Source organism: Benincasa hispida, chromosome 9 (assembly GCF_027475165.1).
Source record: "Benincasa hispida cultivar pf3 chromosome 9, pf3_genome.v1.1, whole genome shotgun sequence".
Classification (NCBI taxonomy): domain Eukaryota; kingdom Viridiplantae; phylum Streptophyta; class Magnoliopsida; order Cucurbitales; family Cucurbitaceae; genus Benincasa; species Benincasa hispida.
Window position 1 is genome coordinate 73,699,008 of NC_143486.1, and position 72,089 is coordinate 73,771,096.

At 31.4% G+C, this 72,089-nt stretch overlaps 2 protein-coding genes and 1 long non-coding RNA gene across 13 annotated transcripts in view; 1 reads left to right on the forward strand and 2 right to left on the reverse strand.

The window, feature by feature from the left end:
- Positions 1-8,893: 8,893 nt before the first annotated feature.
- UGT85A4 (UDP-glucosyl transferase 85A4) lies at positions 8,894-12,178 on the reverse strand. The gene is made up of 3 exons (XM_039040951.2): positions 11,453-12,178; positions 10,618-11,013; positions 8,894-9,725 (listed from the first exon to the last, which is right to left on the reverse strand). The coding sequence occupies exons 1-3, from the start codon at positions 11,961-11,963 to the stop codon at positions 9,181-9,183; spliced, it is 1,452 nt and encodes a 483-aa protein (XP_038896879.1). The 5' UTR covers positions 11,964-12,178; the 3' UTR covers positions 8,894-9,180.
- An 11,658-nt stretch (positions 12,179-23,836) lies between these two features.
- LOC150034068 (uncharacterized) lies at positions 23,837-24,717 on the forward strand. Its single transcript, XM_090317206.1, has 2 exons — positions 23,837-24,109; positions 24,310-24,717. Exons 1-2 carry the CDS (start codon positions 23,837-23,839, stop codon positions 24,715-24,717), a joined length of 681 nt encoding a protein of 226 aa, XP_090173332.1.
- A 39,053-nt stretch (positions 24,718-63,770) lies between these two features.
- Positions 63,771-72,089, reverse strand: part of LOC120085292 (uncharacterized) — a 14,566-nt gene continuing 6,247 nt past the window's right edge. For 3 of the 11 annotated variants that reach the window (XR_005483864.2, XR_005483867.2, XR_016531837.1), the window contains 2 exons: positions 66,432-66,527; positions 63,771-64,583 (listed from right to left, as the gene is read on the reverse strand). This is a non-coding gene — a long non-coding RNA (uncharacterized LOC120085292). Of the gene's footprint in view, positions 64,592-66,431; positions 66,528-67,434; positions 68,825-69,279; positions 69,400-72,089 lie in introns of those variants that run through there. The other 8 variants (XR_016531831.1, XR_016531839.1, XR_016531835.1 and 5 more) reach the window with 8 other exon arrangements.

Genomic DNA, 72,089 nt, shown 5'->3' on the forward strand with positions numbered 1-72,089 from the left:
GAATTTAGCCTTCATCTACGTTATATATATATATATAACTCTCTCACCCCCATGCTTCAAGGCAAGTATTCCTCCCCTCTCTCTTTTCTCCTTCTCCCTCCTATTTTTTCTCCCTTCGGTGGTATGAGTTACAGGCAGAAGACGAATGGCGTGGGGCGATCCGTCGACGAGGCAAGCATGGGACGACAAGAACAACAATGGCAAACTCGAAGCGAACAAACGACAATGACGGATTCGGAACAAATGAATGACGACACAAGATTCAGAGCAAATGAACGGTGACGACGGACTCGGAGCAGATGAATGGCAGACAAGATTCAACTTTTAGTTTTATTTTTCCTTTTTTTTTATATATACTATGATATATATGTGTTGGGATTTGTGTCATAAATTTCTTGTAATCTCGTAGTTTGTAAACTTTATATAAACATATTATTGTTAATAAAATAAATGTTATTTTATGTAAATAAGTGTTATTTTATAAGCATATACTCAATCCAATAAACTAAGATCCTAGGTTATTTCATGTAATTTAAACAAGTATGTAGAGACATACAAGTAGATCTTATTTAACTAATAACCTAAATGGTTTGTAGTAGATGGATAAGGTTGGATACCTTATCCTGGTGACACTACAAATATGACCCGCTTTGTAGGTGTTACAAGTGTTGTAAAGTACTACAAATGATCTAATCCTAATCATTCATGTAGAGACATGTGAGCAAGGGTATCCTATACAAAGAGTTTGTATAAGACCGGACTACGAAATGATTAGACTCTTTATATAACGTCGTTAATAATAGAGACTTACATTTCACGAGGATGACCATAGGTGACATGACCTGAATCCTGAGTAAGTTGTGAACTCCTGCTCATGAAGTTGGTCATTTGATTTGTATAGGTGAGAGTGGTCAGATTTCCAATTTGATCAGCCTACCATTTTGGGCATTCTTCTAACTGAGGAGCTGAGAACACAACTACACAAGACGAAATTCACTCCTTCCTTGATGTCGGAGTAAGTAGATAAATTGCTCCCTTAAGGGCTGATTCCGGGGCTTGAACATAGTGGGCACACTCTCTCTTGGCCCGAGAGGGACTTGGCCATAGTTGAACTATGACTTATTGTTCATTAGAGGAATCAGTGGTACTTAAGGAGTTAGATATAACTACAGCGAAAAAACTGTAATTTTGGTCCAGCTGTAATTACAACAATTTGTGAAGGATTATATCACTGTTGATTGGTTATATCCAATAGACACATAAATATATCTGTAGTTCGAAGAGTTCAGCTCTCGATCTTTAATAGAATGACAGATAGTTAATGGATGTTAGGTAATTTAATTAAAGAGTTTTATTAATTATCCAAATACCGTTGGAACTTTAATTTACAGGTTCATTAGGCCCCCTCTGTAGCTCAATAGGGATTTAATTAAGAATTAGTTTTGGATTAATTTAACGTATTCAAGTTAATTGAGGGAATTAATTATATATGATTAATAAAATTGATTATATATGTGATATAATTAATATGATGTATTTGATACATTATAATATAAGGTAATATGAGAGGGATTTGAATATGATTCAAATACTAATTATATGAATGAGATTCATATAATTAAATTTAATATAAATATGATTTATATTAAATACTATAAATAAGTTAAGAAGAATTAAATATTTGAATATGATTCCAATATTAATTATATGAATGAGATTCATATAAGTGAATTTGACATAAATGTGATTTATATTAAATGTCATGTATTGTTGAGAGAAAATAAAACCTATAGGTTATGTTGTATTTGATGCAATATAAAACTATAGGTTATATGTTATATTTGATATAACATATAATGTATATATATATATATCGAAATTAAATTAATTAAAGGGAAGAAGTTACAACTCCCTCTTTTCATTCTCTCAGTCAATTACGTGGGTTGTGGAAGAATATGATTCATCTTCTTCCACAATTCTCTTTGTGAGTTGTTTGCTCTGGAAAAAATTTATAGAGAAGAAAATTTCCTCTCTTCCCCCTCTCCATCTCCTTTCCTCTTCTAAAACCCTAAGGCAAAGCCCATACCTCCCGCCATTCTTAAACCCTAAGGAGAATACAGGAGGCTCCGTTTGGTGGTGTCCTTTTTTGGAAGAAGAGATCTATTTGAGGGAGTTCTTCACTACAAGAAAAAAAGGCTCTTCTGACGCCTAAAACCACCGTCGAGAGTTTGATCGTTGGGAGATAGGGTCTCTGTCTACGACGTAAGAGAAGCGTCGAGAGTAAGAAATAACTCCCGATGCCATATACTAGTCATCGAGAGATTGGGTCTATTTTCGGATAGTAGGACATTACCCGTCGAGAGTTTTAGGAACTCCCGTCGGGCGGACCTCCCGATGGCTATCGTATGTCGTCGGGAGATCTAGTATAAAATATCAGATCCCCTTATTCTTCTTCAAACCCTAGCAGCCCACCGTCCTAAATCCCCTTCTTTTTTATCGTCTATTCGGTAAACTCTAGCAAACCGTTGATCGTTCGTTCGTCGATCGTTTGCCTGTGCGCGCCCCTCACGCCTCATGCCTCATGCTCGTGCGCGCGCTACATGCCTCATGCCTCACGCACATGCACTTGCCCACGGCTCACGCCGTCACGATAGATCTGCCCGTTCGCCACCGCTGTTGAACTCGTCATCGACCAGCTCCGCCGCCAATTCGACCTACTCCACAGCCGCCGGTAAGTACTTCATTCACCGATCTGTTTATTTAATATACATATTGTGATTGAAAGTTTTCTTTGATTGTTTTTGTGGATAATCAAAATCAAAATTCAATATTTATTTTGTTGTTGTTTTGAATATACATATTAATTTTGTTATTGCTATTGTTATTGAATATACATATTAATTTTTTTATTGTAATTATTATTGAATATACATATTATGATTGAAATTTTGCTTTGATTGTTTTGGGAGTTTGAATATAGTGGGAGGTTGCTGGCAGAGGCAGCGCCAATGGTTGGAGAAAAAATTATGGCGCATTGCTGAACTTTGAAATTGAATTGAAAATGTTATGATGCATTTTTATCACAACAAGTTTAACTCAGAGTATAAGGGTCGTAGGGAATGTGGGTGTATATATCTTTCATGAGAAAGAGGACATGGACAGAGTGTTTGGAGATTTGGAAAATCTAAAGGGTAGGAATAATTAATGAATTTAGGGCATATGAAGTGTTTTATTGGAGATCACAATGTCATTATTTGGGTGGAAACGTGTGTTGAAGTGGTTGAATTAATGCTTAGTTAATTTTTCCTAGAGTATGAGGTTTATTATTTGACTTGAATGTTATGAGGTAGTTGACAAGTGGTATACCTATGAAAAAAATGGGTTGTATTTGATATAAATTATATTCCACGGATGTTGTGTATACACAAGTCAAAGAAGCTATTAGAGGTTATTTAAAATTTTAAATTCTCTGAACGAACTTGGAATTGTTTGTAAAATTAATCAAAATTCATGCTTAATAAAGGTTTTGGATGAATAAAGAATGAATTAAAATAAGGATTAAGTTATCAATGGAGTATAGAGAAGGAGTATACCAGTTTTTAGATTTGGCGAAGTTTCATGTTAATGATTCCAGATGAATATGATGTCCATGCAAGAATTGTGTGAATTCAATTTGGGAAAAATTAGATATTGTGAAACGACATCTATTAACATATGGAATATCTCCCTCATATTATGAATAGATCTATCATTGAGAGCCTCTAAACTTATCTAGAGGTTTTGAAAGTCATACAACTCATTCAATACACAATAATGTTGAAATAGATAGTATATAGGGTAATGTTGTCGAAGAATATTTATGAAGTAAATAAGGGGTGGGTAGAGTTTGGTTATACTCGTTTTGTCATTGAACTTGGAATTTTTGTATGTTTATGGATGTTTATGAATGTTTGAACATGTGGTGAGGGGTGGGCCAAGTTTGGTTTAGATTGTTCTGGTAGGAAAGTTTGAGTTCTTTGTGTGTTCGTTCTTGTTTATGAAGTTTGAATGTTGTGGGGGTGGGGAATGAGTTGAACTTGTAGGTTTTTGTGTGTGTGTGTGTGTGTGTTTTTAATGTTTATGAGTGTCAGGAATGTCGTGGAGGATGGGTAGAATTAGGTTATACACATTTTTTCATTGAACTTAGAGTTTTTGTGTGTTTATTAATATTTATGAATGTTTGAACATGTTGTGGGGGGTGGGTCAAGTTTGGTTCAGATTTTTTAGGGGGGAAAGTTTGAGTTTTTTTTGTGTGTTCGTTGGTGTTTATGAAGTTTAAATGTTGTAAGGGTGGTTAGAGTTCGGTTATAATCGTTTTGGAGTTGAACTTGTAGGTTTTTGTGTGTGTGTGTGTGTGTTTTTTTTTTTTTTTTTTTTTTTTTTAATGTTTATGAGTGTTAGGAATGTCGTGGGGGATGGGTAGAGTTTGGTTATACTTGTTTTGTCATTGAACTTGGAGTTTTTGTGTGTTTATGGATGTTTATGAATGTTTGAATATGTCGTGGGGGGTGGGTTGAGTTTTGTGATACTCGTTTTGGATCTGAACTTGAAGTTTTTTGTTTGTTTCTGGAAGTTTATGACATTTAAATGTTTTTGTTTTGTCGTAGGATGTTGTTCGGAGATGAGGTTAGATGATTGTTGAAGATGTTGTATTCCAGACATTGTTTTCTTCTTTGTATTTCTGAAGACATATTTCATGACGTTGTTTTCATCTTATTTTTTTCATGAATTTCTGAAGACAAATTTATTTTATAAACTATCTTATAACTTTTCTTTTATTTGTTATAGTATGAACATCGTTTTGTTTGTTTTATTTATTATGTGAATCTGTTTGTGTTGGTTAATGATACTTTACAGGTTATTTAGATCAAATTTAAAAAAATTACAAATTACAAATTAAAAAATTTTAAAAGCCAATATTCAACCAGTGAAGGAACTTTTATAATTGAGCCATATGGAGTTCCATTAACTCCCGACGAATGGTACAACCCACTGTGGGCCTTCAGGAGTTCTTAGAACTCCCGACGTATAGAAGAGCCCCCGACGACGTATATTAGCCGTGCAGGAGTTCATGTAACTCCCGACGACCTATATTCTGCGTCGGGACTTTGTGAACAGCTCCCAACAGTCCCTTTCTGGCGTCGGGAGTTCCACTCCTGATGAATTTCTCTCGACCAAACTCTTGACGATCAGTAGTCGTCGGGAAAAGATCTCCTGATGCATTTTTCACCATTTTCGGCGATTTAAGGCGTCGAGAGAAGTGCGATTTCTTGTAGTGCTTCGAGAATCTTTCTTCAGAGGTAAGATCTTTATTCTCCGTTCTATCTAATGAGAAAAGCATGTTGTAAATTAAATTTTAATGCATAAGCCTTCTCTTTTAATTTTGTAATTCTTGTAAATTCTGTGAAAAATAAAAATTAGGACCGATCCTCGTATTTCGCTGCGTAAACCTTCAATGGTTTTCCCTTCAATATGTAATTTTTTTAGCTTCTTTAGGAAATTTGATAGATATTGTGGTATATGTATTCGTTTATTTGATATAAACGAGTGTTTTTCTTTTTATTTAAACTTCATGTATTATAATATATATACTGTAGTGTAAATGAAATTTATAAAGATTTATATACTGTGGTATATTCATATATTGGTAACATTGAGTCAATCTCTAATTTATAAACTGTAATATATTTCATATATTGGTAATGCCTAAAAAAAATTTATAAGATATATTTAAAATAGCTACGAATCCGTCAAAATATTCTAAGGTATATTTAAAATAACCATTAATCCGTCAGAAAGTTGATATGTAAAAACCAATGTAAATAAAAAATAAAAATTTCACTAAATGCTTTTTTTTCAAATTGGAAAATGGAACAAAATTACAATAAATGTATTTTCTCTCTCCAATTAATCTCATTATAAGAAATGTATTTTCTCTCCTCGTCACTAAATTAGCTTCAAAAATAGAAAAAATATATAAAAATCGAATATAAATAAATAAAAAAAGGATATAACGGTCTAAAATTAATCCTAAAAATTATCTTTGAAAAAAAATAAATGGTGAAATATTTATGAAATATAGGGTTTTCTTGAGGCCTTCTAGGTAGAAATCCTATATATATATATAAAACAGATTTCTCAATGCATGGGCGGCCCATGTTGGGACGTTTTCCCTTGAGGCCCATGTCCATACTATTTTTTAATTTAAAAAAATATGGGAATGAACAAAACTCAGAAAAATAATAATACCAAATAAAAATTTCTTCATCTACGTAATTATTGTATTAAGAAAATGAAATGATAACTATCTTTAAATAGTATTATTGAAGTTTTTCCATTTCTTTCCCCTCTCATTTTAATCGGTGGAAAGATTAAAATTTGACTCTTTTAGTTTTTGTCCAGACTATATAACTTCTCTTATTGTACTTGGTTAAAATATTTGTATTTATTATCCATATTCATAGTGGTTGTTCCAATGCACATATGACAAAAAATAAAAAATAAAATAATAATATAATTAACTTGATCTTGCATCTATAAATCGAGCAATATAATCAGCCAAAATCATTTGCACTAAAGTCACGGTTTGTTACTATTTGGCGGTGTTGAAATATGTAAGAGATACAGTCAATTAATTATTAAAATTTTGACTAGCATTTTTAAATAATTTTTTAATTAAAATTATGCGGACTTTTAACTTTTAGTAATTAATAAATAATTAATTCTACAAATTACTCGTTTTTCCAATTTTAAGTTAAATTATTACATTTTCACTCTTGCAGATGAAAAGTGGTAAACATGTTATCTTGTTTAGAATGATTTTTTAAAGATTTAAAAAAGCACTTTTCCATGTACATGTATCTCGATTCAAAACTTATAATATATTATATGTTATCAACTAAATTACTGTATTTAAAATATTTATTATCTTGTAATCTCTTCTCTTAAAAGTAGATATGGTCAGATTTTTTGATCTAGTAATGGAAGATTTGGTAGGGAATTAAAGTTACCTGTTGCTCTCCAAGAATAATTCTTGTTTGGCTAAGATCACATGATATATATATTAATTCATAATTAGACACACTAATTTTAGAAACTAAAGAGATTATGTGTTGAAAGTTCTTATTTGTATATGTATAGTATCATAGCTAATTCTCGTCCTAAGTTGTCTTGTAGTCGATAAATATTTAGAAAATGAAGAAATTAAGAGCTTTACTTTAAGACTTTAAACTTTAAAAAAAGATCAATGTTAGGTGGTATTTTCTTTTGAAAAGTATCAGAGAATGGTCGATAGAGTTAAAACAAGTCGAATGATTAGTCATACTTTTTCTTCTTCTATTCTTAATAGATATAAAACACTTTAATAAATTTAATAATATAAATAAAGGAAGATTTTCAAAAATAAAAAAGTGAAACTATTTATATAAAATAGCAAAATTTAATCTTCTTTAGTAGAGATTGATAAAAGTCTATCGTACTAATAAAAGTCTATCATTTATATTATGTAATAGATACATAGACGCTATAGAAGTCTATCAATATTTGTCAATATTTTTTTTTTACTATTTTGTTGAATAGTTTAATATTTTTTTTGTCTATGAAAATTTTCTAATAAATAACTAGGGTGGAAAATTGACATTGGAATTAAAAAAAAAAAAAAAAGGAAAAGAAATCTAGATAATCGAATTCGATAATTTATAAAACAAAGTAAGATTTTTTTTTTTCAGTCAAACACAATATTTGAGATGGAATTAGCCAAATTACTTATTAGCATAGCTGAATTGAGTTGACAATTTAGCATTTAACATACGTGACAATTTTTATTCTATTATATTTTTGCAATAGACAAGTAATTCTTTGGGTCTAAATAAATAAATACAGAAATTTGAAAATAAGGAATGTGATAAAAATAGAGTTGTATTTCATATTTTTAAATATGCATTTGAAACTTGATTTAAAATTTAAATTCTAATATAAATAATCTTTCAAAATGTATTTGATAATATATTAAATTATAAGACTAATTATAATTATTCACTGAATATTAAATTGAATATAAAGTATTACTCAACTTATTTTATGTAAAAAAATGTATAATTATTATTTTGTAATACTATATAATTATTAAACATTTTAATTCAACAAAAATAATCGAGTTTATAATATGAAATATTATATTTGTTTAAATAAAGAGTTTTTCAAAAGCTGTTTTTATTTTACTATAAGAGAGATGGATAGTACTAGGGATGTTCAAAAAATCTGATGATCTAATAAAATCGATCAACCCAACTCAATCCATACGGTTTGGGTTGGATTGGATTATCAACTCATTTGGGATTGGGTTGGGTTCAAATAAATGAAAATTTTATGGGTTGAGTTGGTTCATGAGTTCATCTAATATAATCCAAACTACAAATTCGAGTTTATTATTTATTTTAAAATATATATTTTTTTTGTTACTTATAATAGACTTATTTATACATATATTGATTTTAATTTTATTTAATTCAAATATTTTTTGAATAATTTATTCACCAATCACTCTTAAGTACTTTCTTTGCACTTTACAAAGAAAATTTTCACTATATAAATTAAAATTGAATTGTTAATCTTAATTCAATATATGAAAATAATTAAATTAGATTTTTACATATTTACGTTTTGTTTCTTTTTAAAACAAAATTTTAAATAAATGAATTAATCCGAACCAACCCAACCACAATCTAACCCAAATATTTTATAGTTGGGTTGAGTTTATTTTTAATAAAGACTATTTGGATCAAAGAAATTTATAACTAATCCAGTAAAACTCATTTGTGGCACCATGGTTTTGGAAGTAAAGAATGATGTGATATGAGATGAATTTAAATGGATTTTATTATTGCAAGTTGCTAACGAGGATCTAATATAACACTAAACCAGAAAATATATATAATATTCCACAACTCTCGGGCAACAATCAATTATGGGGAGGATAATATATCTACACTACGTTTATTTGTGCAGTTCATACCAAAAAAAAAAAAAAAAAATACAAAAAAACAATATTTTTATTTCTTTCTGAAAAAAAAATTGAATGTAAAATTAGATGCGACCTAAACCGCATTTACTCTTTATCATTATTTTAATTTGAAGAATGAATTAAGGAGATTGAAGCAGCACTTTATGGATCAAATTGTCGAGATTTTGCCAAGATGAACCGGAGTGAGGCACTGCCGCATCGGCCGCCAGTTTCTTCCATTGTTGAGCTCTGTTTCTCATCTCTTTTCCTTTCTCTCCTCCCATTAACTCCTTAACCTGCTTCTCGATTTCTTGTCGTTTAACATTGCTATCAATTTCCATTCCAATTCCCCATTCTGTGCAACAATATCTACAATTCGTTTGCTGTTCGGCGAAGAACGGCCAGCAAATCATCGGAACTCCGCTCACTATGCTTTCCAATGTCGAATTCCATCCGCTGTGAGTCAAAAACCCGCCGATCGCCGGATGTTTTAGAACCTCTTCTTGCGGACACCAGTTTGCTAACATCCCTCTTTCTTTCGTCGCCTCCACGAACTCCGGTGGTAGCACCGCCGTCTCCCCCGCCACTAGATCCGGCCTAATGACCCATAAAAATGTTTGTTCACTGTTTGCGAGTCCCCACGCAAATTCCTTCAATTGATCTTCGGTCATTACTGTGATGCTTCCTGTGTTAACCATATAAAATAAAATCAATTTACTTCTAATTAATCTAACATAATTTGCTCTTGGAGCTTAAATTTTGCAATGCCATTTTTTTTTCTTTCATAGCTAGCTAAAATTTAATATTCACTCTGTATAACATTGATTTAAAAAATCATGTCAATTTTTAAAAATTGAAAAAAAAATTTAAATTTTTTGTTTTTGTATCTTAAAATTTTGGTTAATAATTTAACTCTTATATTCAAAGATGCAAACCATTATAATAAATTAGGAGAACTTTTCAAAGAAAAAAAAATCTAAAATCAAAGGAACTTTAGTTTTTTCTTCTTTTTTTTCCAGTTTTTTTTATTGGTCTTCTTATAATTTCTTAATTTATGACGTATAAGTCTTTAAAGCCATTTTTTTAATTAAGAAAAAAAGTATTTTAACTTTGAAAATACTCCTAACAAATAAGTAACATAATAAAAAATCAATAAGTAGCGTTAATAAATTTAATTTTTAAAAACTAAATAATTATATAAATAGTCTATGACAATTTATCAAAATGAAAAACAAAGATTAAAAGCTTAAAAACATTTTAAAGCATCATTCAAAAGAATTAAACATATAAACACTATTTTCACCGATGTGTTTTCTAGTTGATTTAGGAATATTTTCAAAACATAGATTAAGTTATGAAAACTAAAAAAATTAAATCCTATTGGATCAATTTCGATTTTTAGATTTTAGATTTGGCAAATTCAACTTATTAGTACTAGTTGTACTTAATTTTTTTTTTTTTTTTTAAAAAAAAAAATCATGCTTTTGGCTAGTGAATAAACAAAACCAGTATAATAATTTTCAAAACCAGAAAAGAAATAAGAGAGAAGATTAAAGTTTTGAATTAAGTAGTAGTACCGAAGTTGACGTAAACGACGGAGTTAGGGGACATTTGGTCAAGCCATTGAAGGCAAGTTCTGTCTTCTTTCCACAAGTTGGATCCAAGAGACTTCAATTCAGAATCATCAACTTGTTGTTCAAGGAGAAGTTGAAGAGGACCAATTGAGAAAACAGGAGGCAACAAAGAAGAAACAGCTTCCAAAGCTGCTTGTTCTAATGAAGCTGTTGTGTTCAAAACAATGGCTGATGCTCTTTTAGCTCTTTTTGTTTCACTTAATATGAAATCAATCATTCCATCTTCGGGATCTGTTGTTCTAATAAATGTTGGAATATCCCTTAATCGAATATCTTTCATTCCTGGAATCCAATCTATTTTTGTATCCAAATATTCCTTGTTGCTTAAATAGCTTTCATCTGCACACACCAGCACATCAAACATAAACAAACAAGTTTCTAACATCACGTATCCTTTCGTAACGGTTTGGTTTATGGAAAACTTAATCCTGTTTTTCGTTATTGATTTCTTCGTCATGTTGTCTACTTTTGAAGAATAATTTAAGCTCTCTTGATTCTTAATTTTAAAAATTAAGCTTATAAACAATAATTTATTTTAATAAATTTATTTATGTCTTCTACTTTTATTATATAATTTAATTTTTAAAATCCAAATAGTTGTGAAATGGGATGATAATTTTCAAAATTTTGAGATTTTTCTTAAAAGAAATAAAATTGCACAAGGATCCAAATAATGTATTGATCCTTATCACAGTTCAATTCCAATTCATGAAATTTATTATTATTATAATTAAAAAGAATGAATAGTGACAAGAACAGAATAAAATAAAAATGGTACCTTTGAAAGGAGTGTATCCTCTGTCAACAAGTTGTTGATAATGAACATAAGCCAAAAACCCACATGCACTAGTTGTCCAAAACAAAACTTCAGGAACTCCAAGCTCCTCTGCCACGTCGAGGGTAAAGCTCATAACCCCATCAGACACAATACAACTCACCCTTGGAACATTGGGAGAACAATTCAGCTTTGAAACGAGCTGCTTAAAGGGTTGCAAGCACAACCGTCTCGTCGACTGGCACAACGACGGAATATCTTGAGTGGCGTCGACGTCGGTCGGGGGAAGACCATCGGGAATGGACTCGAATCGAAATGACGAAAGACCATCGAGAGCGGTGGGGCCTCGGGACTTGAGGAGACGATGGTGGTTGAAGTCGGTGTTGACGAAGGTGATGTGAAAGCCATGGGAATGGAGAAGCTTGGCTAGCTTCAGCATGGGGTTGATATGGCCTTGAGCCGGATATGGAATGCAAACAGCATGGGGTTTTTCAGAAATGGAAATAGAACCCATTTTTGTTGTTGTTGCTTTTAATGTCGAATAGAGAATTTGAGAAGGAAGTGTTGTGAAAAATGGTAGTGTTTTAGGGGGTTTTTATAGGGAGAGGGTCTTAAAGAGCATTATGGGCTGATTATTAGGCCTATTTGTTCACTTTTGTGTTTGGTCAATTATATCGGCCTTAAAATATAAGAGAGATAATATATGGAGAGAACTAGAAACTCCTAATTTCTCTCAAAGGATACAAGTTTGACTTGTAAGATTGCACAACTCACCAATTACGAAAGTTTTCAATTTCCAAACCCTTTTTTTTTTCCATTTCATTCTTGGTTATATAAATGTTTTTTTTTTTTTTTTTTTAAACTTCAAATAAGGGAGGTAGAGAGGTAGGCGAGCGCATAGAGAGGTGGAGAAATTATTGGAGCAAATCAAATCACCATAATTTAATTTATATTCATTGATTACTAATTACATATGATCACATCGTCGCATGTGATATTTACTCAATAAAATTTGTCACATAGGTGCATATTGAAGAATATTTTGCATGGACATCACAATAAGTAGGAGTTCGGTATTTTGTTTTGGTTGGCCTTAATTTAGTGGGGCTACTTATTTATTATGCGTGTTTGGCACATGCGGTTTAAAAGTGCTAATTAGGGGGATAATTTTTTGTTTTTAAAAATAGTAAATAATGGTATTTGTAGTTTTTGATTAAAACTTTAGAAAGTGTTTAGAACACATAGTAGAGTTGGAAGAATATACTTTTTTAACTCACTTTCTGTTTAGTCCATGATATTTTATTAACCACTTATTTTTTTTTTATTTTTTTTATAGGCAGTTGAAGTTTGAACACCTTTAAAGCTATTTCTGAAAAAATTACAATTCTCCCTTTCGACTGTTTTGTTTCCTCACAGCTTCTTTCCTTTTCCCAACGTTTCGTCTTCATCCCATATCTGTAACCTTCTCCATATTTGAAACCCTAACCACCTTGTTGCTGTCGTCACTCTGTTTTCATTTTTGTAAAGATTTTTCAAGATCTGTAATCTTCTCCGTATCTCTCGTTGTTTTTTTTTCCATCTCTGTAACCTCCTTTTATATCCTTGCATATTTTCATATGCTAAAGTACTTGTTCACTGTGGTATTTTTGTCCATATTCATGACTCGTAACCATCTCAATCCATTATGGTCACATACTCTTAGTTATAAGTCTCGATCATCAAACTCATCCATCTTAGAGATGAAAAAACAATGGGCAAATGAACGTGATCCTAAACTCAGTCCATCCTTGTGTTTCCTCAAAGATGAATGATTTTCTTTTACCTAATTTTCAAAGAAAAATTGAGGTTGTTGTTTTGCAAATGTTCCCAGTTAAGGTTTCAAGACCGGATTGTTTTCCAACTATTTTCTATATTAAAAAAAAAAAAAAAATTGGGACGTAGTGGGTTAGAAGACTACAAGTGAATGTTTGGATGTTTTGAATAATTCCAAGCGGGAAGCTCTAACTCTTATTTGTGTTTAGTTTAGGTAAATAATTCACATACTAACTTAAACATTGTAATATACTTGATTCAGTATTACAATATTGCGAATATTCTTACATAGATGAATCCAAATTAGAATAGTGAATCAAAAGAGCATCCAATACTTACTAATATATATTAGATTATATTAAAAAAATGAAATCGTTGTCAAACGAATTAAAGATATTTTTTTAGAAAAAATGGAGATTTAAAATATAGTTTGAATTAATTTTCATTTTCTAAACAAATGGCTAAATTGGACGGCGAGAAAAAGGGAGGCTGGGAATTGGGCAATGTAAGATACCGACATACCCAAATATCGAGGCGGTTCCACAGACCATAAAATAAATGCATTTTGAAATTTGTATAAAATAAAAATAATCAGACAAAATTCACACTACTTTCCTTAAATTGGTGTAACATATTAATGTTTTTTTTTTTTTTTTTTTAAGTTTAAATCTTATTTGTTCCTTTTTAGATTTAAATATTTTTTTCAATTTTATTCTATTTTGGTTTTTAACTTCTAAAAAAAAAAATGTTCCTTTTAAAGAGTTAACAAAAAAATGTTCCTTTTTAGACTTTAGATATATTAAGCAAGATGAAGGTAAAGTAAAATACTAACAACTAACACATTTAAATATTGAACGACCAAAATTTTAGACTAAAAACGTCTTTTAAATTTTCTCGCTTGGTGACTTTATTTAAAATTGAAACTCAAGATTTATTAGCATAGTTAACTTATTTGGTAGTATAATAGTCGATTTGCTATTTTGTTAAAGAGCCAATAAAAAGGATTGAAATAATTAAGTACTTTTTAAAAGTTTAAAGACTAAAATGAAATATTTTAAAAGTTTAAAGATGAAAATAAAATAATAGATTCAACTGGAAAATCTGTCCATGCGAGGCATTTAAAAGAATAAAAGGAAAAAAAAAATAAAGAGAAAAAAAAGATTATGTTGCTTTAATGTAGGTATTTAATTTGATTTCATATGCAATGATGTCATTCCATCTCTATAATAAAGATCTGTCGGCCCCAATATAATAAGCTTTATTAAATGCTATGTTTTGGCTAATTTTTTTAATACTTAAAAAGGATAAACATTTTGATTATTCAATTTGATCCACTTGATGAGATTCATGTGAATATCTTTCAATTTATTGAGAGAGATTTTAAGTTCAAATAATAGTAAAAAATAAACCCAATTAAATTACAAATTTGAGGTTTTTTTTTAAATTTAAATTCTCATTTTAGGTTTTAAGTTCTCAATATATTTATTTTAATTCTCATACTTGTCATGTTTTGTCACTCAAATGAGCTCCATGTCCCACTTTAGCCCAAATATTTATCACCATAACATTGACCTTATTTATTTTAAATAAAATAATAATTAATGAAAATAATTATTTTCTAAATAACAGACATTATGAAAATTTTAAGAACTTAAATAAAATAAGTTTAAAAACTTAAATATCATAGTCATATTAACATTTTTTAAAAAAAATTTTAAAAAATGATTTTAGAAAAATTTAAAGATTAAAATATAATAATTTTAATGTAGGATTGTATCAACAGCAGAAGAAGAACAAGGATCATCTAAGCATTCAAATTCACTAATTTTGGCATAATATAAAGCATGCTTCTGTAGAAAAAATTGGTTTCAAGACATACCTCTTGTAGAACTTCTTCAAAGCTTCTTCTCCAGCTGCAATTTTCTCCATATCTTATTGTAGACCACCTCAAGATCTTTCCCGCTATTCCCTTGGTGCTCTAGATTGAGTTATGGGACTCAAAACAAGCTTGAATCAAGGGATGAAGGAGAAAAGCTCACTGCAGCAACCTTGTTGAAGAACCATTCTTCAAACCAAATTTTCTCTCAAAATTCTGTAGATTGTATGCCCGATTTTCACTCCAATCTCTTCATTATATTGCAAATCAACATGCAAAGAGAAGAGTTGCAACTCATGCTTGGAGAAGACAAGGCCAAGATGTTGCTTCATGTGTGAGCTACTTCAAAGATGGATAATGGAAAAACTCATTTTTCAATTTTGGGTTTTGATTTTCCAATTTTCTAATTTTATCTAAAAATCAAAATTTGATTTTAAGAAATGAAAAATTTAATTAATTTCATAAATTAATTATTAAATAAAACTTAATTAATTTAATATCAAATATTAAATTAATTTTAACACATATCCATCTTTATATATTTAAATCATATTTAAATATATAAATTCTCCTATTTCGTTTATTTCTAAAATTAAACATAATTATATCTCATATAATTACTAATTCCCTTAACTCTAATTTGAACGTTTCAAATTAACTTATCACGTTATTCTAGAACTAGTTCGTTACGAGCTAGTAGTGGGACCTCGCAGACCTACAAATCATGGGCTCCAATGATCCGAGATTAATTGGCTAAACTCAATAGACCGGATTAATATCTATTCATTAACTAATGGGTCATACCACTAAAGTCCATAGTTGCACTCCCCTATTATGTTCACATGATTTAACCATAATCAGCAAGTCGACCCTTCACAGATTGTTCGTAATAACGGCTGGGTCAAATATCCGTTTTACTCCCGAGATTACGTCTTATTCCTCAAGTCCCTACTGATCCTCTAATGTACAACTGGTTTGTGATCCAATCACCAAACCAAACTCTCTTAGCATAGTGAGAGGGTGGGGGCCCCTTGTTCAAGACTTGGATTCAGTACTTGAGAGAACAACCTTTCTCCTATCCTTAAACCGGGTAGGTGTGAACTCCTTCTTGCACTCTATGTCCCCAGCCATCTATCTGGTCTTATCCCTGAAATGGGAGTCTTATTGAGCTGGCATTGTTGAGCCAACCCTTAACTATGCAAATTTAAGGGCAATCCCAAATAAATAGGAGTTCATAGTTAGCTCAGGATTAAGATCGAGTTACCTAGGTCATCTAGGTGAAATAGTCAGTCTTAAACAGTAAACAACGTTATAAAGTAAGAGTGACTTATTTCTTGATCCTGATCTTATGCAAACTCATTGCATAGGACGCCCCCACTCCTCATGTCATAACATGTACGAATTAGAATCACATCGTATGTAGTACTTTACAACTCTTTGTAACAACTACAGAGTAGGCCGCATCCAATAGTGTTACCAAAATAAGGTACCCAATCTCATTCATGTACCATGGATCATTTTGACTATTTATTCAAACCCGATCCACTCTTATGTCTCCATATAAAGTTTAAGTACTCATACAATAGTCATGAGTCTTAGTTTATTGGATTTAGACTTTCATACAATTTATGAGATCAATAACAAGTATATTGATAATAGAAAATGTTTATCATTTTATAAACGACGAGTTTTAGAACACAAAACCCAACATTTAAAACTTCAAAAAAAAAAAAAATCATACTAAAGTTGGATGGTCTAGAAAAATTGGAAGATTTTCGGATACCCAATTGAAATTATAGGAAGATGAGGGAGAAGATGAAGAGAGAGTGGTTTTCGTTTTTATTATTAATTTTATTATTTAGCAACTTTTAAACTTGTGAGCTTTAAAAATTTAGAAAAGTTATGATCTTATTGTAGTAAACAGAAATATATTTCTCAAAATTTAGGAACTAAAAAATTAATTTCGAAAATTACATAATCAAATAAATTTAGAATAAAAAAGAATAATTATTATTTTTGTGTGGGATTAGAGTCGATAAAACTTTTAAAAACACACGTTGAACAAAAACTACCGTATTTTAACAAATGGTTTCAAAATTAACATTTTCACAAAGCCCTAAAATGTGAACATTACACAACATTTCTTAGATTAGTTTTTTACTTTAAAAAATACAATTATATTTAAATATTCTCTCAAAAAGTTTTTTCACATGCTTGTATTATTATCGCATTATTTTCAAGTTCAACAAACCATAAATAATTATTTCAATCTTTCTGAACATAAATAATGTTCTCTTAAATTGTGTTTGTGAGTATTTTGAGAAATAGTGATTTTAACCCAAATTAATTTATTAAAAGTGATTTTTATATAATTATTTTTTATGCTTGGACACTTTTTAAAAGCAATTTTCAATTATCTTATTATTAATTTTGTTACAAAAGTTCCCAACCACTAAGGGACATGCTTTTGATTAAAAGTATGATAAATCATGTTAATATTTGGTTTTACAAAGAATTTAAATTTAACTAAAAGTATCTCTAAATGATTCATGTTTGTTTTCAAAGGTAGGTTGGAGATCATCAAATTATTAAAGAAAAAAAACATGAAGTTTGAGATAAAAAAAAAAATAGAGGCAAGAAAATTGTATAGAGAGAAATAAATGTTTAATAGAGAACAAAATAGAGTAATAGAGAAAATTATCAAAAAGAAGAAATGTCAGAGGCAAAGACTGACCACACCATGGAGGTTGAGGTCGAAGAGTCTATCTTTTGCATAGGGTGTGCCCATCACTCTTTCAAGTCCAAAAATCTCACATAAGTTCCAATCGAGTTACCAAATAATTGGATTTCGAAAAGGAAAAGAAGAAGACTTAGGTCAACCTCTTCTATAAATACATCTATGTAGATTGTAACTTGAATTCTACTCTTAAACTTCTAAGCTTTCATACCCTTTCACTCTCTTACTTAAACATTAGAGTGTGTGTGGCAAACACCACACTTTCTCTTTTGCAGGTCATATTTTCCTCTCTAAACAAATTCGACGTTGGTGCTACATGAATGGTAGTTGTGTTTCCTCTCTCCAGATTTTGGCATCAATAACTTTGAAAGAGAAAAAGTTAGAGGGAGAGAGAAACTAGATAGAGTTAAAAAAAAAACCATTGGAAGAGAGAAAAAAAAGTGAAAATTATTTTTTTTTTAAAGCATATGGTTTTTCAAATATAATAAAATAAACTAACTTATTTATAAATGTAGTAAGATTTCATTGTCTATCATGTTATATCGTGACATATTTTACTATATTTAAAAATATTTCTAGTAATTTTGACATTTAAAATTAGAGATAAAAGATTATAAAAATTTTATAGAGAAAATTAGGTAGAGGATAAAAATTAGAGAGAAATAAAGAAAAATATGGCAAAATTTTTTTAAAAAGAAAACTATAATTTTATGACAAAGTAAAGTGAAATTAGAAGATAATTTTTTTAATATGAAATAATAGTCTTTTTAAGAAGAAAAATTACCCATAAATATTATATCACCAGACTTAAAATATTGGGACATTCTGAACTAACTTACTTTGATACCATCTTAAATCACCAATTGATTCAAAAGGTTAAGCTAATAGGTGAAAGTAAATTTAATATTATATAATCTAACATTAAGTATGCCGAAAATAATTTTAATCATTCGAAAGTCACTCCCATATATGTCTTTAATAAGTTGAACTATGTATTATATGTGGTAAATCTTTTTGTATTATTTTAATAATGGGTTTATGGTGAGAAAACAATTTGCTTTAATTAAATGAAGTATTAAATAGAAGTATCATCAATTTCTTTTAATGTTAATTCAAGCTCAATTCAACATCAACGGTGGATTATGATCTTAACAATTGATTTATGCATAGGTCAATGTTATCGTATAGTAAAAGATTGAATCATCGATTTTGATGATAGCTGTTGATGTTGAAAAACAGATCAATTAGTACATTTTTAATGTGGAGGAAAAAATAATCCAAGTGCCCTAAGAAAAAAAAAGAAAAATGAACATCAGTGTATTGTCAGGCCACCGACTCTTTAATGCTCAAGTTAGTTAGAGATGAACGAAAGTAGTATAGAGTAGTTGCGAGTATTTTTAGCATACCTTTGACGAATGACTTCGACCACTTATATAGATTTAGTCTTATGTGATGATACTTATGCTCATAATGACCATTTTCTTTAATTCATGAAATCGCTAAGTTGTTAAACTTTTGGCAAATTCCACAATCAATCACCCATCCATTCAACTATGCATTAATTCATGTCCATTATGATAGTGGACCACTACTACTCAGCATAGTGTGGAGGTCCCATGGCACTGCCAAATAATGAATCTTCGATGGTAGTAGTAGGCATTACTAGGATCTTCATGGTACCACTAGACACTTAGTGGCACCATTAGCCATTAATATGGCCTCCATGGCACCATTACCTAGGGCCTACATGATATTACTAAGCTCCCCATGAGTCCTTGGTAATCTTTAAGCTCCTCATGAGTTGTATGAGCTACCATACTAGGCTCTCCACGGTAATCTCTAAGTCCCTCATGATGCTTCTGTGCTATTATTAATGCTTCCTCTAAGTTTTCTTTAAATTCTTTGTGGATCTTCTAAGCTATCTTGAAGATCCCTATAGGCTCTCTTAGCTACCATTAGGCTTCCCCATGGATCATCTGAGCTATCGCTAAGTTTCATCATGGGTCTCATGAGCTACATCTAAGCTGCTTATGGGTCCTCTAATATGCTATCTTCAAGCTCTCCATGTGTCTTCTAATCAGCTACCTTTATGTTCCCTCATGTACCCACTAAGCTATCTTTAAGCTTTCTTTGGATTATTTGGGCTACTTCTAGACTCTCGACCAATCCACTAGGATAGTTCTCCTAAGGCCATCAGTGTCTATTGGTAAAATGTAGGATCCATTCGCTTTAGTTTGTCATTTCGAACCTCTATCTCTATCTATAGGTGTTCTGTCTCTCTAAACTCTCGATTTCGAATCACTTTTTTAATCTACCCTTAACAATGTAGTAATAAATAATTGTACACAATTTAATTTAAGTGATAAATCAATTGGCCATAATATGTATTAGTGAAGATTTGAATTATTCGTCCGACATTTTATAATAAAGGTTAGGGACTTTAATTAGAGAATTAATGGATTTGTTAAAAATTGGTAGATATAAATGTTGTTTTTTTTTTTTTTTTTTTTGTTGAATCAATAAGAAATAAAGGAGTCCACTTAGACAGTTGATTTAATTAAGATGGAGTTGGTGGCAAACCAGGCTGCGGGTACGGATACTTAATGCATCACCCACACTTTACCCCATCTTTATATATCTTCTCTCGCTCTTCCTTTTCACGCGCATTTTAATCTTTTTTTTTATTATTATTATTCAACAAAATATGGGATGTAGATAGGATAATTAATGTTTTTTTTTCCACTTTTGAAAAAGGATAATTAATGTCTTAGTGATTGAGTTAGGCTTGAATTGATTTTTTTTAATTCTCACTTCGGTATAACACTATTTAGACTTAATTAGTAAAATATTAATAATTTTACAAGTTTTAATTTTGTATTTATCATCTAATTAAATTCTACAATATGAGGGGGGTTGCCTCCCTGGAGTCATAATACCACAATAAATTAGTTTTTTTTTTTAAAATTTATTTATTTGGTTGACGATATTAAAATTTCATTTGAAATTGTTGTAGCTTTTAAAATAATTATTGGTTAGAGGGTTTGATAAATGAATAAAAAAACTAAAATAGTATTTAGTAAATTTCAACTTAAACTTGAAAACGTAGGTTAAAGCGTTTGATACATGAATAAAAAAAACCATCTTATTCTAGATATAATAACTAAAATAAATTTATAATCAATTTTTTTTTAATTTTTTAAAATTTAAATTTTAAATAATTGTCTAATATGATAAATTTTGTTTGGTATAGACTAATTTTTAAATATTAAGAAAAATAATTTTATTTTAAAAAATGAATATGGTATTTTTTTTTTTAAGAAAATGACACATTTAACTCATGAAAATAGAAAATAAAATTTATTTGGTAAAAAATAGATAAAATATAAAATAAATCTTTTTCTAAAGTACGAAATTGAAAACTAAATATTAGTTAAGAAATTCTATCTCATTTTAGAAGAATCTAAAAGCTAGAAGGATACTGTTTTAAAAGTCAACGTGGAATTAATACTTTTTAAAAGTGATTTTAACAGATCTAATTTGAATGTGTTTTATCAAACATACACTAAAAGCCACACAACCGTTGGAAAAGGCTTTCCCGATGCTTTTTTTTTTTTTTTTTTACCGTCGACAAGGTTGTTGGTCGAAAAATTCTTATCACAATGGAAAAAAGTGACAGAAAAGTGGAAAGGCTTTCTCCCGACACTCATAGATTGACGTCGGGAGAAGTCACTTCTCCCTACCCTAAAAAATTGGATTTATGGCATCGGAAAAAGTGATTTCTCCCGACGGCCATATGATTGCGTCGAGAGAAATTGTCTTCTCCTGATGCCAAAAATTTGGTTTTTGGGTGGAGAGAGGTGGTTGCTCCCGACACCCACTTCTCACAATGCCAATATATGGGCATGAAGAGAAATCGAAATTGTGTACATGACATTTATCCCAATGCTAAGATCCTTAAGTTTTCATCGGGATAATCTATATTTCCCCACACAAATAAATTTGGGCATTAGAAGAGGTTACCTTTCCCTGAGCATAGTGTTGGAAAAAATCTTTAAAATATTTTATGCTAATATTGTTTTTCACGATGCCCTTAAATTTGAGGTTTAGATGAGGTTTTCTTTTCAAATTTAATTTTTATAACTTACTAAATATCAAACCTGTTTTAAAAATGTAGTCAAATAAACTAGAATCTTCAACATTTAATTAATTTTCTTCCATAATTTGACACCAAAATAGCATTACATATTATCTTCAATATTACAATATAATTAAGATATTAACACCAAAATAACATTATAGATTATTTCCAACATTATATAATATCCACAAAATATTAACATCAAATTAACATTATAGATCTAAAAATACAAATCTACAACCTAAATTTTGCTCGTCCAAAGATGCATTTTGAAGTTGATCCTTCGAGCTACCTACAAAATACAAATTAAAAAAATTTTAGTGTTACCCAAACTTAGACATAACTATGCATTTATCTCTATCTAATCTCAAACTAAATATAAGACTTGAACTTAAATTTAGTAACATAATATTATATACCAATCTCAAACTCAAAGTATTTATATATATATATCATCATAACGTCATAACATCATGACCGAATTAGAAGATGTCGTGCACCTTTTGCAACATTAATCGTCCTGCGAGCCACTCTTTAATAATTTTGGTCATGGTACTGATTTAGAAGAAGAAAAGCATATTACTTCACCCATAACAATTCATCTCAAACTGAAACCATCAACATGAATTGGCAAAAAGAAAGGGAAACTAATCATACCAAACAGCAAATCATCACAACCCCAAGTGTAATTAACTGAAAAAAAAATCAACACTAGAGAGTTGTTGTACATCCAATAGTCAATCAAACCAATTAAACTCAAACGTTCTATAAGCATTTTCTACCACCGTTCTAAAATACGAAATAAAGAATTTCAAAAAATCTTAATCAAGCTACGATCCAAGAAAGAGAAAGCATCTATAGTAAATACACAAGAGTTAATTCACCAATCAACCCACATATACATATTTTAATCTCAAACTCAATATATCATATACTAATCTCAATCTCAAGCTCGATGAAATGTAGAAACTATATTTTATATAACTTTAAATTTATGTTGTTACCATAATTACATGATAACAACATATACAATTTTCTAATTAATTTACTATCAAAGTTGAAGAGCTCATATCTATTTCGATTTATCTCTTTGTGATTTTATGAATGGTAAGATCATGACTTTCGAGTCATCCGTCATATTTTTTTATATCGTGTTTACAGCATTCAACTCCATCGATGGAAAATTAAAATCACAATCATAATCCAGTGGAAAAACATCCACCCAAGTATCACAAAATCAATAATTCTCTATAATAATAGTGATTAAAGGGCATATTTGGGTTTACAATTGTTGAAATAATCAGACTCCTAAAGCCTCCATTATGTAAAGCAATGAATGTATTTGGATAATAATTAACCAAAATAAAAATCAAAGAGAATGGATTATAAAATCATTAAAATGTTGTCTAAATGAAATGTCAATTATGACAGCAAAAAGTTTTGGTGTAAGATAAAATCCCAAATGGCAGCCTCTCAATAAGAAAAAGTAACACAATTGATGGAGCTTTGAACAAAATAAAGAGAAAATCAAGTTACAGAAAATCACAAAATTAGGGCTTCAAAACAAAAGTAAATTATCAGATTAGTATTTATTTTTATTCAGTTGTTGGGCTGTTAATAGTTACAAACAGTGTAACTAATATAAACGGACTATGTTAGTTATTTTGTTAAGGCTCATTTCTTCTGCATAAATAAATGGGCTATGTCCTTTTAATAAAATGAGTAAGGACAATTTTTTAAATACTCTTTGTATATGGTATTAGAAGTATTTTCCCTCTAATTTTTTTCACCCTTTCGTTCTTCCGTCTTCTTCAACCTCCCACCATGACCAACGAAGGCCTTCCCTTTGATACTCACGAACCAGTTAACCCTTACATCCTTCTTCCCAATAGCTCTTTCATGTCTTCGATTTCTCATAATCTATCCGATTCTTACATCAATCCTTCTTACCTTCATCACAATGACAATACCAGCCTTGTTTTAGTTTCAGAACTTTTGATTGAAGATAATTACGGTTCTTGGAGTCGAGCCATGATGATCGGTCTCTCTGTGAAGAATAAATTGGGCTTTATCGACGGATCTTTCTTCGTCCATCCGGTGATCTTCTTCCGGTCTGGATTCAAATTAACAATATTGTTATTTTGTGGATTTTGAACTTATTATCGAAGCCTATTTCTGCCAACATTCTTTTTGTTGATTCTGCACAAACCATTTGGCTCGACCTACAAGAACGATTCCAGAAGAAGAATGTCTCACGAATCTTCCAACTCCAGCGGACTCTTGCTACTTTGTCTTAGAATCAAGATTCCCTGAGTATGTACTTCACCAAATTCAAAACTTTTATTGATGAACTTAATAATTATTGCCATGATTGCAACTGTGGAACATACCACTATGGAGGACTTCGTGATATGGCTAATTTTCTTCAAACGGAGTATCTAATGGATTTTCTAATGGGACTTAACGAGTCTTTTTCTCGCGTTCGTGCTCAGATCCTCTTAATGGATCCTACTCCTTCAGTCACTTGTGCGTTTTCTTTACTACTTCAAGAAGAAGAACAGAGAGCCATTGGATCCTTTCCCTCTGCTCCACCTGCTGTTACTCTTGCCATTGCTGCCAATAACTCGAAGATTAATTCTTCCAAACAGCACAAGAATCGCCCTATATGTTCTCATTGTAACATTGTTGGTCACATGGTTGATTAGTATTACAAAGTTCATGGGTATCCACCTGGTTATAAAACTAAGCAGCAACAATGTCCTTCTAACAATGCTGTTAGTACCAACTCTACAAATTCAGTCACTGCTCTACCACTCAGTCCGTTGAATTCAAACACTGCTAATGCAATCCTACAGTGTCAAAACATCCTTTATCAATTACAGTCCCGATTATCAGCAACATCCTCATCCGGATCTTCATCAAACCTTTCGAATACTTCTTCAACCGACTCTTATGTTATAGGTACTCAATCTTCTTTTCAATGGATAATTGATTCGGGTGCATCTACTCATGTTTGTTGTTCAAAGAGTCTGTTTTCTACCATGACTGTTTGTTCCACATTTGTTACATTGCCTGATAAACATACTATATTAGTTAAGAATGTTGGAACAATTCCTTTTTCATCTGATTTAGTCCTCAGCAATGTGTTCTACTTGCCTGGTTTTTCGTTCAACCTATTATTAATAAGTGCTCTCATAAAGAGCTTGTCATCAGTGACTATTGAATTTAATTCTAATGGTTGCATAATTCAGGACAAGTTCACTTCAAGAAAGATTGGCAGTGCTAGTTTTTGGTACCTTGTTGAATCACATATGTGTTGTTACAAATAAAAAGGTTGTTATCTGGCATCAATAGGGTTGGTAACGGGGCGGGGTAAGGCCGGGGATGCACTCTTCGTCCTCGTCCCCGTGGAGATTTATAATCCTCGTCCCTGCCCCATTTCTCATTTTGGGGAGTCGGGGTCAGGGTCGGGGAATCCCCATTCGGGGACTGGGTCCCGCAGGGAAAAATTCATCGTTTATATTTATATTTTTAATTAATTCATTATTTAAAATCAATTAAATTTTGGTATCTATATTCAAATTTTAAATATTTAATATAACAAAATAGTATTATTATTATTATTATTATTTTATTTATTTAAATTAATAATTAAAAACATTTTAGATTTCATAAAAGGCTTAATATAATTATATTATGAAATAAATTAAAAAAAAGTTAAGAATAAAACAGTAGCTTTAAGCTACTGTTATATATATATATATAAATATTCAGGGTAGGTCGGGGACGAGGACGGGGTGGGGATACCGTCCTCGTCCCCGGTCGAGGACCCATTTTTTATCCCCGGTCAAATTGAGGATCGGGACGGGGACCCGTTGGGACTCGACCTTGTAGGGATTTTTCCTAACCCTAGACATCAAAGATTGGGTCGTCCTTCTACTGAATGCATCACTACTTTGTATAATGCTTTGAATTTGAGTCTTAATTCCCTTAAAAAACTTTCCCCTTGTAATGTGTGCCCTTTGATCAAACAAAAACATTTGCCTTTTGTTTCAAACAATTATTTGTCTCCTAATGCCTTTGATTTAGTTCATGCGAATATTTGGGCCCTTTTTCAACTCTTAGTCATGTTGGACATTCTTATTTTTTTGACAATTGTTGATGATGCAACTAGGTTTACTTGGGTTTTCTTAAACACAAGTCTGAGGTTTCTGTTATTGTTCCTCAATTCTTTAAACTTGTTGTCATTCAATATGACAAGAAAATAAAACAGTTCAAGTCTAATGCCCCTGAGCTAATGTTCACTAATTTTTTTTTTTTAAAGTTAATGGAGTTATACATCAGTTTCATGTGTAGCTTGCTCTCAACAAAATTCTGTAGTAGAAAGGAAACATTAGCACATTCTCAATGTTGCTCAAGCTCTATATTTTCAATCTCGTGTGCCACTAACATTTTTGGGTGAGTGTGTCTTGACTGTAGTCTTCCTCATCAATAGGACACCATCTAAGCTACACAATTGGGAGTCTTCTTTCCAGGAACTTATTGGTTCTGTACCAGATTACCAGATGATGAGAGTTTTTGGCTCTTTGTGTTTTGCTTCTACATTGACCCAAGGAAGGCATAAGTTTCAACCAAGAGCCATACCAACCGTTTTTCCCCCTGGTATGAAAGCTTATAAAACTGTATGATATTGCCAATAAACGGTTCAACTGTTTAAAGGATGTTATCTTTCATGAAAAAGTATTTCCCTATCATAACATTTAAGATAATGTAATGTTGATCCTTTTCCTAGTTTTGTTTTGCCTAAGTCCTTGGTTGATAATGCAGATTTTTCTCTCCTAGAACAACACAAGCACAACTCAGCGACACCAAACTCTATTACCAATAGTGATGCCCATTCTTCTGCTCATCCATCTATGCCCATACCAAATACATCAGACAAGCCCTCTCTTTTAGAAACTTAATCACCATCGCAACCAAACTCATCAGACCAACCCTCTATCTCACAACTTTCACCATCAACTTCTTCAGTACAACCTCTTCTCTCCCAGGCCTCATCATTTCCTTCACCTATACAACCTTTACTAAGGAAGTCTACTAGAATATCTAAACCTCCTTCTTATCTACAAGCTTATCATTGCAACTTGCTTACCAAGTCACCATGTACAAAAACCTCCACTAAACACCCTATTGATCAATACCTCTCCTATCAAAAACTCTCACCTCAACACAGAAATTTTACCATACAGATTTCTACTGTTCAAGAACCTAATTTTTATCATGAGGCTATCAAGTTTGATCAGTGGAGTTAAGCTATGCAAGCTGAGTTCATGCTATAGAAGCTAATCATACTTGGAGTATCGTACCATTACCCAAACGTGAAAATTCTATTAGATTTCGTTGGGTTTATTAGGTCAAACATAAGGCGGATGGCTCCATTGAGAGATACAAGGCAAGGCTTACGGCTAAAGGCTACACTCAACATGAAGGTCTTGATTATTTTGTGACGTTTTCTCCAGTTGCTAAAATGGTCACTGTCAAGACAATTCTCACTATTCCAGTCTCCAAACAATGGTCTCTCTTCCAGCTTGATGTCAACAATGCCTTCTTGAATGGTGATTTATTTTAGGAGGTCTATATGGACCTACCCCTTGGATACAAGCCTCTTGTCCCAATTCAGGGGGAGAAAATGGTTTGTCAACTACATAAGTCTATATATGGGACAGGCTTTAAGGCAATGGTTTGTCAAGGTTTCAGCTCTTTTGTTGTCTTTGGGCTTCAAACAGTTAAAGACCGATTACTCTCTCTTTCTCAAAGACAAAGATGAGACTTTTCTTGCTCTTCTTGTCTATGTAGATGACATAATAATAATCGGAGCTAGTCATATTCATGTTGAGCATCTCAAGCTTGCCTTGAATGAAGCTTTCAAATTGAAAGAGTTAGACAACCTAAAGTTTTTCCTTGGTCTTGAGCTAGCCCGTTCTCAATCATGCATATTTCTATCTGAAAGACGTTATGTTTTCCAGCTTCTTGAAGACTTTGGCTTTCTTGGGGCCAAACCAACTAGCCCACCGATGGATCCACATATAAAATTGAAGTGTGATGACAATGATCTCCTCCAAGATGCCTCTGTTTATAGGGTTTTAGTTAGGAAAACTTTTGTATTTGACTGTTTCACAGCCTGATATTACCTTTGCAGTCCACAAGTTGAGTCAATTCATGAGTAAACAAAAGGGCCATCGGGAGTTCTCCAGGAGACTCTCCAACCTTTATACTTGACGACAGTTCAAATTCGTGTCGGAAAAGTTGTCTATGCCAACAGTTTTTGGACGTAGCATCACGAAAGCCTATTTTTTTTGGCATCGGAAGATCCTACTTATGCCTACAGATATTTTAGCACTGGAAAGGTTTCGTTGGGAGAGAAAAATTCTTATAGTGGAATTTTTTTTCAAATAGTTTTTTGACACAACTAACGCAATGCCAAGCGTAGCCTAAATCTCATAATAGAAATAAAGAAAATATGGATTTTTATTCTCCATTAAAACTCTAAATTAGTAATGATATCCATTTCAATATTGATATTTTGTAGTGTGTCAATTTATGCACTTTTTCAGATGTTATTGAAAAAATAAATTTCATGTGAAACTTAAAAAATTTATATTAGTTAAACTCTTAAATTTTTATTAGGAAATCAATTCAAACCTTCAATACAACTTTCTTTTAAAATCATGCATGCATCAATTCTCATACTATATGTAGTTTTCACATGTTGGTTTTATAAAATAGATGATTATAATCAAAACATGGACTATTCTAAAAAAAAAAATCTTAACTGAGAGTCTAAAGGGTCAATTTATAAAAGTTTAGGGGTTAAATTGATAAAATTAATAGTTTACACAATTTTATTTAATACAATCTCATAAGCTTAAGGGTATACAAATTAGATATTTAAAAAAAAAATGAAAGAAATAATGAATTTTGAAGTAGTTCAAAGATGTTGAGAATTCCACATTGAAAAAAAGTAAGAGACCTCACACTTGTTATAAGATAGATGAGTTTAGAGATATCCATGGGTGGGGCACGATAGGGAAGGCTTCCCCATCGCCCCACCCCTATTTTAATTTCAATTCCGTGAAATTTCCTTTTTTTAAAAAAGAAAAAATTATTCATTTTTAACCATTTGTTTTAATTCATTCTCAACCAAATAAAAGTTTTAAACTTTTCCATATTAAATAGATCATTTCGTTATGAAATCTGTTGCTAAAATAATAATATTTAATATTCAATGTGTAAAAGATAAAATTAAAATGTATAGTTTCTACAATTTTTTAAATTTAAAAAGGTAAATATATATAAATAAAACTTTTATACATATAGGCGCCGTGGGGATGGAGATGGGAAATATAATCCTCGTCTCTATCCCCGTTTATTCATCGGGGATAAAAGCCTCTCCGCTCCCCCCCCCCCCATTCCCCGTCCAATGATCGGGGGGTCATCCCCACAGATTAAATGAACATCTCTAGATGAAATACTCCTCTCATTGACAATTGATTTTGAGATAGAACCTACGTTATGTACTAAAAAACATTGTTTGATAAGTCTTTCATGAAATCTAAATAATTCAAACGAAGTGAAATAGAAAATTAGATAATTAAATAAATAGTTATATAAATACAATTGAGCTATAGTCACTTTTAACGAGCGAGTGAGACATAAGTTGTAAAATAGAAAAACTTTAGTGTAATAATGATTTCAAGTGGTTTAACTTTCAAAGTAATTTAGGTGTATAGTTGGATATTTCTCAGAAATTGTTATAGCATTTAAAAATTAGAATAGGAAGTATAAACTTTTGAGTTTCAAGGATTGGTACTAATACCCAACCATTGAACTATCAAATTGAAATTTGGTACAAAAGTAGGGAGACGAATCGGGACTGCCAACAAATTTGTGCTAATATTTGTTTCAAAATGTGGCAGATGATACCCATCACTTCCCCATTTTTTAATATTATAAAATTCATATTTGCTTCAAACTTGGGGAATCAATTTGTCCTTTTCTCTTTTTGTTTTTTAGTTACATGCTTCTTCATGTTCTTCCTTTTCCTTTCGTCTTTAATACATCATTATTGGGAATGGATAACCATTCAAATCTAATTATGTTTTGGTTGACAATAATATCTACTTTATTTAATTATCCAATAAAAAGATATGGCAAAAAAATATATGAGAAAGATATTTCTTCTAGTACAATTAAAAAAAAAAAACTTTTCTTCCCAACAAAATATGAGAATGGATATATTAATACATGTCAATTATTGTTGGACTATGTGTTATATTGATATAGATATATTATATTCGCTACTTTTATTAGAATTTAGAAGAATAATAATTCCATTTAAATCATCTTTAGTTTATTTTCGGATAAGGACAATTACATGCTTATCAAAATAGGATTTGATATTTGCAAGCATGCCTTCACTTTTTCTTCTTTTGTAGATCTAGCAAACTGGTCCAGCCTAAACATTAAGAAACTAAAAGTCTAAAATATCCCCTGTCGTTGATATATTCAATATCAAGTACATTTTTTAAGTGACGTACCTTATGTTGAATATATATAGATGATATACTATTGATATACTTCATTTAATTAAATTAGTTAATCAAGCATTTACTACTTCATGTCTGATATATCCATGTCTTATATTTGATATAGATTTGATACACTACTGGTATATACTTAATATACTTGATACCTTTGATACACTCTTCATATACACCTGATACACTGGATACAATCTTGATATGCTATTGATATATACTTGATACACTATTGATATGTACTTATACACTTGATACACTACTATATACACTTGATGCACTTGATACTCGCAAATGTCCTCTTTAGTTGATTCTCTCTCTCTATCACTTGACACACTACTAATATACACTTAATACACTTGATTGATATACTTGATATACTTGTCAATCATGCATATGCCTATACTGCTGATAAACTTAATACACTTGGTTGATTTATTGTATGTACTTGATAATGATGCACTTGATTGATAAATTACTGATAAATTAGTCAAAATTTACACTTTTTTATACACTTGTAATCTCTTGCTAACAAATTTTACCAATATATTAGTGTATATATTTAGTATATCAACATGTTTATTGTAGTTTTTTCTTATTTTTAGTAAATCAATGTAAATATTTATCATAAGGTATGTGTTACAACGAATTTATTTTAAATTTGGTATATCAATTTATAGAATAATTTAAATCGAAGAAAAACCCCACAAATCAAACAAAAAAATAGAATGAAATTAAAATTAAACACAAAGATCTATCCCAATTGAAAAGATCAATCAAAGTAAAATATTAAGAATACAACAAAATTTAATTAAAAAATAACAAAATAAATAAATAAGTAGACTTAAAATTAGGTATAGAGAGAAGAAAATTAAATAAGAAAGGAGATAAAAAAAACTAAAAATAGTTGTATGTGAGATGAAATATATGAACAGAAAAAATAGGAAAGAAAACTAGAAAGATTTATTTTATTTTATTCTTTTTTAGACTGGCCGGAGAGAGTTTAGGTAGAAAGAAAAAAAAAAAACCAAAAAACATACATTCAAACAATGATACACAGAATTTAATAGTTTTGCTATATTTACAAAGGCAAAATTTTATCATTATAAATATGTTAATTCTTTTTGCTATCCAATACAATTTTCCTTTTGGATAAAGTTTTTAAGTTGTCACCTTTGAAAAAAAATATTGCTTTTCTTTTTTTAAATCCTACTTGAATAATTGAATAAAATTTTATGTGATGTATATGTATGTATTGGTTAAATTATAAATTTAGTCCATAAACTTTGAATTTATAATTATTTGGTTAATGAACCTTTAAAGTTACAAATTTAATCCATCAACTTCTTCAAATATTTTAAAATTTACGAACACTCTAAACAAAGAAAAGAAAAGATTTTATATAAAAAGATAATATAAACATATATCTAATAATAAATTCAAAATTAAGAAAATGAGGTGGCGTATGAAAAAATACAAAATTAAAAGTTTAGAAATTTTAGAGATAAATCATTTACTTATCATTCTCTTTTTCCTATTTAATAACTATTTAGTTTTTAATACTTGACTTCATGAATATTTCTTCAATTCATTAATTTTTCTTTTAAGCTATTCTTAATTAGAATGATTTCTAAAATTCTATTACGTTGATGCCAAATTTTGGTCAAGAAAAAATATGTTAACCTTTACATGACATGAATGGAAAATTTATAATTTAGGAAAGAGTGAACTTAAAAAAATAAGAAAAATGATTCTAATACCTAAGTTAGTAAGAGAACTAAATAATAAGGAAAAGTTAGAAATTCTTAAATATTTCATAGGAGTTATAATTGTGTATTTATAGAGAAAGTTGACCTAGGTTATTCCTAGGATTTCGAAGTTGCCTTAAGATAATTAGATAACCTAGCAGACTGACGGATGTGCTCGATTTCTTATTTGGTTAGGTCGGCCTCGGCCTTGGCCTAGGCCGAACATCTTCCCTAGACCACATTTTGGGTCCAAAATGATTTCATGGGTTGGGGCATGCGTGGCTGAGACCGAGTATATTGGCTTGAGCCAGACCCAAGCCAACCTCCTTTTCACAGACCGATCTTTGTTTTTAGTTGCTATTTTCAGCTCATATCATGTTTCTTATTGATTTTTTTACTTTATTTCATGTTGTTAAAATTAAAAAATATATATAACATTTAACTGAGAATTTGAATACTTTTTAAGAAAATAAAATTCCCAGATAGAGAATTTTGAAAAGTAAAAAAACTATGAAGGAAATGATTATCAAAATAGGAGTGTAGGACTTTCGTTTGATTATGATGCATAAACAAAGAATAATTTAACAAACAAAATTGTGATTTGCACATATTTTTTTATCATATATTTGCACGTATTTTACATGGAAGTCCAATGAAAAAAACCCCAAATTACAAACTAATTAAAACGGTCAATGTTAAAAATAAAGACTCAATTTTGATACGTAACATATTCAATAAAAATTATTTTTTTTAAAACAATATTATAGTGTAGTTCTCATATTTTTCGAAGAAATACTTAATTTTTTAGCTAAATTCTTTTTTTTTTTTTTAAAAATATTTGTTTATTTTTGAAAAAACTTGTTATTATTTTTGAAGATTGAGTAAAAATTTAAAATTTTCGAATTTAAAATTTTCTACAAAAATGTAAAAAACATGTAGTATAAAAATTCAATCGTTAAAGATATCTACCCATTTCTTTAATATTGAAATATTCAAATGCCACTTTAACCTTTGCAATGTTAAACTATATATAGTTTTTTTTTTCCTACGATAAAAACCTTGTAAATTATTAATATAGAATAGCAACCAGAAAAATTTTACCATGTTTAGCAAAGAAAAGTATGCACCTCGATGTTTTAGGTGGTTAATGACTTTATAGAATAAATAGGAAGGAAGGATCTATTAAATACTAATAGTTTTCTCCCTATATATATTTATTTAAAATGTAAAATTGAAATCGGCGATTAGATCAAAGTTTGAAACCTTTGAATCCCTATTCTTTATTTGTCAAATTATATATATACATATATGTGGAGGAGGTGACATATAAAAACTGAATTATATTAACAAATTAATTATATCTCAACTAGATATAATAAATACAGTATATACTATATAATAATAATAACAATAATAATAATCAGTCAAATAATACAAGACTTAAAAATTGAAATAATTAAAAACCTCAAGATCTTAACTCAAGATCAAAAGAAAAAAAAAAAAAAGAAAAGAGAATTCTTCAAATTGGAATGAGATACTCCAAATGAAGAAACAAGTTGTTATTTATATGCTACCAACTCAATAGTTCTCTAAAATTGAAACATTTGTCAAAATTAACTCAATTCAATTGTTACTTAACCAAAATCAAACATAAATTCATTCAATTGGAAGAAACTACAAATTTCACATATGAATTTAATATATGTGAGTTAAATTTGTAAATGAAACTCCATCCAATTGAATGTGAAAGTTTCATATTGGACTTTGTAAATAAATAAAATAGGGTAATTCTAATTGGTAGCATTTTTAGGAATAATAACCAAGTGTATAACATCATTTAAAAAAAAATTGCAAATATAGACAAATATATCAATGATATATTTCCATCGTTGATAGACTCCCAAGTCTATTAGCGATAAACTTCTATCGTTGATAGACTCTTACCAATGATATGGTCTATCATTGATAGACTCCTACCAATAATATGGTCTATCACTAATAAACTATTTAAAGTTGGTCATATTTGCAATTTTTTTTACATTATGTTATATCTACTAATACTTTGAATCTAATGTCTATATTTGCAACTATCCAAATAAAATAATCGTAAATTTTGTTATTTGGTTGTAACAGAGTTGTTGCAATTAGTTGTCATCTTGGTTATTTAGTTTTCATTGTAACATAGTTGTTGCAATTGGTTTAATATTGGTTACTTCTCAATCCCTATATATAAAAGGGTTTTGTGTACTGTATTTTGTGTGGAAGAGTTATTTTTCCAATGAAATAGAACTTCCAACCTTGGCATTAGAGCAATTTCCACAATTGTGTTGATTTGTTTAGTGTCTTCTTTATTGGCACGTTCATCGTTCTTCCTCTTGGACTTTTCAATCTAAATCGTCTTCAATTCTTGTTGATTTTTGTCATGACTAATCTAGAGTATACAATAATTTCTACAGCTTCATTTTCTGCATCTAGATCTTAAAACTCAGTTGAATCCTTATGTGTTGCATCACTTGATCATTTTGACTTCCAATTTGGTTACACAACCTCTTGTTGGAGACCAATTACTCCTCATAGAACTAGGTGATGTGTCTTGCACTTCTGGCAAGAACAAACTAGGGTTTATTACGGAATTATCATGAATCCTACAATGGAAGCAAATCTCCTTTCTACTTGGCAATGTAACAACGATGTGATTACTTCTTGGATAATTAATTCAATTTCAAAATAAATTGTTGCAAGTTTGATGTATACTGGAAATGCCAAAGAACTTTGAGATGAATTAAAGGAATGGTATCGACAATCTAATGTCCCACATGTTTATCAGTTGAGAAAGGACTTTGTTACAACTGTACAAGGTAACCTTTCTATTGAAGTTTATTATGCAAAAATCACTAAGATTTGGCAAAAACTTCTTGAATATCGTCCTCTTGATGACTGTATTTGTGGAGGAATGAAGAAAATGCTCGAGTTTCTCAACACTGAGTAAGTCATGACCTTTCTGATGGGGGCTAAATGAGTCATTTACTCAGATCCCTAGTCAAATACTTTTAATTAATCCTTTACCATCCATAAATAAAGTATTCTCTCTCATAATCCAAGAAGAAAAACAATGATCCATTGGTCACATTTCTTCAATCGAAGCAGTTACCTTAATGGCTAATTCGGACAACAAGGGTTCTAATAATATTGGTCGATCAAAGAAAAAAGATGCAGAACATCCGATTTGCTCCAATTGTGGCGATAAAGGTCATGTAATTGACAAATACTACAAACTACATGATTATCCACTAGGCCACAAGTTTGCAATCAATAACTCTTCTGTTCATCAGAAGTCTATCAATTATGTTCATTTCTCGCAGGCTGTTGTTAAAAAGGGAATGGATAGTCTCAAGTTAATTCAATTAGCCTTCTTTGCTAGTCTCAATGGTAACCACTATTCACATTTGATGCAAATGCTACAAATTCACCTTTCATATTCTCAAATTGATGACAATGCTAAAATTGAAACGACACACATAACAGGTACTTGTTTCTTTACTCTATTATCCACACAACAACATCATTTAGTTTGGGTTTTGGATTTTGGTGCATCAACACATATCAATCATAATCGCTCATTGTTTAAGAATTTTCGACCTGCTCAAAATGTATCTGGTTTTTTACCTATTAAAACTCGATTATTTGTTCAGTTAATGGCATATATTCAGTTGACAAAGGACTTTTCATTACGTTATGTACTTTTGGTTCCATAATTTGAATATAACTTATTATCGATCAGTGCACTTTTTAAGGATTCAAGTTACTTAGTTATGTTTTCTAATGATCATTGCATTATCCAGGACAAGTTAAATTTGAGAATGATTGGGAAGACTTATATTGTTGAAGGGCTTTATTTGTTTTACATACATTATGAGAAGCTTGAGTGTTTTTCTATTAAGCATTTTGCCTTTGTATGTAAAACTTCAATTATTGTATGGCATCAACGTTCAGGACATCCTTCAATTACTAGATTGAAGGATTTATCGAAAATATTAGCATTTTTTGATTTTGAACATTGTAAAGACATTTGTCCTATTTGTCCTTTGGCTAAGCAATGTCGTCCTAATTTTCTTGCTTTGAATAATGTCGCTAATGATGTATTTAATTTGATCCATTGTGATATGTAGGGTCAATTTAAAACTCATACTCATACTGGTCATTCATATTTTGTTACTTTAGTTGATGAGAAGTCGATATTGAAATAACCGTGAGGTCCAATGCAGAAGCGAGATTATTCCCAAATTTTCGATTTCACATAATTAAAATATAGAGAACAATAGTTATGCATATTATCGAGATTTACAACATGCTTTTAAAATAAATAGAGAGATTGGAGTCTGGATTACTTACTCTTGAAGCCAAATAAGTCTTCATATATTTCCTCCCTAAATGGTCACGCACAAAAACGACAACCTAACTTTGGACACCAGTAATCCTCTATATTCTCCTTAGAGGTGAGAATTATATGAGGTGTGGGCTCTGTATATTTTAGGAAGAGGGAGAAAGAATTTTGAGAGGGAGAGAATTTACATGGGAGAATAACATTTTTTAGAAACTCACACCTAGACCAACCTTCTTTGTGATCTTTTGTGAAGAATATGATCAATCTGTAAAAACCCACTCCCACTACCACGATTAAACTTGAAGGGGGGAGGAAGTTATAACTCCCACCTCAATTAATATAAATCATATAAATCTCATTCATATAGTTAGTATTTGAATCATATTCAAACACTTAATTCCTTTCAAAATAAACTTTATTTTATAATGTATCAAATACATTATATTAATTATATCACATATAATTAAGTTAAATTAATTATATGATATATAATTAATTTGAACAATTCAAATTAATCCAAAATTAATTCTCAATAATCCCTATTGAGCTATAGAGGAGACTTTATGGACTTGTAGATTGAAGCTCCAATGGTACTTGGATAATTAATTAAACTTCTTTAATTAAATTATTCAACATCCATTAACTGTCGGTCACTTCACTAAAGACTGGTAATTGCACTCTTCGTACTAGAGATATATTTCAGTATCCATTGAATATAACCAGTCAGTAGTGCAATGACCCTTCAAAAATTGCTCATAAGTACTAATTTTGACCCTATAATTACATTTAACTTCTTAAGTATCACTGATCCCTCTAATGAACAATAATTCATAGTCCAACTATGACCAAACCCCTATCGGGCTAAGAGAGGGTGTGGCACCACATTGTTTAAGCCCGGGAATCAGTTCTTAAGAGAGCAATTTATCTACTTACCCTGACATTAGAAAATGAGTGAATTCTGTCTCGTGTAGCTGTGTTCCCAGCCCTCAAATCAAACGAATCCCTAAAATGGTAAACTTATTGAGTCGAGATCTGGCCACTTTCACCTATACAAATCAAAGAATCACCTTCATATGCAGGAGTTCACAACTCATTCAAGATTCAGGTCATGTCATCTATGGTTATCTTAGTGAAATGTAAGTCTTTATATTAACGATGTTATATAATGATACTATTTATTTTGTGTTCCGTTCTTATACAAACCCTTTTTGTATAGAACACCCCCGCTTCACATGTCTTTATATGAATGATTAGGATCAGATCATTTGTAGCACTTTACAACAATTGTAACATCTATAAAGCAGGTTGTATTCGTAGTGTCACCAGGATAAGGTACTCCGCCTTATCCATCTACTATAGACCATTTAGGATATCACTTAAACATGATCCACCTGTATATCTCTACATACATGTTTAAGCTATAGAAGATAATCTCGGATGTTAGTTTTTTGGTTTTGTGGGTTAATACTACTAAATGTCAAATAAAATACCTTAGATTTTATTAAATAAACAAATCGTTTGTACATGACAATTACAAAATACAGAGCCCACGAGATTTAGGGTATCAACCTCAATAGGGATATACATGGGTTTATCTTTTAAGGAATAAGAATGATGTCTTACATATTATTCCTCGTTTCTTTAAACTCGTTAAGACAAAATTTTTGAATATTACCAAAGTCTTTCATTTTGATAATGCCCCTAAACTTAGTTTTCAGGAGTTTTTTTTTCTACTACTAGTACGATTCATTAATTTTCGTGTGTCTACACACCATAACAAAATTTAGCTATAGAACGGAAGCAACAACATCTTCTCAATGTTGCAAGGGACTTGATATTTCAATCTAAGGTTCCTGTAACTTTTTAGCGAGAGTGTATTTTAACTATCACACAAATCAATAGAACACAATTGGTATTGTTATCACATATTACTTTTTCTGCCATTTTGTTTAGAGAAAATGCCAATTTTTTCTTGTTAAAGGTGTTTGGTTGTCTTGCATAAGCTTCAACTTTAGCTGTACATTGCTCCAAATTTGATCCAAGAGTTTGTCCATGCATATTTGTTGGATATCACCAGGAATTAATGAATATAAGTTGTATGTCATTACTAAGAAGGTTTTCTTTGTTTCAAGACTTTTTTTTGTTTTTTTGAAGACCTATTTCCCTATCATTCCAGTCTCAGAGACACTGCCATTATCAACCATGATTTTTTGGATCAGTTTGTCTTTCCTTGTTTATTATTTGATATGTATAAAGCATCTTCCGACACTTATCTCCTTCTCATATGCCATCCGTAGCCATCCCTGAATTTTTGCCTGATGAAGTATCGAGTAATGATATTGTGAAAAATATTGAGTCGACTGTTGTTCCTGATTTTTAAATTAGACAGACTACTGAGTAGTATAACGAGCAAAATATTGTTTCTGATGGTGTGGAAGCATCTAAGGCTGAAGTTGTTCCAGGGGTTGCCTTTGTCATTCTTAGACAATCATCATGGAAGTCTTGTCCTCCTTCATACCTCAGAGACTTCCATTGCAACCTTATTACTAAGCAGCCTATCGTCTCTACAACACCTTACTTCTTTAGCAGTTACCTTTCCTATGATATGTATTCACCATCTTATAAATATTATTTGTTCAATACTGCCTTGGTGTATGAACCAAACTTTTATCATCAAGTTGTTAAATCCCAGAGTTGGAGATATGCCATGTCTGAGGAAATTGATGTTATGGAAAGGAATAAGACATGGATAGTAGTGTCATTGCCTAAAACTCATTATACTGTTGGTAGTAAATGGGTTTATATAATGCCAAATATCACCCTAATTAAATAGTTGATAGATACAAGGCACACCTTGTTGCAAAATATATAGTCAGCAAGAAGACATAGATTTCTTTGATACCTTTTCCCCGATTGCCAAGATTGTCATTGTCAAGGTATTTCTCACTCTAGTGACTTTTTTGAATTGGCAACTAGTTCAAATGGACGTCAATAATGCTTTTTTAAATGGTGACTTGTTTAAAGAAGTTTACATGTATTTTCCCTTGGGTGATAAGAACTCTTAAGTACCAAGTGAGGTGAAAAAGCTTACTTATCGTCTGAATAGATCAATCTATGGTCTTAAACAGGCATCTAGATAGTGGTTTGTCAAGTTTTCTTCCGCTTTGTCTACACATGGATTTGTACAATCCAAGTCCAACATTTTACTCGTGGTAGAGGTGCAATCAATCTTTTTGATATGACGGGATTCGATCCGGTCCCTTCAATTTCTTTTTCCAACTACTTAATTCCTCCCCCTAATGTTGGAAAATTTGTCTCATTAAAATGACAATCAACAAATCATATAGTCAATACATCACCCGTTAAGAGTTCAAGATATTTGATAATTGATGGAGAATCATATCCAATATATATTCCTAACCTCCTTTGAGAACTCATTTTAGTACGTTGTGTTGGAGGAATTGGAACATATACTACATATTAAAAAATTCTTGGATGAGAAATATTTGGCTCATGGTCGTAAGCTAATTATAATGGCGAGTATTTATGATAAGATGCTGGCCTAATGAGTACAAGTGAAGCTATATGCAAAATAACATGTCCCTATACAGGTGTGGGAAGCTTAGCCCTCATAAGCAATGGTCTAGCAATCAATTGGAAACATTTTATGAATGATTCTACTAAACCATTTGTGTATGAACATAAGCTACTGGAAGTTTAACACTTATCTCAATTGAAGTACAATAATCATCAAAAGCTTTAGATGTAAATTCAATAGCATTATCAAGACGAATGGTCTTAATTGTATAATAAAAAAATTGTGCTCTTAACTTAATTATTTGAGCAAATAATCTTGCAAATGCAAGATTTCAACTTGATACTAAGCACACGTGTGACCATCTGCTGGATGCGTCTATTAATACTACAAAATATCTAAATGATTCACTTGTTGGGTTAATAGGTCCACATATATCAACATGGATTCATTCTAAAAATGCAAGTGATTCAGTCCCCATTTTGACTGGTGATGGTCTAATGATTAATTTGTCTTGAGAGCGAACATCGCATGATAATTCACTAGATTGAAGAATCTTCTGGCTCTTCAATGGATGTCCATTTGAATTCTTAAAAATTCTTCTGATCATTATAGATCTTGGATGACCTAATCTATCATGCCAAATTGTAAATATGTCCAGATTTATGAATTTGAGATTCATTGTTGCATATGTTTTAATTACTTGTATATGAGTATAATATAATCCAGAAGATAAAGCAGGAAACTCTTCAGTATATGTTTTTCATATAAGACAGTAAATATGATATAAAGATACTCCATATTTTTCTTTTTATCAGTCTGAATATGATAACCATTGCAACGTATATATTTAAAACTAAGTAAATTTCTCTTTGGTTGACTAGAGAACAATGCATTGTCAATTGTAAATTGTAATTTTTTTCCTCTAGGAAAAATAATATTTGCTTTTTCAAACCCTTCAATTAGGTTTGTAGAAGCTGATATTATATTGACTTTTTCTTCCAGCATTTTTAGTTTGAAAAATTTTTTCTACTTGTAAGTATTGTATGTGTAGTTGCATTATCTACCAAAGATAGATTTTCTTTACTCATTTTTTTGTCACCCAACATATGAAAATGATCTAGGATTCTTCATTAAAAGAAAATAATTATAATAAGAAAAACAACATTTGAAATATACAAAGGTTATAATCTACTAAAAGGAAAGAAAACATGGAGATGGATATAAAAAAAAAAAAAAAAAAAAAAATTAAGTCGAGATATTTTCAAAATCAAAGGATACACTTGATGTTCCATCAATTCTGCCGATTTTCTCTTTAGAAGATTTAAAGAAATCTGTCCCATCCAAATTTGTCATATGGGATGGATCAAATATGTCATTATCCTAGTATGCAAAATTTGCTTCTATAGTTTTCTCTTTTTCCTTCAAGGATGCTTGATAGAGATAAACTAACTATTTTGACGTACTATAAGTACGTGACCAATGCTCAGTCATTCCGCATCGAAAGTATTTATTTTTAACACTTTTTGAACTCTTATCTTGTGGGGCTTTTCCTTTGTGATCATTATTTTGTGTGGTTCTTTTAAAGTTTGAATGATTAGAATGACCACCACGAAAATAATAATATTTTTTCCTCTGCCATAGTCACGACCTCAACCACGACCTCGACCTCAACCACGATTATTATTAAAATTAACAACATTCACTTTAGGGAATGGTGTCATCCTGGTTGGCCGAGATTTATGATTTTTAATTAATAACTCGTTATTGTGTTCGGCCACGAGAAGACATGAAATTAGTTCAGAATATTATTTAAAACTTTTCTCTCGATATTGCTACTGTAGGAGTACATTCAAGACATGAAATATAGAAAATGTCTTCTCTAACATATCAACATAAAAAATTTTCTTTCCGCATAACAACAGTTTCAAACTGATTTTAAATAATGTAGAGTTGTAATCATTTACTGATTTGGAATCTTGTAGCCTCAAGTACATCCACTCATAACAACCTTTAGGAAGAATAACTGTTTTTTTTTTATGATCATACCTCTTTTTCAAAAAATTTCACAAGATACGGGGATATTTTATTGTAAGATACTTCATTTTCAATTCCTTGTGGAGATGATGACGAAGGAAAATCATATAAAGGGTGGAAAATTCTAATTTTGTGAGATTTGTCATGGTGGCACTATTTTAAAATATTGTATTTATATTAGAAATTTAATAGATATTAATTATACGAAATAACGTGAAATTTATTAATTATAACGAAGAGAAAAAAATCGACATACCTTTAGGACCTACCTTTAGCGAGGAAAACGATAGAAGTACATGCTGATAACGTGTTGTGAATTTGAGAAGCATAACAACACACAACAAGAACATGAATATGGAGAAAATATATAATATAATAATAATATATAATAAAATAAATATAATATAATATATAACTATATAAAATAAATAAATAACAAAAAATAAATAAAATAACAAAGAATGAATTTTTCCACTTTCTCCAATCTTTTTGGATTGATTAGAATATGTGTCTTTCAAAACCCACCAAATGCCCCACCAAATGTCGATATTTATAGGTAATTTAACAAGTAAGGAGTGGATTACGTGTGTAATTTTGAGACATATGAACAACACATGAGGTAATAGATAAGTAACATAGGACCAATGGACACTAATAATAGATATCTACATTTGACCTAATTTAACATATTTATAATAATTTTAAAATATATAATTTTGTATTTAAACACTAACTTATCTTATGCTTAAACTTTAAAAAAAAATCATATTCAAATGGGTAGGCTTGTTTTTCAACAGACGCTTTAATGTAGAAAGCTAATTTCATGAAATTCAAATTGTTTTATAATAATTTCGAGGTAAAACAAAGTTTGTAGTCAATTTTGTTAACCATTAATTGAGAGAAAAAAAACCACATTTCAAAAGAGAATATCAAAACTATCCATTTTCAACTTATATCGTGTTAGTTTGGGAAATATCAATATTTTATTTTTGTGCTCGTTTGGTTTTAGAAGTATATAATAAATTTATGAATTTATACTTTTGTGTCTCTTAAATCTCTATTTCAAATTTTGTGATGAATAAATTAATAAATTTTCAATTATGTATGATCTTTGATATATGTATGGTTTTTTATATATAAAATTAAATTTTATGTTTAATACAACCCAAAATTTATATTTTATGTTGGAAGATACATGAATTTAAAAAAATGTTAAATAAATCAAATTAAATACAGAATCTAAATATTTAAGAATCAATTAAATATAAAATGTGAAAGTTTCTAGAATTATTAGATATTTTTTAAAATTTGAAAACAAATGAAAATAAAATAACAAATTAAAATATTCAATACTATTTGAAAAGTCAAATAGAAGCTATTTTTTAAGAAGAAAAATAGGAAAAGTGAAACAGAAGCAACTTGAATGTCCAGAAAAATTTAACCTTAAATAAAAGACCAAAAAAAAAAGGGATGACCAATATATATTATAATAATCAGTCGTGTTTTTGAATAATTGATCAACCGTTATAATACCCAAAATCCGACACGTAAAAGGTTGTTTGACACGTGGGAGGATGGACGCACAAAACAACCACATTTTATTTCCCTGCTGTGTAGTTTCATTTCTCGAAAATATACTTTGGTTGCAAATTATAAATTTCGAGGAAAAATATTAATTTATTTTCTTAAATTTATGTTTTATAGTCAAATTTCAACAAAGATGAAGGAAGAAGAAATTATGGAGAAGCCTTCCTCAGATTTATGCATTTCTTTAATCTGCTTACAAGTCTCCAGAGGCAGAGAGCAATTGAATATATATTACTGAAAGAATCTGAAACCAAAAAAACACTATACAGAATACTATTTTAGGGCAATGCATTTCTCTGTAATTTGTTGAATGATAATAGAAAGGAAATATTTCATCTCTCGAAAATTCTTCGATTTAATCATTCACATAGGAGACCCAGATCAGCATAGAGGAGTTGAGTCACGAGGCATGTCACCAGTTGACTTGGTCACCAATATCCCCCTCAAATTCGGAGGAGGTTCAATGAGATCGAGTTTGGAACGGAGATAGGTGAACTGATTATGAGGCAAAGGCTTAATTAGGCAATCGGCCAACTTTTCTTCAAAGGAACATAGCAAACATCCAAATATTTCTTCAACACCTGATCCCTGACAAAGTGAATCAATCTCGATATGTTTGGTGCGGGTATAGAACACGAGATTGGCCGCCAAGGCTCCTGTCCCAAGATTGTCACACCATAAAATTGGTGTACCCGACGCAATAAATCTGACTTATGTCAACAAGTTACGGATCCAAATGATCTTAGCAGAGACATGGGCAAGTGCGCGATACTCATATTCCATGCTGGAACGAGCAACATGTAGCTGAGTTCCTAGCTCTCTAATGAGACAAATCCCCAAAATGGTAGGCTTGTTGAGTTGGTAATCTGCCCACTCTCACCCATATAAAACAAAGGACCACCCTTTATGAGTAGAAGTTCACAACTCATTCAGGATTTAGGTCATGTAAGCTATGGTTATCCTAGTGAAATGTAAGTTTCAATTATTAACGGTGTCATATAAAGAGACTAGTCATTTCGTGGTCTAATCTTATATAAACTCTTTGTATAGGATACCCCAGCTCGTATGTCTCTACATGAATGATCAGGATCAGATCATTTGTAGCACTTTACAACACTTGTAACACCTACAAAGCGGATCGTATCCATAGTGTCACCAGTATTAGGTATCGAATCTTATCCATCTAGTACAAACCATTTAGGTTATCATTTAAACAAGATCCACCTATATGCCTCTACATACTTGTTTAAATTACATAAAATAATCTCGAATTTTAGTTTATTGGAATTAGTATATGTTTATAAAATAATACTTATTTTATTGACAATAATATATAGAGTTTACAAACTACGAGATTACAAGGAGATTTAGGTCTCCATTTCCAACATACAAAAATATATCTGTAGTGCGAAGAGTGCAGTTGTCGATCTATAGTAGAATGATCAACAGTTAATGGATATTGTATAATTTAATTAAAGGAGTTTAATTAACTATCTGTAACTCAACATGGATTATTGAGAATAAATTTTGCATTTATTTAAAATTTTCAAATTAATTGAGTGAATTAATTATATATGATATAATTTAACTTAATTATATATGATATAATTAATATTATATATTTGATACATTATAATATAAAGTTTATTTTGAGAGAAATTAAATATTGGAATATGATTCAAATACTAATTATATGGATGAGATTCATACAATCAAATTTAGTATAAATGTGGTTTATATTAAATGTCATGTATTATTGAGAAAAATAAAAACTATAGGTTATATTGTATTTGATATACAATATCAAAACTATAGGTTATATGTTATATTTGATATAACATATATATATATATATATATAAATATATATATATTAATATTAAATTTTATTTTAATTTTCAAAATTAAAGGGAGTGAGTTATTAATTTTCTCTCATCAGACGTGGTAGTGGGAGTTACAGGTTGATGATTTTCTTCTCTCTAGTTTCTTACGCAGAGTGAGAAAGATCTCTATTACTCTCCCACTGGATACGTAGTAAAAATTTCCTCTCTCTCAAATCTCTCTCACTTTTTACAAAAATAAGCAGAGCCCACACCTCCTGCCAATTCTTTACCCAGAAAAAGAATACAGAAGGCTCCACGTGGTGGCGTCCTCGTTGACAGCCTTTTGATTCGTGATTGTTCGAGACCAGAGAGGAGGATTTGATGAAGATAGTTGTGTTTTTCAAGGGTATGTGTTTTCCCAATCCTTCCTCCTCTTTTCTAAAGTATGTTGTAATTTAATGTTAATGCATATTAATTTGTACTGTAAATTATCATTCTATGAAAATAGGAAATTGGGAACAATCACCGCTACTACAGTGGACCTTACAATTCCTTCACCTGAAACATATAAATCAAATTTTTGGGAATTGTATTCAATAAAGTTATAGAGATCGCTATATGGATTGAAACAATCAGGACAAATGTGGTAAAATCGTCTGAGTAGATATATGTTGAAAGAAGGAATATCAAAACAATCCAATATGTGCATGTGTTTGTATAAAGAAATCACAGTAAGAATTTTGATATTATAACTGTATATGTTGATGACTTAAATATCATTGGAACTCTTGAAAAGCTTTCAAAGGCAATAGAATATCTTAAGAAAGAATTTGAAATGAAATATCTCGGAAAAATAAAATTTTTCCTTGACTTGCAAATTGAGCATTTAGCATATGAGATATTTGTTCATCAGTCAACTTATACATGAAAAGTTTTAAAAATTTTATATATGAACAAAACACGTCCATTGAACATTCCAATGGAAGTTCGTTCACTAGATGTGTAGAAAGATATATTTCGACCTTGAGATGATAATAAAGAACTTTTTGGTCCTGAAGTACCATATCTTAGTGCAATCAGTGCACTTATGTATCTTGCTAATAATACAAGACCAAATATTGTATTTTCAGTAAATTTATTAGCAAGATATAGTTCTTCTCCAATAAAAAGACATTGAAACATAATTAAACATATACTTTGTTATCTCCGAGGAACGATCGACATGAGTTTTATTCAAATAAATCAAATTTTGATCTAGTTGGTTATGCAGATTCTGGATATTTATCAAATCCACTAAAAACTAGATCTGAAAAAGGTTATCTATTCACATATGGAGGAACAACAATATCGTGGCGATCGTGAAACAGACCATAACAGTCACTTCCTCAAATCATGCTGAAATTCTTACAATTCACAAGGCTAGTTGAGAATGTGTATGGCTAAGATCAATGACTCAACACATTTATGGAACATGTGATTTGTCTTCTAGTACAAATCTTTCAACGATATTATATGAAGACAACACAACATGCATATCTCAAATCAAAGGATGATATGTGAAAAGAGATAGAACAAAATATATTTCACCGGAGCTTTTCTACACTCATGATCTTGAAGAAAATGACGACATCATTGTATAACAAATTTGTTCGAAAGATAACCTGATAAACTTATTTACAAAGATATTATCTATCGCAACCTTTGAAAAACTAGTGCACAACATTTGAACGTGATGACTCAGATATCTCAAGTGATGTTTCCATGAGGGAGAGTAAATATACTTTTTAAGAGTATCAGATTATATGAAATATGTACTTTTTTCCTTCACTAGGATTCTTTTCGAGTGGATTTCTTCTTGTAAGGTTTGAATGAGACATATTTTGTATATAATAGACATCTAAAGAGGAGTGTTATAAATATGTTAAATTAGGTGTAATGTAGATATCCATTATTAACGTCCATTGGCCATGTGTCACTTATCCATTACCCCATGTGTTGCCCATGTGTCTCAAGATTATACACTATTAATATCCATGTAATCCATCTCATACTTGCCAAATTGCCTATAAATAGTGGCATTTAATGGATTTTGAAAGACTCACACATATTGGTGATTGATCCAAAAAAATTGGAGAAGGTGGAGAAATCCATTCTTTGTTATTTTATTTACTTTTTGCTATTTATTTATTTTATTATATATTGTTATTATTTTCTCCAATCCGTATTCTCATTGTCTGTCGTTGTGCTTCTCAAATTCACAACAAAAATGTCTTTCTTTGTCGATCAAAACATAATTCTAGTCGTCCATTCATAATAATAATTTGTCTATTGTAACACTCATAAGCCATTTTCTCAAGAAACTACAAAGAGAAAAGTTGAGTCATTACGTCATATTAAAATAGATAATTGATTGTTCACTTTAAGTAAGATCTTTCTAATTTATTATTCTCTATTGTTGTTGACAAGATTATTAATTTTGAGATTTCTTTTGTGTATGCTTCTAGTAGTGATTTGGGAGAACTCGTTGTAACTCATTGATGTCTATTGATTATAGTGGAGATTTTGACTGCACCTTGTGGTTTTTTACTTCTCTCCTTGAGGAAGAATTGTTAATGTCTTCTGCCGAATAAATTTTATTGTTTTTAATGATCTAATTTCCTATTAGATTCATACAAGAGGCATAGTTGATTCAAAATATACCGTGTTTATTCCAACATTTAACAATTTCAGAATTACACTCAAATATATCATAAATGTTTCTTTCACTTACCAATAAAAAATGAGACTTAAAAGTGATTCAACCTTACAACATCAAAAATTCAAAAAATAGATGTCAAAATTCAGCATAGGACAATAGCACCTGGTAATCAGGTAGACTTTGTAAACTTTTTTTTTTTTTTTTTTTTTTAAAAAAAAGGCTCATTTTCAATAAAAATGAAATTACGAAAGAGATCTTCGGAGGTTTAATGATTTCATTCGAGCCAACATTGAGCAATGAGCATCGAGAACACGTAATTAAGGAGTAAATGATTATGAAAAAATCAATTGATTAAAGATATATTTTTGGAGATATTTATAAATGATATTATTTGCGACAAAAATATATTTATAAATTGACGTCATTTAAATTATAGCTGACGGCTCGGGGTCGTGGACGTCGGTTTTGAATTTGAATTTTGTTGCGGATGATGCGTGTGCGATCCAACTTCAATTTCTTTCGAAAAAAGTCAACTATTTATAAAAATAACAATATATATATGTCGATGGATTTCTACCGATTTTTATTAGTGATAGATTTTTATCTGTTTCTATTTGATGCTACTCCTATCAATATTTATAACCTTTATAAGGAAGATTAAAATTTTGCTATTTGGATAAATAGTTTCCCTTATTTTTTTATTTTTGAAAATCTTCCCATAACAATTTTTTTCTTTTTTACTAAAGTGTCAAGGTTGGACTTAAAAATTTAAAATATTGTTTATCAATGATATTATATGTAAATTTATACCTTCCTCCAAATATTATTTAATCAATATTGTGTGAAACTTAAAATTTAAGTCAATTGAACTACTAATTCTTTTAAGGTAATGGTTATTTTTTTAAAATCAACTATGCATTAATTCTTAGATGTGTGTAGACTTTTTTAAATGTGAAATTTTACAAAATGGACGATTAGAGTAAATGCATTGACGATTTTTTAAGAAAATTTTGTCTAAAAGTTTAATTAAGATTTATAAAAGTGTATGAATTTAATTGATACACTTTTAAGCTTTCATATGAGGGCTTTCTAAGGGTGGAAATTGATATGCTTACAAAAGTTTAAGGCTTAACTTGATATATTTATTATTTCATTATTTAAATTGATGTAGTCATTAAAATTTAAGGTTCTAAATTAATATTTAAAAAAACCAAAGGAAAACCACCTGTTTTTAAAACTAACTACAAATTCTTACAAAAACCTCGTAGCTGGACTAGTTCTAATATTATTTTTTAGTATAAAATTACGGAGTGGGAGATTGAAATCCGACCTCAATTTGTATTATTACTGATTCTTATGTTGGAACTTGTATGAATGTCTAAATGCTTAACTTTATCGATTTGTTCTAAAAAACTCAACAACTAGTATAAGCCAACTTTATATATATATATATATATATATATAATTTTAATTATGCCTCTATATCTTTTTTTATGGTTGTTTTCAAGTGAAGAAAAATGAATCAACTTATTTATAATTATAATAAAATATCACTGTTTATCAATGATAGACCACGATAAAACGCAATAGACAACTATTAGAGTATGATAGATGCATAGCCAATCGCGATATATCGTAATGTATTGTTGATAGTTGTTGACATTTTACTATACTTAAAACTTTTTTTCATTAGTTTTACTATTTTAAATAATTATTTTTTTAAAAAATTTTATTTTTATCCTTGAATATTAAAATTTATTTTTAAAATATGACCTTGAATGTCAAAATTGTCGTAGAAATATTTCATTTTTCATTAAAATAAAGTACGAAAATTGACATGAAAGTTTATGCTTAAAAGTTAGAGATCAACATAGAATTATTTGTTGTCATCTCAAAAGATATATTTAAAGTCATTTAGCTAATCAATTTTTCTCATCAACAACCACACTAATTTACACGAATGATATTATAACTAATATCATTCGTGCCTTTTAAGTTTTACTTACTAGCATCAATTTTCGTCATATTTTAATAACAAAATTCTTTTAAGAAAATATTTTAAAAATAAATTTCAAAATTTAGAAGTAGAATTGAATCTTTCCAAAGTCTTGATGCATAATTGAAATAGACTGCAAGTTTAGAGTGAGTTGTTTGGTATAAATTAATCTATTTGTAAACGCAAATATGTTTAATAATTTGCTGGTTTTTCTTTTTCTTTTTTCTTTTTCCTTTTTTTTTTTTCATTTTGACTATAGTAATATTTTTGTTGAGCAGAAAGCATGGTGTGAAAATAAAATGTCGACTATCATTAGAAATTTGGAATTGATGTGTATTTTTTAAAAATTTTATTGCTCTGGATTGTAATTTAATAATAATAATAATAATAATAATAATAATAAATTATTTTAAGAAACCTTTGATCTCGAGGTCAATACTAGTTGAGCTATATTCATAATAGCAAGGAATACTTCTTTAAATATATTATTACCTTTTCTTAGGACATTATTTTTTTCAATAAAACAACGAGATTTTTATTAATTTAACCATAACTTAATTAGTTAAGATATATATTGTAGTTAGAACTCAAATATATTTTATTACACATTAAACTCGAAAATAAGAATAAAAAAATCCAAGTAGAGTGGTTTAGACCCCTTTTTTAAGTATGTACAAAGCATGTATTTTTCCTTAAATAGTGTAATTGGAAATTTGGAAGTATTCAACAAAATATAGTTTCGTTATCCGATGGGCCTTAAGCTTATGGGCCGTTCCTATGAGCGTCTACAGATTGACCAGATTAATCAACAATATATTTTAATTTGGTAGTCGAGAAGTTATATGTCAATCAAGGTAGGTTCATGTTTGCATGAATTTTTTTTTATATTAGGAATAAATTTAATTGTTGCATTTATCTAATTATGTTTTGAACTATTAATAATGATCATTTTTTTCACTTATCATACAACTTTGTTAAATTGGTTAATCCAAAAATAACTTAATGATTTAGAAACTCAATAAAACTTGAATAGGCAATGGTTGCAACCTCCATTTCACAATTGATGAAATAAAAAATGGTCAGATTTTTTTTATAAGGGCTCAAACTTTATGAAAAGGAATTACTGCTTAGCGGATTACAAAATTGAGCATCAAGCTCAAAGTCCAACCTCAACCACATAGGTACATTAAAGATTCATTGACTAGCATCGGCATTAGAAGAAACTCATCTAGCTAAAGAATGAACAACCCCGTTAAAAGATCGAGGAATAAAAGAAGAACCCTAATATGTATTTGTCCACTCTCTAATTTCTTCCATTATCCCCCCAATTGTGAAATTATGCACAGAATTGTTATGAATGACTTTAACTAAAATCTGAGAATCAAAATTAGTTAAACCCATATAAAAAGTCACATGAAGCCCAAATAATATTGCCAAAGCTTCGACTGCCAACACTTCAATTGCCCCCCTCAACATACTCAAATGCAGCGCCTTCACGACAGAGTTTTACTATTGGAATTTCTTTGAATCTACTGATGCTTCGAACAACTATATAGGGGATCTCGCAAGTGAAGCGTTTGAAAGACATCCCCGAAACCCAAATAGAATTCGTATTTAGCATTGTTGACATTCTCTCTAATAAAATTATCCCCCTTCTGCATTGTAGACATAGCTAACCCATTTTGTATTCTTCCTATAAACGAGGCCAACATCAAATGCATCAGATGTACCTTCATGCATATGTAGATAATACGAATTTTCTTCCTAAATAACTTATTGGTTAAATATTTCATCATGTACGACATTTCAACTTCAACTAAAGACTAAAATGTATGTGGTTGACATACAGGTAGAATATATTTAAGTAATAACCTAAATAGTCTATAGTATATGGATAAAGTTGGGTGTTTTATCCTGGTGACACTACGGTTGTAAAGTGTTAGAAACGATGATCCTAATCATTCATGTGGAGACATGTGAATGAGATATCCTATACAAAGAGTTTGTATGAGATCGGACCGCAAAATCATTAATCTCTCTTTATAACACCGTTACTCGAAGAGATTAACATTTCAATAGGATGATCATAGGAGACTTATCTTTAATTCTGAGTGAGTTGTGAATTCTTGTCTATGAGGGCGATCCTTTGATCTGTATGGATGAGAGTGGTCAGATTTGCCGACTTGCCTACCATTTTGGAGATTTGTCTGAGTAGGGAGTTGGGAACATAGATACACAAGATGGAATCACTCCTTATCGACTTTAGGGTAAGTAGATGAATTGCTCCCTTAAGGGTTGATTCTGTCTTGAACAATGAGGTGTATCACCCTCTCACTGGCCAGAAAGGAGTCTAGTTTATAGTTGAACTATAACTAATTGTTCATTAGATGGATTAGTGGTAATTAGGGAGTTAGATGTAACTACAGAGAGATAAAATAATAATTTGACCCAGCTGTAGTTATGAGCAATTCGGGAAAGGTTGACGTGCTCTTAGACATATAAATATATCTACAATGCAAAAACTAAAGTTGTGGATCTTTAGTGGAGTGACATGCAGTTAATGAGTGTTAATTAATTAATCTTGTATCATTGTAGCTTCTAATTTGTAGGTCCATTAGATCCTTTTGCTGGCTCACTAAGGATAAAACAAGGAATCAATGGTTTTGGAATAATTTGAATTGTTTAATTATTTAAGGAAAATTTTATATTGATATAAAGTATAGTGTATATTGATACATTATAATACATAGTTAAATATAAATATGATTTATAATTAATAATATGTATAAGGGAGATAAAAATTTGAATAAGATTCAAATTGATATAACATATATTGATACACTTTAATTAATTATAAAAATGATTTATAATTAATGAGAGAGATAAATATTTGAATGAAATTCAAATTAATATGTAAATTGATACATTATAATATATAGTTAATTATAAATATGATTTATAATTAATACTATATAATATATGAGAGTAATATATTTGAATAAGATTCAAATATTAATTATATGAATGTGATTCATATAAATACTACAAGTTAAAATTAATATGAATGAGATTCATATTAAAAACATAGGTTATGTGAGAAGATTCAAATGAAGTTAAATATATGATATTTAATTATTAATTAATTAATACTATTAATTTATTTATATATTAAATTATATTTAATATATATTAGGAAGAACTCCCAAAGGGAGTTATTATACATTTAGTGGAAGGGAGTTACAACTTTCCTTCCAATGCTTTCATTCTCACGATATGCCCTATAAACCTTAAACCTATTTTACTAGCTAATTATGTTTAAGTCCCCTTAATTACGTACTAATTACCCTAGTATGTGTTTCAATTCTTGTAAGCAAATAGTTGTAATGTTTGTAGTAGTGAAAATAATACGGAAGTTATAATGAGTATCCGTGTGAGGTAGAAATGAGGAAGAACTTTCTAAGTCTTGAAATGGGGTGCTCTTGGGTAATAAAGAGCAACCAACACTGAGACAAAAATTAGGGAAGCTAAGTCAGACGAAGGAGGTGTGACATCAGGTTGAAAAGGAAGTAGGAATTTGCCTAAGTGCCAGAAGTTGTGCTATCGGGTGAGATAAGAGAGTTAACACTTAGAAGGGTATCAGAAATATAGAAATGAGGAACACATGAGCGACTGTAGGCTTAAGAGTCTAAAGGCGAAAATGGGCTAAGTGTATCAGGAGGCATGCGTCAAGGGCCATATGGAGGTTGGTAAAGGCCTCAAGTGGATAGTATGCAGGTAATTGAGGATGTCTAAGTGAACGCATGGTAGACAAGGAGTACTAAGGCATGGGAGATTAAGGGGGCATCGATGAGTTTCCCTAGTGTATGCGTTAGCTAGTGATGCATGAACAAGAGTGTGCGGCGTTAGCCGTGGTATGAGTTGGCTAGTGTAACAAGAGCCATAGGGCCATATGGAGGTTAGTAAAGGCCTCAGATGGATAGTATGCAGGCAATTGAGGTTGCCTAAGTGAACACATGGTAGACAATGAATACTAAGGCATAAGAGGTTAAGAGAGGTGTCGATGAGTGTAACCAGTATATCCGTGGCTAGCGATGTGTGAACAAGAGTGTGCGGTGTTAATCGTGGTATGCACTGGCCGAGGAGGAAGAGTAGGGGGGACACCAACTTGGGTGTTGATGAAGGACTTAAAGCATTCAGCTTAATCATCCAATTATTGAGCTAAGTGGCATGCTTAGAAGTCATAAATAAGGGTTAATGCGCCAGGTGTCATATTAAGAAACTAGCAGATCATGCAACCTTTGTATAAAAAGGAGTTTGAAATTCAAAAGCTTGGTTTGGACATTTTATTCGTTCTAAGAGAGGTGAGTTATGATCAGTCTAAAGCTTGAGCGTTGAAAGAGTTGAATTAGGGCTGCTAGAGGAAAATTTCCATGGAATTGAGCTGAAGGTTAAGGAATTCCTTCAAGTGTTTAAGAACCTAAAGCCACACGGACGAGTTATAAAACTTGGTAAATTTCGAGTTCATAAGGAAGAATATGAGGCTGGGATTCTAAGGTATGCTAATTAAGACGTTTAGGGATAAGTTCTTAAAAGAAAATTTCATTTAAGTTTGGAATTTAAGTTACTCAAGCTAAAAGCAAAATTTAGAATTTTGGTCGGATGAACAAGTAGAAAGCTGCAACCCACACATAAGCAAGCAGTTAACCAGCTGAGGCTAAGTGTGAACAAGCATCCATCACGTAGGCGAGACAGACACATTCTAATGCCTGAGAGCCTCTTGTGTGCAAGTTGACACCCACCTAATAGTCACAAGGTAAAAATTTGGTTACGCGTGGCAATGCGTTAGGTACAAAATATTGAGGATGCGTCGAGTGAAACGGGGAATAAGATGATGCATCGAACTAGGTTTGAGGCTTAACATGCGTTACCTTGAATAATAAGTTAACCTCAAGAGGGAGCCAAGGCATTAATCAAAGACTCTCGGTATTCTTATAGGAAAAACGCATATAAGGGAGGCTTACAACCTTTTGAGGGGGTAACTCAAGACAGTGAGTGACTAGTTTTCAAAATATTTGCTAAGTGTTTTACTTATGAATTTCCGACGCATAGTTACTTTTATTTTGATGTTCCAATGCATGTTTAAAGTAATACGAGTCGGATATGAACACATGTTGATGATTTGAAGACAGTTTTTACTTATAACTTCCATGCATTCCAATCAAGTTTTATGGCATGTTTAACATCAGAATGAACTATTTATTGATTTCCTTAAGCATGATAAGTATGATGTTTTATGATGTTAATATGTATGTTTGATATGTAAAACCTAGTCTTAAGCATTGTTACTGAAGGTAAGGTACCCAGCTATATAACGATCCTTGCTACCGAAGGTATGGTAAGGTAAGCAGGATCCTACTCAGTTCTACATGCACGTAAGATTCATGTTATTGATGTTGATGAGATCGAGTAAAAGGGCTCTCTTTCAACTAAGATAATTAGGGATTGAGAAAAATGCCTCTCCTGCATATTTAGGCAAAGAAGTAGAGGAATTTTATAGGAAATGTTAATGAGATTTTGTCCAGGGTATTCTATGCTATGATTTTATCTCCGAACCCTGGAATGGGAATGTAAATATTTTGTTCTAAACATGTCTATATCATAAGTTATGAAAGTGTGATTTATTTAAAAGAAGTCACTCACTGGGACTTTTAAGCTCACCTATTTTAATGTTTTCCTCCCCAAGTAGTGATTGACGTCCTGAGGCTTAGCAGTTCTGCCAGTCACTCACTTTTAAAAAATATTAGGAACATGAAGCTTAGGTGGCTTATCACGTCTTTGTTAAACTTAAGTCTTATGTTCATATTGTGGGAAGCTAGGGTAGAGTTTTTTTTTTATGGTTGTTGTAAATAGACTTACTAGATCCCTTAACTATGATATATGTGAATAAGTATTCCGCTGTACGAGATCTATATGTTTAAGTTGTGTTGACTATGTGGTAATGGTCTGTTATAAGATATAAACTGTTATCAGGTACCAAGGACGTTAGTTCATGGAATTATGTTGGTGGTAATTGTTATAAGAGGGTTGAAAATTATTGTCTTCACACTTGTTCTCAGATTAGGAGGGTAATTCGGGAAGAGGTGTGACATGATTGGTTAGGCTGTAATGGCTACAAAAAAAAAAAAACAAAAAAAAAAAACAAAAAACTACTCAAGTTTATCTCTCAATTCTCCTGGTAGTCTTGTAGTTTGTAAACAATTTGTAAACATATTATTATTAATAAAATAAGTGTTATTTTATAAGCATTTACTCAATCCAATAAACTAAGATCCAATGTTATTTTATGTAACTTAAGCATATATGTGGAGACTATCCCTCATGGGTTCTCATCCAAATTCAATTAATTATCAAATACTAAGTTTACAGTATACAAACAACAAATATGCATTTAAATTAAATTACAGCATGCTATATAAAAAAAAGAGTTTCAAGAATTTCACCTTTGAAGACCTTTTTCTTCACGAATCCTCCCTCGAATGGAATCAGCAACTTTTTGAAGACCTTCTTCAAGATTTTCTCGAACCAAAACCCAGACACAACCACAATGGAGTTTTTAGCATTCTTGGGTTGAAAACCTAGGAGTGGTGGACTTTGACTATTTTGGTTTGAGGAAAAGTTTGGGTGGAGGAGAAGGATTGAGAATTCTCTCAAGAACACAAGAATGCATAAAACTTCTGTAAAAAATTCAATCGTTCAACAATTTCAACGTAGAAGAAGAAGAAAAACTATTTTTCTTTTATTCTCCTTTTTCCAAATTGAATAATCACCTCCACTAAAGTGGGTGGAGAGAAAAGAAAGGGGAGGGAGTTGTAACTCCCTTCCTTATTATTCAAATAATAATAATATAATATAAATAAATATGATAACTAACTTATCATATTATATTTGTATTAAATTATATGTTATATCAAATATAACATATAACCTATAGTTTTAATATTGTATCACATACAATATAAACTATAGTTTCTTTTCTCTATTATATGACATTTAATATAAATCATATTTATATTAAATTTAACAACTATGAATCACATTCATAGAAAATATATTTTAATCTTCTTCAAATATTTATTTCCTCCCATTAAGCTATAATGAATCAAATACATTATGGTAATTATATCACATATAATTGAAATAAATTAATTATATTATATATAATTAAATCCCTATATTAATTTGAACAATTCAAATTAATCAAAAGACTGATTCTCAACTAAATTCTTTTAAGCTACCAAGGGGACCTTATGGACTTGTAGCTTGAACATCCAATGGTACATGAATAATTAATTAAACTTTTTAATTACATTATTCACCATCCGTTAACTATCGGGCACTCCACTAAAGACCGACAGTTGTACTCTTCGTACTATAAATATATTTCTGTGTCTATTGGATATAACCAATCAACAGTACGATGACCCTTCACAAATTGCTCAAAAGTACAGCTATGCCAAATTATCGTTTTGCCCATGTAGTTACATCTGACTCCTTAAGTACCACTGATTCCTTTAATGAACAATAGATCATAGTTCTACTATGACTAAACCCCTCTCTGGCCAGGAAAGGGTGTGGCGCCACATTGTTCAAGACTCAGAATCAGCCCTTAAGTGAGCAATTTATCTACTTACCCCTACTTCAGGGAAGGAGTAAATTTCATCTTGTGTAGCTGTGTTCCCAGCTCCCCAATCAGACGAATCCTCAAAATGGTAGGCTTGTTGAGTCGACAATCTAGTCACTCTCACTCATACAAATCAAAGGACCGCCTTCACAGAGAGGAGTTCACAACTCACTTAGGATTCAGACCATGTTACCTATGGTTATCTTGGGAAAATGTAAGTCTCTATTATGAATGGTGTTATATAATGAGACTAAATATTTTGTGGTGCGGTCTTATACAAACTCCTTTGTATAGAATATCCCCGCTCGCATGTCTAATACATGAATGATCAGGATCATACCATTTGTAGCACTTTACAACAATTGTAACACCTATAAAGTGGGCCATACTCGTAGTGTCACAAGGACAAGGTACCCAACCTTATCCATATACTATAGATCATTTAGGTTATCACTTAAACATGATCCACCCATATGTCTCCACATACATGTTTAAGTTACAAAGATAACCTTAGATGTTAGTTATTGGTTTGTGGTTAATGCAACTAAAATATCACATATTTTATAGACAAAGTAAATAAAATATCACATATTTTATTAATCAAGGACCCTACAAGATTTTGGGCATCAACTCCAACACAATTCTATAATCCTACTCCAACCAGTCTGCATCTGGGAAGAACATAATTGGCGCAATTGGTTATAGCGGTCTTATCCATTTTTGAAATTTGTAATGTGCTTCCCCCATGGAAATACCTTCCTAAGGGAGGGTGTGCCCAGGGTACCATGAGGCCGAGATGAAGGAAACATTCCAAATTAATGAAGGAGACCACAAGATATGTTATCACATGTCATTCTTCCATTTACTATAAACACTTTTTCCATTCACCTTGATATTGACCCATGCAAATACCTTTCTATGGGAGGGTGCGCCCAGGGCACCACTGTTGGGAATGTCCTAAACTTACAGTTCGTAAATGTGTTAACATAATCTTTTTATCAATAAAAATGTTGTTGAGTTTTTTATTCAATAAATTACTATTGATATTGCATTCTTTTATGAAAATCCAATAAAAATGTCAATGGCTATAACATGATACTTTAACTTTATGTGGCGACATAAAAGAGGATCAAATTTTAGTATGTAACCAAAATGGTCCATAAGTATATGAATGAGATTGGGTACCTCATCCTGGTGATACTATTGGATGCGGCCCATTTTGCATACTGATACAAATGATGTGATCAAAAAATCATTCATGTGGAGACATGTGAGTGGAGGCATCCTGTGTAATAAGTTTACATAAGATCGGACCTCGAAAATAGCCACTTTTCTTTATAACAACCATTTACTGTTAAAACTGACTATTTCAAAATCAATGACCTAGGGTAACTCAATCTTAATCCTGATCTAATCATGAACTCTTGTTTTAAGATTATCCTTTGATCTGCATAGATGAGAGTAGTCCAACAACACTACTCAATAAGCCTCTAATTTTGGGGATAAGACTGGATAGATAGTTGGGGACATAGCTTTGCAATATGGAATTCACTTCTACCCAATTTGGGGTTAGCGGATAGGTTGTTCTCTTAAGTGTTGATGCCTTGTCTTGAACAACAGGGCCCCACCCTCTCATGAAAGAGAGGGTCATGATTTATAAGTTGGGCTATAAATAAATTATTCAATGGAGGACCAGTGGGAGCTCAAGGAGCAAGATGTATTTACAGGGGTAAAATGGTAATCTTTGACCCAACTGTAAATACGAATGAATTGTGAAGGATTGACTTACCGATTATGATTAAAAATGGATAGAAGTATATCTATAGTGAGGAGAGTGCAACTAACGAGCTATATGGGAATGACGTGGTAGTTAACGAATAGTGACTAATTCGGTTTAAAGAGTTTAACCAATTAATTACAAATCATTGGAGCTCATGATCTGTAGGTCCATAAGGTCCCTCTACTCGCTTGTAATTTGGATTAATAAATTGAGTAATCTAGATGAGATTTGATATTAGGGTTTAGAATTTGAAATGTTTGAATTCAATTAGGGATTCTTTTAATTGTATTCGTTACAATTGAGATGTTTAATTTTATCGAAATTAAACACAATTGGAGAATTAATCAATGTTTAAATTATGATTCAAATACTAATTATATGAAATTAAATTCATTGTAGTTAAATTGGTATTTTATTAATTTAATATTAGATATTAAATTAACAAAATTATTAAAAGGTTTAATTAATTAGTTTTATTTAAAACTAATTAATTGAATTGTTTTTATAAAACTAATAAAACAAATAAATTAGTTTATTTCTAAATTGGTTTTTAAAAATCATTTTTTTAAAAAAAATTGAAAATACAATGTAGAAATTTCCAAAAGTTGGAAATCTCCAGTATGGTGCAAGCACCTTATTCTTCCAATTCCACTTAATCCATGAAGAAGGAGCTGACCTTGATGCAAGCTTAAAATTTACATGATGAAAGCTTTATAAATTAAAGTGTTGGACTGAATGATTAAGCTAAGCATTCAGAACTTCTTCAAGAACTCTGAAAAATTCGAAACCCTTTCCAAACCCTTTTCAGTCTTCATAAAAAACAGCTCAATTTAGTGTTTCCACCACACAGTCCTTATAAGAGAACAGTAAAGAAGATCTTCGTGATGGTCTACTTGTAGATTGAAGCATCTTTACATGGAGCTCACCTGGTTTCTGATGAGGTTTCATCAAAGGCATTGTGTTCAGCAAACCCTCTTCTATAATAGTTATTTTGAAGCATGTTTTCAACTCAAATTAAGTATAATTAGAGTGCTTATTAATTATGATTTTCTCCGTTGCATGTTAATTTACTTTATCAACCACGAGACCGAGCATAAATCTCACTCTATGAACTTTTTAGGAGAATGTGGGTGGAAAAATGACATACCATATATATCTTTTTCCTCCCACTAAGTATTCTACCTTTTGGGTTTATTAACTTAGAAAAAAAAAGGCTAAATTATTTTAACTAAGTCCTTGTTAAATTTGCTCAATATAATGCTTATATAGAATAGTTTAACAATATGTGTTTTTGTTCGTTGAACTCTTTTAATGAAAATAATCATTTATTGCATGCTTATAATGTTGGGTTTTATGCCCTAAAAACCTGTAGATAGTCAATTTTTTTACCGTCATCAATAAAGAGTTATGCATGTTAATTCAATAAATGTTATCGCTTGTATTGTTATCTATTTTTCCTGATAACCCTAAATCCAATAAACTAATATCCAAGGGTGTCTTATGAGTTTTGAACTGTATGTGGAGACATAAAGGGATCAATGTTCAAGATACAACCTAAAAAGTCTATAATATACGGATAAGGTTGGGTACCTTATCCTGGTAACACTATGGATACGACCCACTTTTTATTTGATACAAATGTAATGATCCAACGTGTTCGTGTAGGTGATACACGAGTGAGGATATCCTATGTAATGAGTTTGCATAAGTCTGGACCGCGAATAGTATTGACTAGATGTAACACTGTTGACTAGTTAGGTTTCTATTTCAATAGGGTGATCTGGGCGACTTAGTCTTAATCCCAAGTATATTATAAATTCTTGTTCACGAGTGATTATCTTTTGATTTGCATGGGTGAAGATGGCCAATTCGCTGACCTAATATGCCTACCATTTTGGAGACAAGACTGAGTGGGGAGTTGGAAACATAATAATACAATATAGAATTTACTTCTTCCCCTGAGGGTAAGTAAATGTGTGTTTCCTTAAGTGGTGTCTTCAGGACTTGAACAAAGAGAGACCCTTTCATTGACCAGAGAGAGATTTCTGTTTATTGGTTGGACCATAAACAAGTTGTTCATTAGAGGAGTACTAGTACTTAAGGAGTCAGAGGTAACCCAAGGGTAAAATAGTAATTTGACCCAGTTGGAGTTACAAACACTCGTGAAGGACTAACTTGCTGGTATTGGACTATATCCGTGAACATAGAAATATATTTGTAGTGAGACGAGTGCAGCTGTGGGTCTTTAGTGAAGTGTACCCATAGTTAACGAATATTGATTAACTTGGTTAATTAGTTTAACCAATTAATCTCATATCGTTAGAGCTTCTAATCTACAGGTTCACCAGGTCCCCTCGTTAGCTCACTAGAGGATACTAAAAAGGAATAATTTAAATTGTTCAAATTAATTTGAGGAAACTATATATTAATGTGATTAATATATAATTAATTATGGATATGATCTATAATTAAATTGGAGACTAATGTTTGAATAAGATTCAAATTAATTCAAGTGAATTAGATTCACAAAGAATTAATTAATAGGGAGTTTTTGCACATATACATGGGATGTATATGATTATTTAATTATTATGTAAATTAAAATTAAATAAGTGTTATTTAATTGAGCTAATTAATTAAATAACTGTTATTTAATTAAAATGGGCTAATTTATTTGATAAACATTATTTAATTAATCTTAGAAAAGGAAAATATATTAGGAAAGATGCTTGGTTCTTCTCTATATAAAGACCTCCTCATGCCTTTTGGCAACACACACTTTGATTGTAGAGAAACTCTTACATTACACAACTCCTTAGTGTTATTATGCAAAATTTTCTCTAAACCATAAATCCTCTCAACTCTTCAAAACACTTTTCGCCTCTCTCTCTCCCAATAGTTAGATGTCACCTATTCCTCTATTGGAATTCCAGTGAATAACGAGGTAACTCTTGTGGTAGTATTCAAGATCGCTTAAGGAGTTCTTTGTGATCAAGACCATTTGGAGATTCGTTCGTTGGAACCTTAGAGAGGATTGTTTGTGGCACTTGGAGAATTTACAAAGATAAGAATCATTTTAACCCTTTCTCCAATAACATGCTAGCTTACGTGTTTATCTATTTTGTCTAGTACAACGATTTTGTTTAATGTAAAAATCGATTTGTCGGATGTAAGGCATTCTAACACAACGTTTCCACTGCGACGGGATCCGATCTCAGTCCCTACCTATAAAATATTTGTCCAATTCACCTTTTAGATTTGTTACCAAGTAGAGTTGTTCCATTTCTATCAACTTAAAAATCTCAATCTAGACAGAATGTTCTTTAGACAAAGGTCCTTTTATGAGCAATTATTTTATAGACTTAATCTTTTAACCAAGTACATTTTAATCCTATTAAAACAAATTAAAAGATTAACCTATTTCTAATCTCATTAGAAATGCATTTAACACAAGTCTAGGTGAATCAATTTCAAATCATTTAAAAAAAAATTGAACATATGTTTACATGTAACTCTTGATTATCGATTTTAATCTAATTCATTGAACTTATAACCTTTAATAAACAATGAATTTGTCAAAATTCTTTTTTGTTTGTATTATGATGACTTTGATTAAATATAACGTTTATATTAATCTAAGTAATATTATGCTTAATGCAACGTTCATTTTTCATCTAATTAGAACGCTTATAATTATCATACATGAAAAATAAACATACATATTCATTTCTCTATATCATACATTATAATATTTATGACGCAGGAATATACTTACTCAAAACATGCATTCAAATAATATAACAATTATATTATAATGCAAGAGCATACTTATATTAATCATGTAACCATATAACATTTATTTGATGCATGATCATGTTTATTCTAAGGTGAGATTTTAAAACTATATGACATAAATTATGCAACATAAAAAACACACAGTTAAATAATACATCACATACATATAAAACTATATAAAAGCTATGATAGATCAAATATTGGAACCCTAAATTTAACAAAAGTAAAATTACAAAGGAAAGTTGTCATCCTTGCGTTGGAAAAGACTCTTACGATCAACTATCAGCCAGGTACCTTCCATGATGCACAAACTGAGATGGACAAGGGATTTTCGCTGAACTCCATGCATGACAAACAAAGTGCTCGACGCATGGGTTTCGAGTACCGCATGCGTTGGACAATGATGCTTAACACATGGGCATCATCCCTCTGCATGCGACTGTGAACATTGCATCCATCGCGCATAAGTCCCTTCACTGCATGGGCATCGACTCGCCGCATGGGTTTCGAGCACTGCATGCATTAGACAATGAAGCTCAACGCATGGGCATCATCCCCCCGCATGCAACTGTGAGCATTGCATCCATTGTGCCTAAGTCCCTTCATCGCATGGGCATTGACCTATCGTATGGGTATGCTACCTGCCACATGGGTTTAAGTTCAATCTTGTAAGTGTTGACACATGGTATGTGTTGACGCTCTTACCTTCAAGCTCCTCTGCTTTGCAAGGCCATAACCCCATCGCATGGAATGCATCTTGCCGCAAGCCATCATCCCATTTTATCTCGCCATAAGCCATCATCGAATGCTATCTCGCCACAAGCCATCATCACATGCCATCTCACCGTAGGCTATCATCTCATGCATAAATACCAGGCGCCATGAGACAGAAGCAAATCCTCTATTTTTATCTGAAAAACTAGGCTCCAGAAATATTCATTTCTGACCCCGAACGACCCAAAAATACAGACTCGATTGCAAAAATAAAATTCCCAAATAATAGACCCTTACATTGATCAAATCAACATAAAATTTTACAATCAATTGTGCCAATAAATGAAATTACCTATCAAGCAAACATCATATATTTTCAAGAAAAATGCAGAAAAATAACCCACTTCATGACTTAATTTTTGTTTCAAAAAATAAATAATAAAAATGCAAGAAAACCTGCCTCTGATACCAATTAAAGGAATCGAATTCTTGCAGAAGTGGGTGAATTCCTTTCATTTAGACATTCGATTTTTATGGAAACAAAAAATAGTAAAATAAAACATGTATTTGTAGAATAAACATTCAAACAAAACTATAAGCATGCTAGAAAATAGGAAGAAGAGAAGAAATCAAAATTCACATTTATTGATTCTTCTAGCTTTTCTCTTCCATCATTATCAATGATGTCGAACTTCTTCAATGAAGAAGAACCCCACTAACAAAGTTACCTTGCTAATTACTTTGTTAGTGGTTTCTAAGAGGTTAGGTTTTCTTACTTTGTGTAACCCCCCGTTTGGTAAATGAGATATAACTATATATTTATATGGAGAAGGGTAATCCAAGTACTTCCCTTTATAGATTTAGTGCTAATTAATTAAATAATCCTTATCTAATTAATTGACACATTTATTAAATGACCATATATTAAATCCTATTTAATATACATTTAATAATGATCATAAATATCATATATTTATACTAACCTCCAATCTCCATCAACTAAATCATATTTAACATGAAATTAATTAACATATAAATATCACATATTTATATGTATACATCTTTTTATGAATCCAATTTATATAAATCTAAGGATAAGGTTTCCCTCTTTATCCATATACTACAAACCATTTTGGTTATCACTCAAGACATAATCCACTTGTATGTCATCATATACATGTTTAAGTTACATACAAATAACTAGGGATATTAAGTTTATATGTATCTCAATACATGTACAGTTCGCAATACATCTACAGTTGTTGGTTCTCTTCGCACCCTACGTCTTTTTACTTGTTCTTCTTATAACTAAGTTTTTTTTGTTCTTTTCTTTTTCTTTTTGCTTTTTGCTTTTAGATAATTTCTATACTTTTTTGCAGTAACCCATCTTTTCAGGAGTTCTATTCGTTCGGGATCTTCTTTTTGTGTCATGTCCTCCATACTGGAGCTAAATATAATTTGTTGTCTTCCATTATGGTTTTTTTTTTTCTTTATAAATACAATTTTATTTTCTTCTATTTTCAGCCCATATTACCGATAATTTGTTGTCTTCCATATGTCTACGTACATATGTATATCAATGTATATATATACATATTCGACAATGTGACGATGGTGAATTTATTATTGTTTTTTTGTTGGAGGTGATATTGTTTTTCATTCCATATATTTTCTTTTTTTATCACTGTCGCAATATGTTTTTTTTTTACTAATTTAATGAATAATAACATTTGGAAAAGAAAGATTGAAAATAAATCTTCAAGTTTTATATTTTATTTATGTTTGATATATTTAAATTTTACATTAGAAGTAGTTTAAATAAATTGGGTAATGAATGACAATAAATTGGCCACATAGTCATGTTCGTTTTAAATTGAGCGCAACATCGGCTTGTTGGAATGTCTTCGAATTTGTATCTAGTGCTTCGTGAAACTAATAAAACATACAAGCGAAAGAAATTTATATCTAAAGAACTCTAATTACATTAAATTTTAAGGATTAAGCATTCTTGTTCAAAACTGAAAAATAAAGTTTGAAGAACAAACCTTGATGTAGCTCAAAATTGATGCAATCCTCTAGATGTTTTTTTATTATGAATACTTTGTGGACCATTGCTTGAGTCTTCTCCGCTATTCTCCGACCTTAGAACGTATTGTGGGATTCAAAATTGTAATCAATTTTAAGGAAAAATGGAGTTTGAAAGAATTTGGAGCTAAGTATTTTGAGAAGAAAAGAGCTGCTTCAAACGTCAGCCATTCAACAATTCTTGCTTCTCTTTAAAGAAGAAAACATGCAAAATCAGAATCATCTCAAAGTGACATCAAATTAATCACTAATTAGTGGGAATTGCGATATGTTAAAGAGGTTATGTTAAAGAGGTTCAAGTGGTAAAAATTCACTACCTCTAAAATTCAACTAATTTTGGATTCTAAAATTCAAATTTTAAATTAATTTTCTTAAAATTAACCCAAATACGTAATTTTAAATAAAATTAATTCTAATGATTAATTTTAAATAAAGTTAATTCTAATAATTAATTTTAAATAATTAATTAAATAATTTAATTAATAATATTAATTTAATATCAAATATTAAATTAATAATTAACATCAATCTCCATCATGAATCCCTATTTATGGGTACAATATTTAAATCATATTTAAATATTTCCTACGTTTCATATTGTTTAATACATAATTAAACGATAATTTGTTAAGTATATCGAATATAATTAACGCTTACTTCCTAAATAAAATTTGAATGTTTCAAATTTTCTCATCACAATGTTCTAAGGTTTAATTAACGCTTACTTCCTGTATCTTTCTACTCGTTCTTTTGGTAACTAATTTTTTTTTTTTTTTTTTGCTTTTAGATAATTTCTACTCCATTTGTTTGCAGCAACCCGACTTTTTTGGGAGTTCAGTTCATTCGAGATCTTTCTTTTCGTGTCATGTCCTAATTTCTTTTTTTATTGGAGGTGATCCATGTTAAGGATGCCAACACAGCCAACCACATCACCAAAGGAAAATTCACTCAACAGTGCAAGACTTCAAAAATTACAGCCTTGCCTCTTTACCAAAAGAATAGGTTTTACTAAAGGAATATGATTGTTACAACAAAGTGTCTAACCATTTGTTTTGTTGAGTTATTCTTGCATTCCCAAATTAGGGATTTCATATTGTATAAATATATCACCTATGTACATTTCAAGATACAAGAAATTATAAAGAAAAAGTTGGCTTGCCACTATCGTGTACCGTCCGAGTTATCGTCTGCCTGATTGAAACTATCGTTTACCTTTTCTGATACTATCGTCTACCTCCTGACGCTATCATCTACACGATATCATCTGTCGTCTACCTTCTGACGCTATCGTCTACATGATATCATCTGTCGTCTACCTCCTGATGCTATCGTCTATACGATATCGTCTATCTCTTGACGTTATCATCTACCTCCTTCAGACGTCATCGTCTACCTTTACCAAACGCTATCGTCTATCTCTTGACGCTATCGTTTACCTTGTCTAAGTGCTAATGTCCGCCTCTTGACACTATCGTGTACCTGTTGACATTATCGTCTACCTCTCCAGCACTATCTTTTACTGTCCAGTCGTATACCTCTTCAAATGACAACGAGCACTTCGACTTGCCACGTGAGTCTGCCGTATCCTTCAACCTCACACTTTAACTTGGTATCAGAGCTAATAATGACCAACATCAATCAAGGAAAACCTGGGAGCCACCCTTGGCACAGCCTACTTCAACGACCCATCCTTGAACCAACTCCTCAATCAGATAACCTCCATTAAACTTGATCGCAACAATTTCCTCCTATGAAAAAACTTGGCGCTTCCAATCCTTCAGAGTTACGACTTGAAGGACACCTGATCGGACAAAAGGTTTGCTCCCCAATGTTTCTGCAACCTGCAATCGGTGAGAGTATATTGACTGGATCGACTGGAGCAGAAGCTGCTTCGTGCAGCGCAGAAGGAAGCTCCGGCAATGGTGCTTCCAGCTCGTCGACAGCACTTGAGGTAAATCCTCAATACGAAGTGTGGATGGCTATAGATCAACTCCTCCTTGGCTAACTGTATAACTCCTTGACATCAGAGGTTTCCATTTAAGTGATGGGATGTGAATGTACAAGGGATATGTGGACCAACATTCAACAACTCTTTGGTGTTCAGTCCAGGGCTGAAGAAGATTATCTGAGATATGTGTTTCAAAAAACCAGGAAAGGTAATTTAAAACTGGAAGAGTACCTTCGAACTATGAAAATGAATGCAAACAATCTCGAGCAAGCTGGTAGCCCTGTGCCACCAAGAGCTCTTGTTTCACAAGTACTACTAGGACTTGATGAAGAGTACAATACCATCGTGGCCACGATCCAAGGGAGAGTGGACATGTCGTGGCTTGATATGCAATCAGAACTTCTCCTGTATGAAAGGAGATTGGAACATCAGTCAAACCAAAAGATGACAGTAGGCTTTAACCAAGTCAATAATGCATTAGTGAATATGACAAATACTAGACATGTCAACCAGAATAACAAGACCAATAGCAGCAATTAGTCTACTGGGGGAGGACAACGAGGTGGTGGTGGCCATGGTAGAGGTCGAGGCAAGGGAAGAAATAACAACAAACCTGTGTGTTAAGTCTGTGGGAAGGTAGGACACATAACATTTTACTGCTTCAACAGGTATAACAGAGATTTTGTTCCCAATTCTCCTCAAAACAAGGGACAACCCTTCCCCAACAACCAGACCAAAAACACACAACCTCACCCAACAGGCCTAGCCACTATTTATGGAAGTAATCCCTTTCTGACAAGATAAGAAAACATGACTGATGCAAATTGGTATGCTGACAGTGGTGCCTCCAATCATGTTACCTCAGACTTCAACAATCTTGGCAATTCGACTGAATACTCAGGTACTGAAGTAGTCACTGTAGCTAATGATAATACTCTAGAAATTTCTCATGTTGGAACTGTATGTCTATCTAGTGATGCCTGCAATTTGAAACTGAATGATGTGTTATGTGTGTCTGCCATTGCAAAAAATTTGGTCAGTATATCTAAGCTAACAAAAGACAATAACATGTTTATTGAATTTCACACAGATTACTGTCTTATTAAGGACAAGGGTACGAGACAAACAGTAATGAAGGGAATGCTTAAAGATGGACTATATCAGTTAGAAGGTGCAGAAGTCAACTCGAAGTCAGTAGGAAATGGAGTACCATCGCAACCAGTGCACAAGAATAAAGATCTATCTGCTCTTAGCATATCTTCGAAGCATAAGGTGTCTAAGATTATATGACATAGAAGGCTTGGCCATCTTTCGTAAAAAATACTAGAATTTATTATCAAAGGCTGTAATCTCCCTATGTTATCTAATGAAGAGCTCAAATTTTATGATTCTTGTAGCTATGGCAAATCGCATTCTCTAGCCTTCCCTAACTCTAACTCAAGAGCATCTGCAACCTTTGAACTTATACATACTGATTTGTGGGGTCCAGCTCCTCTCTTGTCTACAGATGGGTACAAATATTATGCTATCTTTGTTGATGATCATAGTAGGTACACATGGATCTATCCTCTGAGGTTAAAAAGTGACATACTTGTAGCTTTTCAACACTTTCTCACCATGATACAAACTCAGTTCAATATACTGATCAAGTCCCTATAGTTGGATAATGGTGGAGAATTAGTCAAGATACACAAAGTCTATCATCAGCTTTGCATTTCCTCCAGGTACATCTGTCCATATACGTCAGCACAAAATGGAAGAGCTGAGAGGAAGCACAAAAACATAGTGGAGACAGGGCTAACCCTACTAGCCCAAACACATCTTCCCTTACATCATTGGTGGGATGCTTTCTTATAATCAACTCTATTGATTAATGGCCTTCCCACCCTTGTCCTAAATGGATGGTCTCCAATGGAAGTGATGTTAAAAGCTCAGGTTTGAGGAACTTCGAATATTTGGGTGTGCATGTTTCCCCTGCTTGAAACCGTACAATTCACATATGGAGAGCTATCGCACAGAGAAGTGCATCTACCTCGGTCCGGCTGTGAATCACAAAGACTAGAAATGCCTCAACCCCAATGGTAGGCTATTCATCTCTCAACATGTTGTGTTTGATGAAACCGACTTTCCTTGTCAGGTGTCTCCATCAGCTTGCAGACCAGCCAAGCAAACTGTTGTCGTTCACCCGGTTTCCTGGTTGCCCCTCAGTTAGGACACATCGCATAGTGACTCTATGTCCTCTACGTTCACAACCTCACCCTCACCGATTGTCAGAACAACCCACATCCAATCACCAGCTAATAACTCTACAGACAGCCCAACCTTCCCACCTCCCTCTTCTGATCGTCTACCCACCAATTGTTTACCCAACGATCGTCTACCCTCATCGTCTAGTGTCCAGCCCACTGATCGCCTACCCATCAGTTGCTTACCCAGAAATCGCTCACCCAATGATCGTTCACCTACAGATCGTTTACCCAGCGATTTTTTACCATCATCGTGTAATGTCCAGCCCACCGATCGTCTACCCATCGATAGTTTACCCAACGATCATTTACCCACCACCCGCTTACCCACCGATCGTTTACCTACTGATTGTGTATCCACCGATCGTTTACCACCTGACTCACCATCGCCTAGTGCCCAACCCACCGATCATTTACCTTCGTCGTTTACTGCCCAGTCTTCACCCGATACTGTCTCACACCCTGTACTTGTGTCTACTCATCCCATGATTACCCGAGGAAAGGCAGGCATCTTCAAACCCAAAATAATATCCTCCCAAACCCAAAAAGACTGGTCTCTAACCGAACCTACCCGAGTCAGTGATGCGTTCAAAACCACGTAGTGGAACAAAGCGATGAGTGATGAATTTCAAGTACTGATGAAAAATCAGACCTGCACTTTAGTTCCTCCGTCACCATCGATGAACGTTGTTGGCAATAAATGGGTGTTTAGAATCAAACGGAGTTCTAATGGCTCCATCAACGGTACAAAGCACGCCTCGTAGCAAAAGGCTTCCATCAAAACTCGGGCATTGATTTCTTCGAGACATTTAGTCCAATGGTAAAGACGTCCACCATCTGGATCGTCATTAGCCTTGCTGTATCCAAAGGGTGGCAGCTAGGACAGTTATATTTCAATAACTCTTTCCTTAATGGGGTCCTCGATGAAGAGGTTTACATGTGCCAACCGCAAGGATTTGTTCATCCTCAACTGCCAAATCATGTATGTCGCTTACACAAGGCCATATATGGCCTCAAACAAGCGCCAAGGGCCTGGAATAACACACTGAAAACAACACTATGTAGCTGGGGCTTTCAGAATGCTAAGTCTGATACATCTCTCTTCATATATCGGTGCACTTCTACCTTGATACTCTTACTGGTATATGTTGATGATGTAATTATCACCGACACCGATCCGCGGGTAATCAACAAGCTTGTAACAGCCTTGGACTCCAAGTTTGCTCTAAAGGATCTTGGCCAATAACATTATTCCTTGGAGTCCAACTGCACACTGTCCCAAATGGAGTTCTATTGAATCAGGAAAAGTATGTCGAGGACCTACTTCACTGCTTTGACCTTGCAGATCTAAAACCGGCACCCTCTTTGAATGTTCTAAACAAGTAACTCTCCATGTCCGATATATCTATCGGAGCACGATTGGT

Excerpts from the sequence above, each read along its gene's own strand:
- LOC150034068 (XM_090317206.1), top strand. The coding sequence starts at position 23,837 with ATGACCAACGAAGGCCTTCCCTTTGATACTCACGAACCAGTTAACCCT. Across the intron at positions 24,110-24,309 it reads GATCTTTCTTCGTCCATCCG|AATCAAGATTCCCTGAGTAT; the intron begins GTGATCTTCTTC and ends ACTTTGTCTTAG.
- UGT85A4 (XM_039040951.2), bottom strand. The coding sequence starts at position 11,963 with ATGGGTTCTATTTCCATTTCTGAAAAACCCCATGCTGTTTGCATTCCA. Across the intron at positions 11,014-11,452 it reads AGGATACACTCCTTTCAAAG|ATGAAAGCTATTTAAGCAAC; the intron begins GTACCATTTTTA and ends TGGTGTGTGCAG. Across the intron at positions 9,726-10,617 it reads CGTCGTTTACGTCAACTTCG|GAAGCATCACAGTAATGACC; the intron begins GTACTACTACTT and ends TGGTTAACACAG.